Source organism: Elaeis guineensis, chromosome 5, assembly GCF_000442705.2.
Source record: "Elaeis guineensis isolate ETL-2024a chromosome 5, EG11, whole genome shotgun sequence".
NCBI lineage: Eukaryota > Viridiplantae > Streptophyta > Magnoliopsida > Arecales > Arecaceae > Elaeis > Elaeis guineensis.
The window spans coordinates 38,979,670-39,036,692 of NC_025997.2; the positions used below are offsets into that span (position 1 = coordinate 38,979,670).

General features: G+C 35.1%; 1 protein-coding gene across 2 annotated transcripts; it reads left to right on the plus strand.

Moving 5' to 3' along the window:
• Positions 1-20,473: 20,473 nt before the first annotated feature.
• On the plus strand, positions 20,474-54,413 carry LOC105045367 (crossover junction endonuclease MUS81). 2 transcript variants are annotated; one of them, XM_010923624.4, is made up of 15 exons: positions 20,474-20,948; positions 21,042-21,133; positions 21,282-21,360; positions 21,447-21,533; positions 21,629-21,754; positions 25,024-25,261; positions 29,029-29,125; positions 29,318-29,421; positions 29,583-29,725; positions 46,079-46,136; positions 46,957-47,115; positions 51,667-51,746; positions 53,024-53,261; positions 53,501-53,587; positions 53,829-54,413. In XM_010923624.4, the coding sequence occupies exons 1-15, from the start codon at positions 20,758-20,760 to the stop codon at positions 53,928-53,930; spliced, it is 1,881 nt and encodes a 626-aa protein (XP_010921926.1). In that variant the 5' UTR covers positions 20,474-20,757; the 3' UTR covers positions 53,931-54,413. The 2 variants fall into 2 exon arrangements, with proteins under 2 accessions (XP_010921926.1, XP_073114010.1); XM_073257909.1 differs by having other exon boundaries at positions 53,801-53,939.
• The last annotated feature ends 2,610 nt before the right edge of the window (positions 54,414-57,023 follow it).

A 57,023-nucleotide genomic window follows, 5' to 3' on the forward strand; every position in this document is an offset into this window, starting at 1 on the left:
GCCCTTTTCATGATGCCACTTTTCTCAATGCAAATTTTGATTTTCCATGAGAAATTCTTCACGTCAGATGGAGGTTGTCGCCCACTCCCTTATCCCCTCTTGGATATGGATCAAGTCGTTTTTGAATTTGAATTCAAATTCAATTTGAATTCAAATTTGAATTTGATAAGACCTGATCCTTATCTTGATGAGAATTTGTTCTCATCCAAACCCCTTGGGATACCAACCATAAAGAGGCCTTTCTTTTTGGCATGACATATGAATGTTTTTCACCATGAGACATTTGAAAACACCGAGGAAAAAATCAGGTTTGGCATGAGCAAGGGTGGGTGTCTCCTTATTGGTGTGTAGAAGGCCCTAAGGTTCTAGGACCTAGGCGTTGGGTTTAGGAAAGTGAGAGAGAGCTCTCCTCTTCCATCTCCACCTCTTTTTCTTCCAATCCTTCTTCTCCTCTAAAAGTGTCTGGGAGATCTGAAGAAGGAGATTAATCAGTCATCAGGAGCGGATCTCTATAAGGGAGCTAGCATCTTGAGGAGATCGACGAACCTCCAATTAGATCGAGAGCTTTATGTGGATATCTGTGGAGACCGAACGAACGTGCAGCACAAGAAATCTATAAATCCATGATCATCAGCTACAGTGTATATCGATCCACACAAAGGTATTGAGATCTAATCTTATATACATGATAGATATGATCTATGTGATAGATTTCAGATTATGCATGCTATGTTAATATCATAGATTCATGCATGGATAGTTTACAGATTAGATCTAGTGCATACTAGGTTAAAAAGTTTCATCTAAATGTTCTTCCATTGCTATTATTCAAAAAGATTTTGAATTACATGCATGTAACTATCGCATTCTAAAAAGTATTGCCATTTACAATATGTAAAATATCAAAAATATCCCCTTGCACCTCATCCAGTATCCCCACCATTTTAAGAAAAATTATTGGTTGTACCAGGTTTGCCACATCATTTTTGGACTAGTTCACTAGAAAAACAACACGTATGATGGCATTGATGGGGAGGGGGAATCACTAATTGCTCGTTTACTCTAGCAATTTCCCATCATTTTCTCTACCATATCTCCTCAAGGATGCCTTTACATTGGGCTTTGGATTTGATCTAATCAAATCCGGTTCTGTTGGTTTATGCATCAGAGTCGGTTTTTCTACCTATCAAGCTTCACCAAGCTTGTTCTTAACGACATCAGTTCTTTCATCAATTTTTTTTTTCAAAAAAAATGTCTTAAGATTCACGAACATCTAATGTCCATTAAGAAGATAGAAGAAATATTCTTATTTTTTTAGGATACCCTAAAATAATATCTATCAGACTAAAATTCAAGCTAGTCGGTTGTGAGCATTTCACATAAGTCCGACACCCCAAATCCTAAGGTAAGAGAGCATCGAATTACTCAAGTCCATATCTTATATGAAAATTTGGTGATCAATTTGCTCAGAACGTTCTTGAGCACATATCAAATAGTCTATATTGCATAACCTCAGGCAGACTAGCAAACCCATAGTGGACCGAACTATATCTAATAAAGTTCGATTTCTTCTTTCAGACATCTTTTTAAATTATGGTATTTTAGGAGATGTCCATTGAGAGAGAATCTAATTCTCTCCTAGATATGTCTAAAACTTACTGTAAAGATATTCACTTCATCGATCTAATCGATGAGTTCTAATACTCTTTGCAGTTTATTTTTCTACCTCATTACGAAATCATTTGAATATTTCAATCGATTCAAACTTGTGCTTCATAAGCAAGATGTACCCATACCAAGATAGGTCATCTAAAATTTTAATGAAGTAGTAAAGCCCTCTTCTGGTACTTATGTTCATGTGTGCAAATACATCAATATGTACCAAACTCAGAACATCACTGGCTCATTCATCCTTTTCAATAAAAGATGACTAAGTCAAGTATGCCAAAGGTAAGCTTCAGTGATATTATCTAATTTAAGGTGCTAGTTAGACGTGTACATTATACTAACAGACTGTGGTACTGGATATATATCATTTTAATTATCCACTCATTATTGTAGTATCATTCACAATGATATCGTAATAATCATTCTTATTGACACCATCAATAAGATTAGACAGTAGTGACAATCACTTAAAATGATATCATTAGGATTAAAAATAAGCTCAACGATTCTTAATATTAGGACTGAAATAAACTTCCATCTCTTACATTCAGAAATCTCTCGTTATTTTCAAACCTCCTACTATCCTGAAGTCTTTGCAACTAATTGTAAACATAACTTATACTGTCGATATCTAATATCTAGGTAGTAATATTATAATAGAAAAATTTCAAGAAGTTATCATATAACTATCTTGATCAGTAACCATTTACTGATTTCTCTTTTAGGCTTGTTTGGATTAGTCTTAGACTTCTTAATCAATTTAGCACAAAAATTATATTCAACTTCTGATACTGGCTATCGAAGTTAGGTCCGATAATATTGTCACTGTCTAACAGTGAACAAAACGATAATTTTTTAGCCATTTCTAAAAAGAGAACAATTGACCTATTTGTATATGAATTATTTTAAGCCTAAAGATTTGAACTTTAGTCTAAAAATTCTCTTATTATTTTATACGAATTAGTAGCCTCTACCTCCAATTCAAAAAATTATTTTAATTTTTTAGCAGGTACTAGAATCCATAAAGACTGCATACGAGTCCGAGGAAGGCTCGGCCAACCCATATGTATCTATGGATAGGTTCTCAATTAATTATTTCTTCAAATAATTTTTAATAATTAATTTTATCTCAGATTTTATTTTAATAGGCGATGGGCCTCCACTGAAAGTCTCGGTTAGATCTTACTATTAACATGAACTTACTCAGTGATTCTAACTAATGAATGATCAGACTCGAGTATAGATCGATCAATCCAATCATTCATCAGATAGTATAACAGAGTCATCATATGATAAATAATAATTCTATCATTCAGAGAAATACCAGACAGATGGCGTCTGCAATATCAATCTAAAGTAATGAACCTATTATCATTCACTTTAATGGAAGATTATGATCTAGTTATCTCCATAACTAGCTCATTTTATGGATCTAATAATTTATAAGATTTGATTAAATTTTTTAAAATATATCAGTTGATCTGCAAGTTATAAATTTTTTCACTGATTTTATCAAGTCATGAAAAGGATTAGAAACTAGTTGGTCTAACTGACAAGTCATAAATCCTCCCACTGACTTCATCAAGTCATGAGAGGGACTAAAGATAAGTCGGTCCAGGACATCTAAACCAGTTATACTAATTAATCTTAACGACATGAGTAAACTAAAAATTATTTAGTGATCTAATTAGCCTAATGATTCGGGCTCAACTACTGAGCCATAATCAAGGTCTATATGGTTTAATCAAAGACATGGACTCGACCTTCTACAACTATTATATTTGATCTAGAGTATCCTTGACCTAATCTAAATCAACTATTAATTAGATCAGATCAACTATCCTTTTAGTCCAGTAAGTTTTTGATTTTTAACCTTAGATCTAATCCAATTAAAAGAACTTGATTTGAGCTAACCCATGTTCCATATTTTATGCAATATCATTGGATCTTTAATCATAATTCTAGATCTAAAATATATTTCTTAATTCTTAATTAAGTATAGCATTAACATGAGTTAAGGTTATTAATTGAAATCATTTTAATTTTGTAAAATAATTTTACATCATTTTTATGCAAATTTTTTTATTCTGAAAATTAGGTCAGCTTATCCCGAAACTGAGTCGGCTCATTTCAGTGGATCGACTAAGTCTAATATTTGTTTGACTAATTGATCTTGAACAGTAACCATTACTATTTGACTTAAAATAATTAAGTTGGATCAGTCAGTACTGAGCCAACAAAATCAAGAGATCGGATCGACTCAGTTCAAAACTAAGTCAGCCCAATTGGCGTGCCAACAAGTATCACATAGTTTCAAATTTAAAAATTCTCACATAATTTGAAATAAAATTAATCATAAATAAACTTTAGATCATATCTAAATATTTTATAATTTTAAATTTTATTTTTTATAATTAAAATAATTTTAATCATATAAATTAGATATTTTACTTTTCATACAATTCATACTTTGTATCACATATAATAAATTCTGAAGTTTCAATATCTAAGATTTTACAGAAGAGTAAGTTCTTCTTTTCGAGTTCTTCTTCATAGGATTAAATCACATGGTACCCCTACACACCATAAGAGCACCCTATCGAATAAGAAGAGAGGACTTTTAAATTCTAAATGATACAGCAAAATATACATAGATTAAATAATTTTATCTACAATGAATATATAGATCAAATCTAAAACTATCATACAGGATCTATAACATGAACTAATATATATGTATGTAAATCTAAAATCTAAAATTCAACAAACATAGATCTTATCTATATTATATTTAGATCATATCTAAATATGAATTAAGTTCAAAACTTGATATCTGAGTATAGGTAGTAGATTACCGCATCTGAAATTCATGATAGTTGGTTCTTTATGATACTCAGCAATCGCACATGCATCCGACCTCTATGGATATCCATATGAAACTCTTGTGCTGATCAATCTCTCCGAAAGTGCTAGCTCATGAAGATACCTTTTATTGACTGATCTAAGAGAAATATGAAGAAGATGAAGAACAAAGAGACTCTCTTCTTTTCTTCTTAAATCTACGCATCAGATCTCTACGATAGAGATCAAGAGAAGAATCATTTCTTCTCAATTCTTTTACACACAAGAGAGAATCTTTCTCTCTTCCTTTCTCACCTTGAAAAAAAAAATTTCTTCTCTGATTTTTTATGATAAAAATTAGATCTAATATGATTTTTTATGCAAAAAATAATATGAAATTCTAAGTTCTAGAAAAATCCAAAAAAGAGGCCCAAGAGAAGAACTGTTCTTCTCTTTTCTTCTTCTTTTTCTTCATGATCCAGAGCCTTAGGAAGCCCCCAACACTCAACTAAATTTTTTTGATATTTTTTTTTAATTTTTATATTAAAAATTAGATCTAATCTAATTTTTATATTAAAAAAAATAAAAAAAATTAGAGAGTAGAACTCCTTCTTCTCCAAGGCTACGCAAAACTAGAAAAAAGATCCTTTCTTCTTTCTTCTCTTCCTCTTGTTAGGAAAATTTTTTTTTTCTTATTTTTTTATTGTAAAACCAGCAATATAAATCCTCTTTGATGCTTAAGAACTAGCAAGCAAAGTCATAAAAAATTTTTTCCAAAGGAGCTTGAACTAGAGGCTTCATGTAGGAGGATATGGGGTGTCCAACCCTTGGACGACCCTCTCCTAAAAACTTGACGACAAGAAAGAGGGAGGGGGCACTATTTTTCATGGAAGAAACAAGAGGAGGCTCGGCTCTTAAGAGTAGGGCATGGGTTTTCTTATGGTGAAAGGAGAGGATGCATGGAGAATAAATAGCATATGGGTGGTTATGAGTTGGCTAAGTCCTATTCCAAATAGGACTCATGATCTTGGTCAAACTTTAACTAATTCTTAGATCCAATCCTAATCAACTTAGGAGTTAGTTATAATAAACTAACTAATTAGGTCCTAACCCAATTAGAAAATCAATTAGGCTCTAATCTAATTAGAAAACTAGTTAGATAAAAACTCCATCAATCTAGAGATTGATTTCTTGGATATAAGGTCATGTCATAATCAATAAGACTAGATCCAATCAAGTCTATTATTCAATAGGATTTGATCCAATCAAACTCAAATCAAATTAAATTAAATCTTTTTCAATTAAATCTGATTTACATCCTTAAGATCAATTAGAACAAATCTTGTTATCTATTAGGGCTTGATCCAATCAATTGAAACTAAACCTAATTGAATCCAATTCAATTAGATTTCATCCAATCCCCATTGCTCAATCAAATTTAGTCAATTAATAATTAAATTAATAATTAATTATTCTTCTAATTTATCAGCCATTAGTAAATAATTTATTACAATCTTTGCATAGAATTAATCATCAATTACATTGATAATTAAATCTTTCAATAATTTATAATCATCGATCAGCTATCTGATCAGACAGATACTTCTATGTGTATGACCTCATAGGTTCGAACTTAAGTCGATAGCACAAGAATCATTCTTGTACTAATCGATGTAACTATCTAGCAATGGATTTGATGTCCGGATAGGCTGAATGTATGCTCAACAATACTCTAAAATCTATGTGGATATAGTTACCGTATAATTCATCCCTTTTCCTCTTGATGCTCAAGGATGACTTAGGGTTAAACTGTCAACCCTAGATGAGTGATCTATATTATGTCTCAACCTCAAAATTCTGTGATTTTTCATTAGGACTACTCTGATCAGAGTTTTACTGAATTAAAACACAGTGATACATCATCTCTAATTTTTTTTGAAGCAGTCAATCCCATCTTGACTCACACTCTGACTTCATAAGTACTTGACTGTACCTAAAAATCTTCTATCACCAAATTAGAAATTCAGATAGTCCGACATCAAAGTACAGTGAGTTGCTTGTAAGTTATCAAGGCAGTTTCAAGTCTGAGGGATACTTATATCCGTATCCCATCAGAGCAATCTTTAACAGTAGAGTGCTTTGGAGTTGGTCACTTTCAGTGAAATGTACTCTTACATTTCATCTGTATGCCATACCCGTGTTATCATATATTTTAGTTAAGAGGACAACCAATTAATATGACACATAATGACCTACACTTGATACAATTATCATCGTTGTAATAATTATGTCATTTGATCGCTAGCAGGTTTTAAGAACTATATGACAAATCTTTTTTTATCATTTTGAAAATAGCTCTAAAGACTTTATCATAACATATGAGTTCTATTTAGGAAGATGTATACCTTATGATGAATCTATCAGATAATTTTTATTAATTTATAATTTATATACATGTATAGAGCACAATCGTCTATAACCTAGATGACTGACTTTAGGACATATTTTTTAATACCATGACATTTGATAATATTAAACCATTTTCTTATTGGGTTCAGATGTAGATCCTAAAGACAGCATCCAGTGAGTCTGGTCTTGGTCAAGCATACTACCATATTTGTATTAGATTTGTACCCTAGAAGTCAATTATTGGTTGACACAGTATGTACTTACCGGGTCTAAACTTGTACTTGTAATCTTTTTGTTATCAATAAAGAATTTTTTCATTCCAATCATGCATATGTATTCATGATTTGTTCTAAAAATTGATAAAGATGATTTTTGTATATTCTTAAAGAGTTAAGAATTTGAGACATATATTAATTAGTGGTTAATTTCTAAATACTCTCGATTAACAGATCATCACGGAGGACAGTGATCAATCTATTTGAGATCAGTACATGATTTACCTTCCTTATGAAAAGATGAGTCTCGGATCTGTGGTGTAGAGATATTGGGATAAAAAAGCTGGTTATTAGAGAATAACTTGCACTGAACGTGACCAATACGAGAACCACATGTATGTCTACTAACTCGTCAGTGATCTTCTCGATACTATAGTGGTGTGAGTGGTTCTTTGACCTACGGTGTCATTGGCTATTCGCAGCGAGGCTACCGGATTTGACTGCATATTTTCTGGATCCCTAGCCATTTAGGTCTTTACTGTGTATGTTGGCTTCAATAGGTTCATGTTCGCTATTTGGAGTGGGATACACATAGATGGGATCTATCGACTTTGATAGAAAAGAAGAAGTTCTATGCGATTTGTGAGACTGAGTTCAGAAAATTTTTGGCCAAAGCAAGTGTAAATACGAAATTTTTTTTTTACAGAATTCACAAATGAACTCGAGTTAATCCAGTCTAATATATGACTGACGATGGAATTTGATGGATTCTTCATTATCTCTGTCAAGTAAAGACTCAAGATAGAAAGACTGAATCATACGATAATTGCATCTAGATATTCGTACTTTCATTCTACTGGATTGTCACTACATACTTCTAGATATCACTGATGGATTGTGAGACTTATCGAGCATCATTTTGGTGATCGATGGCCCTCGAAGGGTAGAATTAGAAATATTCTAATCCATCGAAAAGAGTTTCGATGATATTGTAATAGAGATCACAATATATCTCACTACTAGATATAATGAAATATATGGGATCACACATTAAGGGATTTAATCTCCAATTTGCTAATTGAGCTTATGAAGTTTTAGTTGGGTTAGGGTTTATTGAAATCCTATTAGGTTTATGAGAACCATGCTAGCACACGGTTAAACCTAATTTTTCTCGAAACTTCGATTTGATCAAGTCCATAGCCTTGAACCTAATATAAATTTATTTAGATTTAATTGGACTCTTAATTATGAGTCCAAGAGGATTTAATTAAGTCAATTAGTTGGCATAATTATTCTAATATTATCTTTTCTTTATCTCCTGATTATCTCTAAGTGTGCATGTATAATAGATGAAAGATTGAGTGGCACATCATTTTCTTTTTAAAAAATTTTAGGCACCAAATTCTTGAGGGGCCCACCCCCTCTTATGTGTCATGGTGTGGAGGAGAGAGAGTGGGGTCCATGCCCCATCTCTTTTTGGCTAGAGATCCCTTTGTGGGGCGTCAAGAGTTGGCACCCCAACTACCTGATATATATTCTCATGATGCCTCTTATACATACTTAAAAGGACTGATTAATTATTATTTATATCTGATTTTATTTAGTATAAATCAAATTGAAAAAATAGAGGATTCTTATGAGATAAGAATCTACCTTTTTAAGATAATTGGGTTTCTAATATGTGTCAGGGCAGTGTCTATATATAAAGCGGTCTCTAGGATTTCTAAAAATAAATTTTTGATCAACAAAACTCTTCCTCTCTCCATCTCCATGCCTTCTCTCATCATTTTCTTCCTTTCCACATCCAAAAGTTGGGTGCTCTCTCTTCCACATGCTAAGAAGAAGTATTGATGATTTAGAGATCAAGAATTGAGGAGAAGAAGAAGAAGACTACAGATCAAGGAGTCGATCTCGCAGTTGAGATCAAAGGAGTTCATCAAAGTCTTCGAGGCCAAGGTTCTTCTTGAGAAGAAAAATTTTCTACGAGAAGAAAGAAGTTCGAGATAGATCTCGATGGATATCTGTAGAGACCGGATACGTATGTGGCTCAACCTTCTATGAATTTGAGATCATCAGAATTGGTGAATATCTATCCGTGCCAAGATAATGGATCTGATCTCATAATTTTTTTTTAAAATTTCATATTGATGATATGTATTTTTTTTGGGGTTTGGGTAGGTTTAGATTTGATCTCGAGCATGTGGGGTTAAAAGATTTAATCCATTTTATTTTTCGCTGCTTGTTTTCAAAGTTTTAAAATCTACAAGTGCTGTCTACCTATTTTTCTAACAGTTTGATGGAATTTGTAGACTACTTCTCTAGCCACCTTCCTCCCTCCTCCGACATTACCACCTCCTAGCTCGGCTTGCCCTTTCCATACCCAATCATTCCAATTCCCAACACCAAAAAATACACTACAACAATTAACAAGTAGAGAAGTAGAGAAGAACTTAAAGAAGAAAAGAGAACCATTAGAAGCTTTCTTTTGTCACACCTATTCCTTCTTCCTTTACTGTCCATCATCTTATTTTTTATGTTCATAAAAATGAAGAATAATAGAAGAATAATTTGCCTAATAATTTAGTCCATAGAGACACAGCTAAGTGAAAGCAAGAATTGGTGCTAGTGATGACAGATTTGATCATGAATGCCTCCATAGTTCCAATCTCAGACCTCATCTCTCAAATCATGGAGGCTGTCTTTGAGACCATCCATGTCGATCGATACATCCTCCTCGAGCACCAGAGCTTCGCCGAGCTTGCCTCCTCCCTAGAAGAACTTGTAGAGGAGGGCAGAGGGGGGTTGGGGATGGAATCAGGCCCAATTGAGAATGTCGGGGTTGAGAAGGGAGAGGGCACGGATGAGAGTGGTGGCCAAGGCCTAAGGGGGAGATCATATACGTGCTTGATACCGATGGAGAGGGAAGGATGTGTAGGGAGAGGAAGGATGAGGGAATGGGTGGAGGGGATGACGGAAAGGAAGGAGTCAAGGAGGAGGAGTTGGCAGGGGTGATGAAGATGGTGAGGGAGAAGGTGGTGCTGGTGGTAGCGAAGTGGTCACAGAGGTAATGGGTAAGGTCAAATAGGGAGATGAAATGGCCCTAAGTCGAGAGCAAACAAGGAAGAAGTATTTAAAGACCTCAGCAACCACGATCCTATTATGAAGGATTTTTTGTCATTTAATTTTTTTTTTAATATAATATTTGGATCTAACGATTTGACTAACATTCCGTTAAGTTATATGTTAAAGTATTAGATAAAATTAAACCTCAAGAAGACAAACGTATGTTTTTCAAACTATTGAATGTAAGTGTAATTTAGCTCTAATTTCAAAAAAAAAATTATAATTTACTCTATTATTTATTTTTGAGAACTAGATGGGGTTATTTATTTTTTATTTTTACACCAGCTCCCTTCCTATCGAGGCTAAAGCCTAATCCCCTGTGTAGACCAAGCCATTGCTCGCTAAATCAATAATTTATATGTGCAAAGTCTGAAGCTAGTAAGGACCGACATCCTTAAAAATTGAATCCTTGCCCCTTGGATAAGTGGCAAATGCTATATCATTTGAAGGAAGTTTTGTTGGTTATATAAGTATATTATATTGTAGTTTAATTTCTATCCATATTGAAGCTAGTTTGATTAAAAGGGTTTTTTTCTCCAATCTTGGCTTGAAACTAATTATACACAAGAACTAACTTGCATCCATTGACAACCCAAAATATGTTTGCCCTAGTTTAGCAAATCCAAGAACATATTTTAAACAAAAGCATAATGTCACCTATGTGATATTGATCAAGAGCATATAGAACACAAAAGTTTTTATTGGTGGTGAAGAGGAAAATTCTAGTAGACAAATATGTTTTTGCTAACATAAAATATACTTGATCTTATTTTAAGGCTTAATGCTTTACCAGTATGAGACCTGCACTCTATAGCAAGGTTGTCTAAAATGTAAAGAAAATAATCTAAATATATATTGAAAAAATTGTTGTCAACTATAGAATATATAGTATATAATTTTGTTCTAGAATGTTAACTACATGTATGTTAATTCCTTTTGGGTGTTGTTTATTCACTTAAGCTAAAAATGAAAAATAGATATTGCATTAGCATGTTATAAAATTATTGATATGTTATAGTAACATTTTGCTCAAGTTAAATTATCTTATATGAAGTTGTTTTACTAGTAGTATCCATGGTGATTCTCTGGACAGGGAATGTAAAGTTATATTTTCGTTTACAAAAACTAATAAGTAGATAATAAAATATTTATAAGAAAAGTTTGGTCCAAATTCAGCTAAGCAATATTTTTGCAAGAGTGGCATACTAAATGTTGTCCTTATAAATAATTTTGATGATCACAAAATATTAGAGCATATTTCGATACTAATATTTTTTAAAATTTATCAAAAAATATTTTTATACAAAAAAAAGATCATTAAAAGACTCCAAATATAATTGAAGATCATTTGAATCAAGAGAAACTGAGTTTGAAGAGCTAACATAAGAAATAGCTCAAAGCATTCGAACTGACCCATCTAAAGAATCGAGCCGATCCATCTAAAGAGTCAAGCTGACTCTGGTACGGTACGTCTTCACTATTTTAGCTTGGCACGTAATCAAACTGACTCAAGATGGATTGAAGCTGGCTCTCTTAGGGTGACAGAGAAGGTATTTCTCGGTTCTAACGATCGAGTCAGCTCGAAATTAGAATAGAGTCAGCTCTTTTAGATCAATAGAAGAAAGAATTTTGAAGACTGCTAGTCAAGCTAGCTCGAGGACAGATCTGAGTCGGCTCTCTCAGAAAAATAGAATGAGAATTTTTCGAAAATACAGTTTGAGCTAGCTCAAAGGTAGAATCGAGTCAGCTCTGTTAGTCGGATAGAAAGATAAAATTTTGAAAAATACTTTTCGAGCCAACTCAAGGTCAATCCGAATCGACTCGATGTTATCTGATAGGGGCAACAGCTACTTTTGCAGATACTATTTTTCAATCAGTAAAAGCTTCCAATAGCTATTTTTTCATCTCCAACAGTCATAAATGGTTAGAATTAAGTCCAAAACACTTAGAGCTTGGAGGAAATGGATGAGAAATAAAAAAAGGAACGAAAAAGAAAAACTATTCATGAGTAAGAGAGTACTTTTGAGCATTCAATAGACTTTAAGAAAGTCCACCAATTTTCAATCAACATTCTCTTAACTTTTTTAAGTGCATTTAAAGAGCAGAAAGAGCTTTCACTACTAACATTCAAAGTTTCCTCAAAAGAGAGCTTCAATGACAATAATTCAACCATCATCAGGATTTTTATTGTTGTTTTGTTTTCTATTTAGAAAGTGTTGTAGCAGCTTTAGTAGGGGCTGAAAAAGAAAAACTATTCATGAGTAAGAGAGAACTTTTGAGCATTCAACAGACTTCAAGAGAGTCCACCAACTTTCAATCAACATTCTCTTAACTTTTCTAAGTGCATTCAAAGAGCAGAAAGAGCTTTCACTGCTAGCATTCATATTTCCTCAAAAGAGAGCTTCAATGATAATAATTCAACCATCATCAAGATTTTTATTGTTGTTTTGTTTTTCTATTTAGAAAGTATTATAGTAGCTTTAGTAGGAGCTGAAATTTGAAGGGCTGATTTTGTATCAAACCAAGATTAGTTTGGAAGAGCCTTGGGATAAAGCTTGTAAGATTTTGATTGGTTGACCTGAGATAAAACTAATTAGATTTGTTTATGAGTCTGATGAAAATAAATACGCTGTAATCAGATTGATTATAATAAAAATTTTTAAAGGATAGCTTAGGGAGTTGATGTAGGTGTTTAAGGTATACAGAACCACTATAAATTTGCTGTGTTTGTGTGTGTGTGATCCCTTACTTCTTCTGCTGTTATTTTCAGCTCATTTGTTCGCTGCATTTTCAGCTTACTTATATTTTTGCACTGTGCATATTAGTTTAAATTTGAAAAAATTTTAATAATCTAATTCACCCCCCCTCTTGGATTGTCTAGTTGGACAACAATTGGTATTAGAGCCTTGATTCTCTACTAATTATCATCTCACGATCAAGAGAAAAAGATCATGATAATACAATTGGGAGGCTCACTTGTCAAAGGGCAGTCTACCAATAGGCCACCTCTTTTTAATGGATCGAATTATATCTATTGGAAAGCTAACATGTGCATATTCATATAAGCTCTTGATTATAATATATGAAGTATCATAATCAATGGACCATACACACCTACAATCATTGTGGATGGCATTGCAAAATCCAAGCTTGAGAAGGACTGGGATGAAACAGACAAGAAACTTGTCTAATTGAATGCCAAGATAATGAATGTACTCAATTGTGCCCTTGATGCTAATGAGTTTAATCAAATTTTTACTTATAATTCAGTAAAGAAAATTTGAAACAGACTTGAGATAATGCATGAAGGGACAAGTCAAGTAAAAGAATCAAAAATCCACATACTTGTGCATCGGTATGAATTGTTTAAAATGAATCTCAATGAATCAACTACTAGCATATTTACATGCTTTACTGATATTATTAATGGACTTAAAAGTCTAGATAAAGTTTATGATAACAGTAAATTGATGAGGAAGATTCTCAAATCTTTGCCTAAGACGTGGAAAGTAAAAGTCACAGCCATTCAAGAGATAAAAAATTTGAACAAATTTCGATTAGATGAGCTGATCGGATCCTTAATGACACACGAGTTGGCAATAGGGCAGCACAATGAAGATGTGAGTCGAAAAAAAGAAGACCATTATCCTACAGTCCACAGCAATTAAAGAAAATGAAAGTCAGTCCTCCGAAGATGATGATGATGACAGTGAGGACATGGCCCTTGTAATCAGAAAGTTCAAAAAATTTATGAGAAGAAGAAGGTAAGAATTCAAGAGAAGAAACCTGGCCAAGGGAGAGCCCAACAGGGAGAAAGAGAAAGAAAAGAAACCATCCTTATACTATGAATGCAAGAAACTGGGATACTTTAAGGCTGACTATCCAACCTTGAAAAAATCATTTAAAAGAACTAAGAAGAAGGCCATGGTAGCAATGTAGAGCGATAGCGAACAATTTGGCTCTGATGAGGAGACTCAAAATGAAGCAAACTTCTGTCTTATGATTTTGGATGACGAGGTAACATCTGAACCTTTTTTAGAATTTACTTTTGATGAACTTCAAGATGCTTTTCATGACTTAATGAAAGAATTTAGAAAAGTAAGTCTGAAAAATAAAAATCTAAAAAAAAATAAAATTTTAATAAAAAAAACTCTTCAAAATAATAATAAATTAAAAAAAAGAATGAAATCCTAAAGAAGAAAGTTGATAAACTAAAACTTTTGGTAGAAAAATTCATATGTAGTTCAGATAAACTACAAATGATATTAAATAGTGTCAAAAAGGAATCTGTGATAAGATTGGTTTAGGGTATAAACCAAATAATAAATAAAAATTTCTTAAATTTTTTTTTTCTACATCATCATCCACTTATAACACTTCTCACGTAATATGTTTTAGCTGTGAAAGAATAGGACACAAGGTATTTATATGTAATTCAAGAAAAATCAATGGCAAAACAGTTAAGAAAATATGGGTTTCTAAAGGAATCATAGTTACTAATGCTAAAGAACTCAAAAAAACTTGGGTATCTAAAAAAGCTACTTGATTTTTATGCATAAATATCTTGCAACCAATGGATCAAAATGAAAGTGGTACTTGGATAGCGACCGTTCAAGACATATAACGGGTGACAAGGAGCAAGTCTTCACCCTTGAGAAAAAGAAAAGAAGAGTAGTCACCTTTGGCGACAATGGCAAAAGCAAGATCATTAGCATTAGTAAAATTCAGATTACTCCTTCTATCTTCATTGATAATGTATTGTTAGTTGATAATTTAAAATATAATCTGTTTAGTATTAATTAATTATATGACAAAGGCTTTGAAATAATATCTAAATTTTCTTCATATATAATTACTAGTCTTTTTGATAATAGTATCAAATTCATTGGATATAAGTGTGGCAACATCTACTTGGTTGATCTCGATGAGATAGCCATGAAAAGTGATCAATGTCTTGTTGTTGAGGATGCTAAGATCAAAAAAACTAGTTGACTATGGCATCGCAAATTAGGACATACAAGCATGCGTACTCTATCAAAATTGGTTGCTAGAGATTTAGTTAAAGGCTTACCCAAATTAAATTTTGAATATGATCATATTTGTGATGCATGTTAATTAGATAAACAAACTAGAGAAAATTTCAATCCAAAAGTATAGTTTCAACTTTTAGGTCACTTAAACTAATTCACATGGACTTATTTGGACCTACTAGGACTACAAGCTTGGAAAGAAATATGGACTTATGATAATTGATGATTTTTTATGTTTTACTTAGATTTTATTTTTGGCACACAAAGTTGAAGCTTTTTTTGCTTTTTTAAAATTTTATAAAAAAAATTTTAATGAAAAAAATTAACTACAGTTTGTATTCACAGTGACCACGGTACTAAATTTGAAAACAAATTTTTTTGAAGATTTTTGTAATAAAAATAGTCACTATTATAAAAAAAAGCCGATGGCAGAGGTTTAAAACTCCTGCCATAGCTTAAAAAACCACTGTCATAGTCTACGACAGCAGTTGTCTAACCATTGCCATTATTGCGGTTATGCTAACCGCTACCATAGATAACCTATGGCAATAGTTCTTTAAACTACGGTAGCAATTCACAAACCACTTCCATAGCTTTTGATCAATCAACATATAGCTACGGTAGCGGTTATGTCAACCACTACCATAGATAACCTATGGCGGCAGTTTTTTTTAAGCTACAGCAGTAGTTGCCAAACCGCTGCAGTAGCCTTATCTACGATAGCAGTTATGTCAACTGTTGCCATAGGAATCTATGGCAGCAGTTGGTAAACTACTGTCGTAGTCTTTGACCAATCAAAATGGCTGATCGGGGGTCCGATGATTGCCGGCAATTGTCGGTCGACTGCCTACTGATGATCGACGGCCAACGGGAGGGGGTGGCGATGGCAGACAGGGCCCATGGCAGCGATTGGTGGTGATTGACAGGGCGACGATGGTGGTGGCAGCGGTGGTGGTGAGGCGATAGCGATGGATGGGCCCATGGCAAAATGCTCAACTCTATGTTATTAGTGGTTAACAACTTAAGCCTTTATATATCGTTCATTCATTATTTTCATAGTCGATGTGGGACTATCAAAATCAATCATTATTGGATCTACAGCAGTGGTTGCCATTGACCGTTATTGTAGGTCCAACTTACGATAGTGGTTGATGGGCAACCACCGTGGTAGGTCAACCTACGGCAGCGGTTGCCCTTGACCATTGCGGTAGGTCAACCTATAACAGCGGTTACCCTTGACCGCTGTAGTAGGTCTAACCTATGATAGCAGTTGCCTTTGATCATTGCCATAGGTCTAATCTACGGTAGCGGTTGGTTATAATCGCTGCTGTAAGTCCAACCTACAGCAGCAGTTCGCAATAACCGTTGTCGTTGGTAGAATATAATTTTTTTTTCTGAATATGATATAATTTTAGAATTTAAAGTTCATCTTCTCCATTCATTATCTAAATAATCATCGTTAGAACATCGTCACAAAAGATCGCCTCGATCTGATAGCTCTAGGCATGTCGATCAATAAAATTTGATTTCAACGATCATGAACGATTGCATGATAATTTTATAGATAGAGACCACCGATGGATTCAAAAACTTGCAATGATGATCTTGATGATATTTGTAGCATACTATTAAAATTTTACTTTAATCAGATATCATTATCATGATCAATTTAATATGAGATGATTTGGATCGTTAAATAAAAAAAGAGTGATTAAAAGATCAAATGACATTCGATTAGATAAATAATCTTTGCTACTGCTTTGATCATTTGTATGGTGGTGATCGTAAAAATGATTAATGTATGTATATAAATGATCCAAAATTATGTCTCTTGATTCTCATTCTTAAAGTCCTTAAGTAATTATGCTTGTACTTTTATAAGATCTGCTCAACATGGATGGTTCATATATGTGCAATTAAGATTTTACAATCATCACCATACAAATGATTAAAGTAGTAGCTAAGATTATTTATCTAAAATATTATCTTAATCGGATGCTGTTTGGCCTTTTGATCACTCATTTTTTAATTAATGACTGAAATAATCCCATGATAAATGACCGTGCTAATGATATTCGATTAAAATAAAATTTGGATAGTGTATTAAAAATATTATCGAGATCATCATTGAAAGTTTTTGCACCCATCGACGGTCTCTATCTATCAGATCATCATGCAGTCATTCATTGTCATTGAAATCGAATTTTAATGATCAACATAGCTAGGGCTACCGGATCTAGGTGGTCTTTTGTGACGATACTCTAGTGATAATTATTTAGATTATGAATGGTGAAGATAGACTTTAAATTTTAAAATTATATCATATTCAGAAAAAAATTTATATTTTACCAACAGTAGTGGTTATTGCGAACCACTATCATAGATGTAATCTATAGCAATGGTTATTAACAACCACTGCTGTAGCTTGGGCAACCACTACCATAGATTAGGCAACTGCTATCGTAGGTCCAACCTAAGGCAGTGGTTGGTTATAACCGCTACCGTAGGTCTAACCTACTGCAGCAGTTCACAATAACCACTGTCATTGGTTCTATAGCAGCGATTTTCAAAACCACTGTTGTAGTAACAGCTGTCATAGACCCTTATTGTGGTAGTGGATATTGAACACAACTTTTTTACACTAAGAACCCCACAATAAAATGATGTAGTTGAAAGAAAAAATAGAATTCTAGTATATATGATCTATACTATGTTGTGTGAAGGGAATCTACCTAAATATATTTAGGTTAAAGCCATAAACACAGCATGTTACATCCTTAATAAAGTTTCAATTCGTCCTATTTAAAAAAAAATCCCCTATGAGCTTTGAAAAGGAAAAAGATCTAACGTTAACTACTTCCATATTTTTGGTTGCAAATGTTTTATTCATAACAATAGAAAAAATAATCTAGATAAATTTGATGCTAAGATTGATGAAGATATCTTTCTTGGATACTTCACATCTAGCAAAGCATATAGAGTTTTTAACAAACGCATCTTGGTTGTTGAAGAATCTATTCATGTTATCTTTGATGAAGCTAACAACTTATCTTTGAGAAAGGAAGATATGTTTGAAGATGATACAAAAATTCTAGAGAATGGAATGAAGAAGCTCAATTTGAAGAAAAGACCCACTCAAAATGAAGATGAAGGAACAAAAGATGTTGAGCAAGAGAAGAATGCTAAACAAGAAGTACTTCAAAGGTATAGTGATCTACCCAAAGAGTGGAAGTATGCATACAACCATCCAAGAGATCTAATCATAGGTGATCTTTCACAAGGGGTAAGAACTAGATCCTTTTTCAGAATTACTTTTGATTATCTTGCATTTGTCTTTCATCTCTCAAATTGAACCCAAATGCATAGAAGAGACTAAAAATGACTCAAATTGAATGCTTGCTATGCTAGAGAAACTAAATCAATTTGAGAGAAACAATATCTAGACACTAGTTAGTAGACTTATTGACCATCCCATTATTGGAACCAAATGATTTTCAGAAATAAATTGGATGAAAATAATAATGTAGTTAGAAACAAAGCTAAGTTAGTGGCTAAGAATATAATCAAGAAAAAGAGATTGACTTTGACGAAGCATATGCTCCTGTAGTAAGCTTAGAAGCTATTAAGCTGTTGTTTGCTTTTGCTTGCTATATAAACTTTAAATTATTTCAAATGGATGTGAAAAGTACCTTCTTGAATGGTTATATCGCTGAAGAAATATTTGTAGAACAACCTCCTAGATTTGAAGATCACTCATTTTCAAATCATATTTTCAAATTAAATAAAGCCTTATACGGCCTAAAACAAGTACCTAGGTATGGTATGAAAGACTTAGCAAATTTTTGTTAGAAAATAAATTTAATAGAGGTAGAGTAGATACAACACTATTTTTGAAAAGAAAAGATAATGACTTTATTATAGTTCAAGTTTATGTGGATGACATTATTTTCAGATGTACTAATGAAAATCTTTATCAAGAATTTATCGAGTTAATGCTGGATGAATTTGAAATGAGCATGATGGGAGAGCTAATCTTCTTTGTTGGGCTTCAAATCAAATAAATCAAGAGATTTTTATTAACTAAATGAAGTATGTTAGAGAAATACTTAAAAAGTTTGGCACGAAGAATGCAAAGAAAATTGGCACACCAATGAGCCCCACGTGCGACTTGACAAAAATAAAAATGATAAGCGTGCGAATAAAAAGCTCTACAGAGATATGATTGGTTCTCTACTTTATTTGACTGCAAATAGAACTGATATATATATATATATATATATATATAATCTTTCTTCTAGAAAAAATATTGTACATTATACTAGTAAATAATGACGCTCTCACTTTTTGTCCGGACTTCTCTTGATTCTATCCATTAAAGGAAGAAAGCAGTAACTAAAGTAGATTGTATTTAAAGGGGGTGTGTATTTTTGCTTTCATCCAAGGTAATAAAGTTTCTTTTTCTTTTTTTTGCTCTTTATTTTTTATACTTTGTATTTAGTAATGACATCTTTTTCTATGTAATGATTTCACTTGATAAAAAATCTCTTATACATAAAGAACATAATATGAGGAGCCACCTCTCTAAGATTGCCTTCAACTTTTAATGTGCTGGATAATTATAAAAGAAAATTATGCATCGATAATAATTGATGAAGATTATTGTGTGCATGTCAAATGATTAAAAAATTTTTTTGCATCAAAAAATCTTACAATATGTATAAAAAAATCGATGAATATGTATCACAAGTCATATAGTATGTATTGATGGATATAATATTTTGAAAACTATGTATTAATTTATTTGAAAGTTTGTATTAGATTATTAAATAATCAATTTACTAAACGTGTATCATTTGACCGTATATTATACATTGATGAACTTCATATTCTAAAAATCATGTACTTATTTATTTGGAGATGTGTTAACTTGATGATTAATTTATTTATTATGTACCATAATTCTGTAGTATGTATTGATAAAAAATATATATTAAAAATAAAAAAAATATCATATTTTTAATTATAAAAAATTTTATTAATAATTTTATTAATTTTTTAATTTATTTTTTAAAATTGATGATAAGAAAAATATGGCAAACTATATGGCAAAATGCCTCGTAATTTTTTTTCTTCCGTATGATTTTTATATCAGGCCCGCCGTGCCCGCCCAAATTTTGCACACGGACCGGGATTAGGCTCATAGGCACCGTGGAGGATCCGAACTGGTTCCCCCTTCGGCGCTCCTCTCTGAGTTCGAATTTCCGAAGCATCGGAAGCCAAGGAACAAAGAAATGGTGGGCTAACTGAATCGAGCCTTGGAAGTCCTCTCCATTCTCCCCCAAATCGAAACACAAATATTGTTTTCTTCCCCGAGAATCCCTCTTCGAATCGAACGCCTCAAACCCTAGAATCCATTCTTCCTCTAATTTCCCCCTCCTCCCTTCTCTTCTTCCCCTCTTCGGCTCGCTACGATGGAGAACAAGCGGCCAGTCCGCTGCAGCGAGAACGAGGAGATCGTGCTGTACCTATGGAGAAAGCGGCAGGAGATGGCCGAGCGGAATGGGATATCGGAAAACCTCGACTCTACGCTCTCCAACGCGTATCGCAACATCTGCGGTGCCAAAACCCCGATCAAATCCCTAAAGGACCTATCTCACATCAAGTAAGATCGCGAATTTTTTGAATGCAAACGCTGTTCTAGTTTTCTTTTCTTCCCCCCTTGTGAAAGATTCTCTGATTCTCGGTTCGTGGATAGGGGTGTCGGGAAGTGGATTCTGAGGCTTATGCAAGGGTTTTTCCCCAAGGATGACTCTGACGCATCCCCGACTAACAATGTTGAACAAAAGGGTGGCTGTTTTTTTTCCTCTCTCGTTTCTCTTTCAGTTATTTATGAATCTTTTCGGAGTTTGTATGGAGATTTGTTTTTTTTTAATATAATAAACTTAGTTTCCTATCAAGTTCTCTTCTTTCTAATAAAAGAATGATCTTTTGACAGGAAAGAAAGCAAAAGGGCCCAAACGTTATGTACCTCAGAAGAATTCGGTAGCGTATGCCTTATTGGTTACTCTTTACAGGTAAATATGAAGCTTGTTTTTTCTATAACGTTTTAATCTTTTGATTTCATGTATTTATTTCCTGAAACTATGCTTTTATTTTCCAGGGCAATGGCGAGTGGGAGTAGTTATATGAAAAAGCAGGAACTCATTGATACGGCTGAAGCAAGTGGGTTGTCTCGAACTGCAATCGCGTGAGTGGCTTTTTCCACTATTGACTGCTTATAATTCTTTTGGGCGCTTTTGAAGTGCAGCTTGGATAGTTTGCTTGCTGATTTTGTTTCAACAGGCCAGATAAGGGAAAAGGGAAACCTGGGCAATTTGGGAGTTCACCGGGGGACTGGTATACTGGATGGAGTTGCATGAAGACCTTGATATCAAAAGGATTGGTTGTGAAATCTAGCTGCCCGGCAAAGTAATATTTTGTTTTCTGTTCTTATTTATTACTGACAAGGACTAAAGAAAATCCATGAGGCTCATGGTACATTGTGTAGAGATGCTAATCTAAGGTGCAATCCTTGCACCTTAGTTTATGCCTTACATGGGAGGCATACTTATCTTTGATTTTACAAACTATTGAAAGGGATAAGTGATTTTTATTCTTTACTTTTTATTTTTCTAGAATTAGGATGTGAGGAAGCCGGGCTGAAATCATTTTGAGGGGCAGGACTTGAACCTGGGTCATTGGTACCCAATCCCCAGTGTCTTTTACCAACTGAACCAGCTGGCACCATCTGCAATAAGGGTTTTATTATTTGGACACACACTTGTTAAGTGGACTCCATGTTAAATGTAGGTATAGTTTTATATATCACTTGTACTCATGGTGGTGTTGAACCAAAGCACATGGCTTCGTGCTTTTATGTGCATATACAAGTCTAAAAATTTTCTGTCACTTACCGTTGGTGATAAAAAAAGGATCAGGACAACACCCATTTTCATTCTTTGCTTGAGGGTTATGGTATGCCTTATTTGAGAGTTTGAATGCCTTGCCTCCTTCCTTTGGCTTTTTAACTGTTAGATGTGATGCTCTTAGTTGTGAGTACTCAGCTACTAGGTTTAGACTGTAAATTATGTAAATAAATTTAAATTTTGATAAAACTGGACAACAATTAATGATATCAATATTACTGTGAAAAAAGTAAACAAATAATTGATAAAAAAGCTGATTCAGCACTCTGTTTCTGATTTCAAATTTGCATCATCCATGCTTTGCTAGTCACTTCTCCATGAGCTAAGGGCCACAATGCTCTTTATTGAAAACTCAAAACTGTACATGGTACTAATTGATTATACTTATCAATCTTGTTGTTTCTAATAAAATCCTCTCCATATCTGCTGTATCAAGAATCATCTAGTTCTTTTTTTGAATTAAAATTTGCTGTTTAAATTGAAGAATTATTTTATACATAAAAGAAAGCATTTTGCATTGTTTTGAATTATTTTTCTTAATGCAATTAGGAACATCATGTTTCTGCTAAAGTTTTGTCGGTTTGTTAGAGAAAGCAAGTAAATTTCACATTTTGCTAATCATATACTTAATACATAACTAAGGCTGCTTTCTAGGACTGGATTTCCTGAGAATTTTCAGGTGGCAAGCGGTATGACCATGGAATATGATCAATATCTTGACAAATTGTGGATGAATAATTGAAAATTTCTATTTTATGTAATTGCATACATATTTGTTGCTGACTTTTATGATTTATTTGAGCCAGTTATCATTCTACTTTTCTCCTGAAGCTCCGGTTAGTTGAACTAGTTGAATTTACTCTTGTTCAAATTTAGGTTTCACCATTTTATGTAGGTGAGGAAGGAGAGGGTTTTTCCTCATTCAAACTCTTTAACTGTCCTCTTATTCCCCCACTTGGCGTATGAATGTCTGCCTACCAACTGCCACAGTGTCCTCTCTATACTCTCTCTCTTAGTTCATTCTTCATTTTATTTAGGGTCCAAAAGGGATGAACAAGCTTGGACTTGGACCCATGCTTGAAATCTACATTCATATGATCCTCAATTTGCTTGATGTTTTTCTTGGCAAGGTCGGAATCTACTTGTATGGAATCTCATGGACCAAAAATTGCGCAAAAGGCACCTTATCTGAATGGATTAATGTGGATAATAATTGGGGCAGATTCTCTAATAGACTAATTACAGTTAATAATTAGCTTATGTTCCAGTTGGGACATGTCACTACACGTCCATTCCATATATGGTTTTCACAAAAATTTTGGGTGGTCCTCTATTTCGCAGGTTATAAAATACTAACTTCAGGTCATGGCTTGGTTTGCATGGCATGTTTAAGTAATTTTCAGTTGGGATGGAACAATTGCTGAAGTCTTGTGTAGTGCCAATAAAACGTTATTAGGTATTCCTATCTCGGGCTAGTTGTAAAATATCTGTTTCAAAGGCAGATTTTGGCCTTGCCTTGAGCCAGAACATGCAGTGCTATCGTTTTTAGTTTTTGGATAACTTTGGAAATGGGGTTAAACTAGAACTTAGCATGCTATATTAAATAGTTTGAAGAAAACAATGCATGGGGGATACTAAAATACCATTTTACAAGTTTCTTGGCATTTTTTTCTTTAAATGTTTCCAGCATCTTATGTGATGACTATGTTAGCGTACTTTATCTTATCAACGGCTGCAGTCACATTCATTATTTAGTACTGATAAATATGTTGAAATATATCGTGCCTTCACTTAAAGTACAGGATATACTTGTAACAGTGCACATCTATGCCTTCAATAAAAATGTCTCAAGTGGTCCCAGCAACTTGTGGTGGGCTGCAAGGTAGTGCTTGAGCACTCTTATCTATCTGGCACAGCCAATTTCAAATCAATCGTTGCTATTGTCATTTCAGGGATCACAAGGAATCAGGGAATCTCTTGATGAATATAACAGACAATCCTAGAAAATACCATTTTCTCTAGTGTATTTTCTGTTGTTGATGGATGTAGAGATCTTGCATGCAAGGAGTGTGAAGCTTTTGTGTTGATCACAGGTCATGACCTGGGTTTCAATACCATTATTTAGTGCTGGAGTTAATAAATATTTTGATTAGGATCATTGCCACTGTATAAAGTTGCAGGACTGAGACTCAGTTGTGCATGTTGCCACTGCAGGGATGCATTCATATTTGGATTCTTTGCGTAAAATCATGTGTAATTCTGAATGCCTATAAGCAACATAAGTGTATAGTTACTGTAGAATGTATTATTTCATGGATTCAAAGTTCTTTAAGCTGTGCAAGAAAAAATATTCATGATCGTGATAACAGATGCTGCTCTGGATACTATATATTTGTTTGCCATGGTAGTAGTAGCAGTGCTAGTTACTCCCTCCATTTTATGACAAATTCAGACTGTCTAGAAATATACATACTTGAAAATAGATATTGCTGCATAGTCTATTATATGTGGCAAACATGATGTTTCATGCTGCAACAAATCACCATTGATATTTTTCTAATAGCATTATGTATCAATGGTTGTTTCTGACTTTTGGTATCATAGAAAATAATTCTGCAATAGAAAATTTCATAAGTTATCTATAATCTTCGATAATTACTTATTTATGTTCTAATTGAACAGAGTTTTACTACTCTTATTGGTTGCTTGACTTCTGATAACAACTTATTGCATATTTTTATGGTTAAGAATGCATTACCTACTTTTGTCTAGGTACATGCTAACTCAAGAAGGGCAAGAAACTGCACATGAGTGTCTGTTGCGATCTGGATTAGCTGGTCCTTCCGAACCCTTGACTGTGACTTCTGGGTCTCACATTTCTCTTGGTGGAGAAAGTTTGTCACATCAAGAGTTTGTTGGAGCTGCTTCTGCTCATGAATTAATGTCACATTCAGCAGATTTGAGCTGTCAATTGGAACTAAACAATATTCCAAGTAAGGTTGCAGACAGGGTAAGACTTGCCTTATCTAAATGCTTAAATTACTTTCCATATATTTGTCAGACACTGCTCTGCTATAAATAGATAGGTTTGCATCCTAGTCTCCTGTTTTGATGTGTAACTTAAAACATAATTGGCTTCTCTAAATGACTTAGTTGCTTTATTTTCTATAAAGTTATTATCATCCCAGTTATATTGTGCCCATTTTTGGTTCTTCTTCTCAGAAATCTACATAAGGGATAATATATGATTATTTTCTCAAGATATTTTGGCACAACATTTAGTATGAACAATCAAAAAACTTCACTTGATGAGGAATACTTTATGCAATATGTAATTTTTGTGTTGTCTTTTCCCACTCAGCTTGATAAAATATATTATTGGACTTTACTATATTGTTTTTCTACTGAGTTTGTTCTACTTCATGGTATGGGACTCGGCAAGTATCAAGTTTTGTATGATTAACTGGATTTTACAGCCGATTTTAACTGTTGTCTGATGAACAGTTCATATCTCGAAGAGTATGGGAAATAATTTCTACTGCACATGAATTAAAGTGTTGATCAGCATGGCACAATACATACATGCCAATGCCTTGCTGCATGCGGCACTGTCATGGTGCCAGCTGTGTCTTGGTGCTTGGCACACACAAGCAGAGCAGGTGCTAGTGGGTGCCTGCTTATGCCAAGAATGGACACTGCATGACACCACATGGTACATAGGGTGTTAGAGCCAAGCAGGCACAGCATTGGCAGACAGTATTTTAATCTTTGTTATGATAATTACTTTTTCATGCTCTTAAAACAGTAGGTGTTCTTTGTTTCCTTTTTTCTAAAGAAATTTGGTTTATGGCTGGAGGGAGCTTTATTGTATGCTATGTTTTGTAGATACTGATGATTAGCTTTTCCTTTCACAGCTCTTTTATGAGCACATATGATGTACAGTATCTTGCTTCTTTGTTTTCGTCAGTCCTAAGTGTTATTAGTTGTAGCCTTATCCTGATTTATCTTAAGCTGGGCAGTGGTCCCCCGCAACACAAGTTGTAGGAATTTCCTATAGCTTGGATTAATGAAAGATTTTGATAGGGAAACAAAATGTGGGTCAAATTCTCTTTCCAAACCAACCAACCTTTGTGACTTGGATGAGGACCAGAGTTGCACAGCTATTGGAAATCTGCCATATTCCTCAATCGCATGAATTTCCTATACTGAAGTTGTGGAGGACTCAACCCCCTGAACATAGGTGAGCAAATTCCTCCATCTGCTGTTGATGGAATACAGAGATGGAACTTAACCCCTTGTAGCAATTATTCGATATTTATTTAAGATCATGAATTTTGTTGCTTGGCTATACTTTCTCTATGATATGCTGTATATGGCGAGGCCTACATAGTTTGAAGCCTTATATCATCCATTGTGAGAAGTTAAAGAAAGAGAGAAGCAGATGGAAATCTGGATGCCACTGGAAACATGATATGAAGTTTTGGTGGTGCTATAGCACATTTTAAATGGAACTTGGGATCCAATACATGGTGATGGCAGGAGGACGCTAGTAAGCAAGCACATGGGTACCCTTAAACGTGTTCTTCCAGGCATGGTTTGCTATCTCGGTATTGGGCTTCATACTAGTGCCAACCTGTTACCATGTCAGTGTGGGGCTGGTTCAGTGTACCGAGTTCGGTAAGCCCCCCATACTATACGGTGTGGCATTCTCAGTACCGCCCGGATTGGTATGGTACAACAAACCTTTCTTCTAGGTGTATCAGTCAACCATACGTGGAATGTCTCATTGATACTATAGTCACTTGAAGATTGATGCTGAAATCGTCACATTTTGTATTTCTGTTTTATGTTTTCCAACAAGCAAGTTCCTCATTTAACTTGTCCAGAGGAACCGCAAAAAGAGGCTCATGATGATGGATATATGACTTGCTGCCAGAATTGTATTGCTTGGGCCTTGGGGTACTGTTGTGGGTCAAGTTGAGAGATGGATGGAAAACATCAGACTGATGGTTCTTACATTGGGAGAGCCATTGGGCCAGATCCATAGTATTGATTCATATTAGTGGGACAAAGCTTCTTGGTTTGATGTGGGTAGTGGTATCGGAATCTTCTTGTAACACAATTATGATTTATGTGATTCCCAAATTTCCAACAAGGATTTGAAATGATTGTAGTATGTGCATCTGACAATTATCTGATATTCTTAATTTTTGACAATTTAGGAAAACTTGTCAAGAAAAAAAAAACTGCATTTTATGTACTAAGAAACATAAAATTCTTCCATGATGATCTGAATATATTTCTATATCTACTGCTAGTTTCTTTTGTCTGCAATGTGGAAGGAAGGATATGAAACTCTTTTGTCTTCAAAAAAATGGATACTTAACAGTGAATTCCTTGAAGTGCACACTTGAAGGTTGGGAATTCTTTCTTGGGACTGGCACATCTTTTAAGGAGAAGGATCTATATAAAAATCCTTTGCTATATAGAAACAAGATTCTTTTGGTTACTTTTGAGGCTATCAATTAGTGAAGGCATCATATATCCTATCGCCCACCTTAATCCATAATATCGTCCGTGACCACACTGCCATGACCATGTTCTTTGATATAAGATTCCTTTTCTGTTTAAAGCATCTGGAAAACAGGGGCTATTGCTTGGTGCAATGGTAAAGGCTTGGATTGACTAGTGCAACGTCATGGGTTCGAGTTTTGGGGCAGTCACTCTGTGAAAAAAAATGTCAAAGATTAGGTCTCTTCCGAGTCTGCCCCTTCTAGGATCCCAAGTTGGTGGGAACATGCTTGGGTCATGACCTTTTTGTAAACAACTGAAAACATAAGTGACCTTACATGCACAAACTCCTAACTTGAATGGAATTGGAAAACGTGGCACATGCACTTCTTGCGGACATAGAGAACTTGTTTTCTGCTTCTTTCTTGACCTTTAAAGCTTTAAATAAAAGCAGCTGTGCTAATATTTGTTCAGTGATTTTGTTTTTTCTTTTTTTATTTAATGGTTTTTCTTTAAAACATTTACAAGAGTCGGATTGCATAAATGGGTTGAATATCCAATTGAATAACATTGAAACTAATAGTTGGGTCAAATATTGATATGGTTATGCTAATGAATGAGGGTGTTTGGTGGTGCTTTTTTTTTTGGTGGATTAGAAGAGGGGGTTCAAGCTGGCAACCTTTTGTTACAGATCAGCTTTTGTAGATTTTAAAGACTGAGTTTCTGTTGTAATGTATTACTGGTGTCCTTTTCTTTTTTACTGATCTTCAAAACCTGATTTTTCTCCCGTCAATAACAGCACCGTTGAAACTGCAGCTTTGTGGGATTTGTGTTAATTCTTCTGCTTCAGTTCAATTATTTCATCAGTTGAAAAATGTGCAGATGTCTCTTTCTGAAGGGAGTGGCATCCCCTTGTATTCTCTAGTGATGAATGAGGTTTTAGATGGTTGCATCTCCATACATTTTAAAGGTTCTGTAAATAAGCATGTTGGGCCCTGTCTAGTTTTATCCTTTTCCCTTGGATTGCTGCATTGGTTAAGATTTGAAAACTTTGATTTGTTATTTACCCAAAAAAAACCCTAGATTTGGTTTCTTGGTGGTTTTTTTGCATAGTATTGAGTATAATTTGGTGTTATCGCTTGTAAGGTGCTATGGTTCTTTATGAAAGTTACATTTAGCAGGCATTACAAGCCTTGGTTAGTTCTGTTCTGTAAAACAGTGGGTCCTGCTAAACATATTCTCATCACTTTGGCTTACATTTTACAGAACTTCCAAAGTGTTCAAGTCGATTCTTCGGATTCGGAGTCTGCAGAACTTGCTAAGGAGGCTTGTTTTTCAACACTGACTGCCTGCACCTCTGCAGGTGTGTATATTCATTCTCCTGACAATTTATCAGAAACAATCCTGAATATTTCTGTAAGAGATGCTATCTCTTTTAATGAGATCTTGCTTTTTATGACCTTTTTTTTTTTTTTAAACATTCATTTGTGCACCTCCATTTTCTGCACCTCCATTTGTGCACCTCCATTTTTAAACATTCATGTGTGCGATGCAGAGAACAGGACAAAATCTGGTTCTGGTGGCACATCCATTTGTGCACCTCCATTTTCTGCAGAATTAGCTCCAGACTCGTTCAATCTGTGGGCTTGCAGTTCATTGGTATGCTACCTTGGTGCATAACACAAGCACTGGTTGCTTTTCCTGTCATCTTGGATTAAAGTAGACAGGAGCTACCATTTTACAAAGAATGCTAGTTATCAACATTTCTAAAGAAGAGCTTGATATTGAAAATTAATGAAGACAACGTATTGACTGCTCAGGATATACCAGCATATGAAACATCTGGTGGCGATAATGTGGAAAGGGAGATCGATGCTCTTGCAATGCCACCATACAAATCTGGGGAGAGATTTGAGGACACCTATGATGTTATCTTGATACTGGATGATCGTGAAAATTTTGGGTTAGTATACCAAAGTCATGAAGTAACAGTTTATTTTTCATCCTGTTTATTTCATGATAGAATATTGCTTTATGTTTTTGTCCATGCAGTATCTTGTGATGTTTGGTAGATAGATTGTCACACCCCATTCTATTAGCATGAGCGGGCACATGATAGACGGTTGCACATCCTATAGGATTTGGCCCACAGGATATGCATGGCCTACCTAAGATATTCAATTTTCCAGATGGATCCTGTATACTATTAGGCAGTGGTAAAACTAAAGCACTTGGAAAATTTTAAAATATTAAAAGTGCCATAACCAAAATGAATCCAACAGCCATTGTCTCTATACTTGGTCAAATGTTAATACATAACATTTTTTTTTCAAATAGGAAAATATCCTAGGTTTTAACTCTCTTGCTCTTAGCTACATAATCTCGTATGTGCTATTCTTCAGTAACTGAAAAGAACATGAGAAATAAATAGTGAGCTAGGCCGGTAAGTATCTCTCCACCTCTAGTCCAATCAAGAGTGTAACATTCAATACAAAATAAATATAGATAATGTTTCCAAATAAATAAATGCAACATTTAGGAAAGAGTTTCACAGATTAACATATAAATAATCAGAATAAATTTACCTTCCAAAAATATCAGTGTACAAATAAAATAAAATGTTTGTGCAGCTAGTGAAGGAAATTCCTTTTGAAAAATCCACCATTTGCCCTATGAAAAGGCCGATATGAGATTGGCTCCTAACATATAATTTACCTAAGATTGGCATGTTGGCGATTAGCCCCGACTAGCTTGGCTTGAAACGAACTAGCTCTAAATCATATCAACTTGCTAGTGATCAACCTCGACTAGCTAGTCCCGAAAGAATCTAGCTTTTGAAAAACAATGTGCTAATGATTGACATATGCTAGTGATCAGCCCCAATTGACTCGGCTTGAAAGGAACTAGTTCTAAATCACATGAACATGCTGGCAATCAGCCTCAACTAGCTAGGCTCAAATCATAGTTAGATCAGAGAGTGATCAAAATCATAATGTATCAATTTCACACCATTTTTTAGCAACATACATGAGGTATTCCAAGCATTCATGAATTTTCAATTTTTTGTTGCAAAAAGTTTCACAACGTGCTATATCAATAAATCAATAATTTGTAAATTATATTTCCATGATGCAAACACGACCAGTATACAAGAAGTGGTCTTCTATGCTGGATCCATGTTTGAAATTTATTCTTCATTCATGGAGATTTAAAACTTTTTTTAACTACATGGAAAACTATGTATTAAATATAGGTAAAAAAAGATGTACATAGCAATCTAGGTATTGATGCAAAATAAATTTTAAAAACGAAAATATGAATGCACCTATAAACTCTAGATTGCAGAGATCCTTCCAGATCGAGTTCATGAAGCACAAAAATTCTTTCGACAAGGCTATGCACGACCTACATAGAACATACCAATAATTAGGTTTCTTGAAAGCTTCTAAAGTACAACACAATTTCACTTTAATTCTGACATATGATGGGATCCTCCTGGGTTGTGGGACCCACCCAAAGCTCCACAATCTAGGGTCCTCCTAGATCAGGGTTTGTGACCCTAGTTTGCCAACAGAGAGCCAAGATTTGAGTACAAACTATCGAATCCATTGTAGCTGCTTTGGTATCATCTATTCCCTTAATTGGAGGAAGGGGTTCGTGATTACCTTGGGTGTGGGGTCTGTCCCTTGAGCTAGATGCTACTCTGAATTAGGATATCCTAGCCTCCTATTGGTTTAAGAGAGATTGGGTTATAGAGAGAGAGAGAAAAGTAGGGGAGAAAGAGATTAGATAGAGAAAGAGAGATATAGAGATTGTGGGAGTGGAAGAGAGAGCAATAATGAGTATTAGATTGAGAGAGGACTTAGAGAGAGCGGGAGAAAGAGAGGTTGAGCAAGAGATAGAGAGAGGGAGAGAGATCGAGAGCCTTGGCTTATCGGTCGAGTCGGGCTTAGGTGGGTTATAAGTTGGGCTGGTGAGGCAGTGGCAATGTCCTCCATAGAATAGAGGCAGTGCAGTGCAACCATGAACAAGGGAGATAGGCTATGACCTATCATTGAGTCAGTCGCGATCTAAGCAGTTGGACAGGATTGAGGCATTGGAGGGGAAGTAGGACCCTCGAGTGTTAACAAATAGTGATGCTGGCCGTATCATCCATCTTTACTTTCGGGACAATTTGCAACTCTGTGATCCTATTGGCTACATTCAAAACATGCCCTACGTAACCAGCGGCAGCCCTTCTTAATGTGAAAAGTGAAAACCCTTGCACCTTCCTCACCATAGTCCTTTCTCTTGTTGAGATCCATCATTCCTTCTAAAGGGTCTGTGGCTCTTAGGATGGTCACATGAAGGTTCACCACCCTGTTGTCCCCCAAATTTGAGCCTCTTCTTTAGGTTGCAATTCCTTGCTTGCTCAACATTTTTCACTGCCTACTTCATCAGCTTCTCCTTGTTGACAACTTCCCTGTAAGTAGTCAGATGTATTAGCCGTAAATCAATCTTGACTCCAGGCTCAATCCTCTCTCAAATCTTCTAGCCTTTGTGGCTTCAGTGGTCACCAGGTTTACGGCGAAGAGGGACAATTCTTTGAATTTGGCTTCATATTGGATCATTGTCATGTTGCCCTGGGTCATCCTGATAAACTTCACCTTTTTGTATCAAAGGCACTCAAGATGGTACATATCTAAGAATTTTAGATGAAATATGCTTCAATTGACAAGCTTTGAGTTGTTCTCATGTCGCTCTTGACGGCCTCCCACCACTCGTAGGCTTCTCCTTGAAGTAAGTAGACTTCTCTTAGTCCCTATAGTTCATGGTTGCGGAAGTCTTCTTTAACTCCTTTGGCCAATTTAGGGCCTTAGTAGGTTCCAAAGACCCCTCGAAGATGGGGGCTGCCATCTTCTTAAACTTGGTGGTTCCTTTCTTTGTCCTTGATGGTGGCCAAGCTCAATCTTTGGTTGCCCTAAATGCTGCATCTGCTGCAAAAAACTGGTTAGGGCCTAAACAAAATTGGCTACATGGCCTTGGTTCCATGGAACTCCACTAGCTCTTTGATTGTTGCCATTGGTGTTGATGGTGTCACCTTGCGAGCGAGCAAACTAACCTCTCATATGCTTGTCTTTTTTGTCGACGAGCTATCAATCGTTCGAGAGGTAGAAGGGGTACGCAGGGTGCTTGCTACCTTGGAGGTGTTTGTAGTGTTGTGGGTGTTGGCCGCTTGGGATCCCTTAGCAAGGTCGGCCAATTTTCAGGTCTTGGATTTGGCCATCCCAACCTATATCCACAAGAACATAGCGGATTCAACCATCTTTAATGCAAGGAGTTTTTAGTCCTTAGAATGAGTGTAGGCGCAACATCTAGTGGAGGGATGTATTATTTATTACATGAAAAAATATAGGTGTGTAAACTATGTTATTTTAGCAATTAAATAATATGATTTGGTAACGTTATTGAAGGTAGATTGAGATGGCATGATGAAGTGGACATGAGCATGCTAGGAGGTTTACTTGATTACTAATGGTTCCATCGATTAGTAGCCTTCAGATTAGTAGGTCTGTGTCCTGTGCCCACCGGCCAGTGGCACGCACCAGTGAGAGAATCCCAACAACCCCGCCGATAATGCCCAAAGGATGGGGGCACCTAGGAAACCTGAAATCCACCATGGAGAACAAGTTAGTTCCCTTTAGCTCATGTAAGGACTAGTTAGGATGATGCAATAGCAAGTTGTTGGTAGTGTTGATTTGGGAGGATCTTGCATTGTGGAGTTTTGGATGGGTCTCATAATCCAAGGAGATCCCATCATGTGCCAAAATTAAAGTGAAATTGTGTACTTGAGAAGCTTTCAAGAAACTTAATTATTGGTACCAGTACTCGACCCTTACGTTGTGGGGATTTAATTGATAACAATGATAACATTTTACATTAAAGATTGTGTCATGATGTGATCAAAAGGGTCTTTGAGAGTTTTTTTGTCCAAAGATGGCCTCCCAAACCAGTGAATGTTGCTGCATTTGGTAAATACCCGGCATCCAGCATCTTCATGCAGTACTTAACAGAATCCTCCAATTTTTCTTTTTTGCACAAGTTCTGAATCAGAACTACATCACTAAGAGCATTTCGCATATCCCATTTTTCTGCATCTTTTCTGAAAATTCTTTTTGCATTGTCAAACTTTGCTATCTTGCAGAAGCCTTTCACAACTATTGTGTAAATCACAGCCTTAGAGATTGTTCCTTTCTCACGTATTAACCCGAATAGCTTTATTGCTTCTTGAACCAATCCATCTTTGCACAGCCCATCAAGCATGGCAACTGCATTGGGGACGAGCCTTGTCTTCTTCATCTTCTTGAAAATGTCATCGACATCTTTTGGTGGAGACTCAGGCACCATGGAGTTAGGTCCAGATAATTGTTCCATTTACTTTTGAGGAGTTTCCTCCACTTTTCCACTATGGTCGGTATCACCAAAATTCAATGTTTTGAAGAGGATAGACGGAGAACACAAGCTTCGGAGGCGGCATTGATGGTGGGGTAGGAGGAGGGCAAAGGGTTCTGACTTTTGACGACCGTGACTGTCTGCTTTTTATTTTTTTCTTTTTAGAATAAAATTGAGTTATAATAATTTAAAATATTTTTTATCATACTATTTATGCTTTTATTTCTTATTTAAAAAATATAAAAAATTAAAAAATAAAACTTGACACATGGCATTGTGAGAGATTATCCTATAATCTTACGTGTCAATATGGAATACCACCCCTAATACCCATATATCGCTTTATTATTATTATATAGATGTAGATAGATAGATAATAATTTAAAATATTCTTTATTTTTTATCATACTATTTATACTTTTATTTTTTATTTAAAAAATATATAAAAAAAACTTGATATGTGGCATTGCAGGAGATTATCCTATAATCTTATGTGTCAACATGGAATGCCATCTCTAATATCCGTGTATTGCTTTAGTATTATTATATTACAATTTATGTTTTTATTTTTTATTTAAAATATAAAAAATAAAAAAAATAAAACTTGACACGTGACATTGTGGGAGATTATCCTATAATCTTACGTGTCAATATGGAATGCCATCCCTAATACCTGTGTATCGCTTTACTATTATTATATTACTATTTATGTTTTTATTTTTTATTTAAAAAATATAAAAAATTATAAAATAAAATTTAACATATGACATTGTGGGAGATTATCCTATAATCTTATGTATCAACACGAAATGCCACCCTTAATATCCTTGTATCGCTTTATTATTATTAAAATTGAGTTATAATAATTTAAAATATTCTTTATTTTTATCGTACTATTTGTAATTTTATTTTTTGTTTAAAAATATAAAAAATTAAAAAAAAATAAAATTGGACACGTGGCATTGCGGGAGATTATTTTATAATCTTATGTGTCAACACGGAATGCCATCCCTAATATCCATGTATCACTGTATTATTATTTTATAGATATAGATAGATAATAATTTAAAATATTTTTTATTTTTTATTTTATACTATCTGTGCTTTTATTTTTATTTAAAAATAAAAAAATAAAAAAAATAAAAATTGATATTTGGCGTTGCGAAAGATTATCTTATAATCTTATGTATCAACACGAAATGTCATCCTTAATACTTGTGTATTGCTTTGCTATTTATTTCTATTTGTGCTTTTATTTTTTATTTAAAAATATAAAAAATAAAAAAGATAAAATGTGACACGTGGCATTGCGGGAGATTATCCTATAATCTTACATATCAATACGCAATGCCATCTCTAATATCTGTGTATTGCTCTACTATTATTATATTACTATTTATGCTTTTATTTTTTATTTAAAAAATATAAAAAAATTTAAAAATAAAATTTGATACATGACGTTGCGAGAGATTATCCTATAATCTTACGTGTCAATATGGAATGCCATCTCTGATATCTGTGTATTGTTTTATTATTATTACTAGTATATAACCTGTGCAATGCGCAGGATGCAATTTAAACCCAAGCCTCCCATCCGATTGAAAGGGCTGAGAATGGAGAAAAACAAAGAAAAAATTGAGGGCAAATACACGATAAATATCCAACACAAAATCCAAGCCATCCTCCAAGTTTGTCTTCTCTGGTCGGCAAAGAAGGGGAGACTCACCCCATGCTTTGTTGAGCATTATTCCAAAAGAGACAGAGAGAGGAGGGAGAGGAACACTATTGTTCCCAAAATCTTGGTTGATGTCCCGCTAAATTAAACTCTAGGTGTAAACACCAATTCACTTTCATTTGTTTCACATTTGACATAGAGCTTACTATTAGAGAAAATATTGATAAGGTTATTTTAATCAAGATTTTTTGAACCAGTATTGGATGTCGTTTCGATCGTCGGTCGGTACGGTACGGTATCGATATGGTACGGTATCAGTTCTGTACCGTACCGACATATGGTACGACAGGTGACCGCCACGCCAATTTTTTTTTATTTTTTTAAGGAGTATCTAATGATTTTTTTTGTTTTTTGAGAAATTTTGATTAATAAAACTATTCTTTGATCTCAAATTGTGTTTTTAGGAAGAATGAGTATCCAAAAAAATATCACCTTTTTATGAAGTAACCAATAATTCAAAGGAGAGGCTAGATGTTTGGATTGACAGTCCTGATAAGTTGGTAGCCCTTTTTCTCTTTCAATTTCATTAAGTATATCTATGATCTTGCAATTCTTTGATCACTTTTGAACTAGCGATATCCGAACTATAATTAGTGATATCCGAACTACCAAGTCTGAGGCACTTTTTGAATTATTTAATTATTTTTTATTATTTTTTAAAAAATAATTATATTAAAAAAATAAAAAATTATGAGAAAAATTGATCCTAGACCCATGTAGGATCCTACCATTTATGCTACATATAAATTTCTTAGTCCGTGGAGAGCGGTAAAATGCTTTTTTTTTTTGAAATTTAGGTCTAGAATATTATGCGCAAGATGCATCAAAACGTTGATCAATCGACATCAAATTTATGTCGAAAGTAGCTTGTAAGACCCTCATTCATAATCTAATTTTATAATTTTTTTGAATTTTATTTTTTTAAATAATTTTTTATTTTTAAAAATATATTTTTAATTTTAAAAATTATATACTTAATGAAAATTAATGATTTTAGTGTCATTATGTAGATCTTTCATAGATCTACAACATATATTAAAATCAAACAAAAAAAAAATTTTAACATAGTTTTTCCTTAATTTTTTATTTTTTATGAATTTAAAAAAAAAGAGGAGGGAAGGTGAAGAACGGGAGCTAGGATCGAATACATACCTTTAATCAAGCTTGATCGCGCATTTTTCGGTCGTTCTTGAAATGGAAAAGGGACAAAAGAGGCAAGAAAAGAGACGAAAGATGCCTCTGCTGTGTTGAAATAACAGAGAGAAAGCCTTTCAACTTCCTCTCAGGCCTTTTCCTCTCTTAAAATAGCCGAACCGGTTGGTTCGATCTGAAACAGGGCCAAACCGCCCAGTTCGGTCCCCATACCTCCCGATTTGGGTCTGAACTGTGCGGTTCACTATTTTTTTTCTGTGCTGGTTTTCACAGTCGAACCGGGCTGTTTGGATGTCAGTTCGGTTCAGAATGCCCCAAACCATATGGTTCGGGATGGTTTTGAAAATCATTATTTTAATAGTTATCAAATAAGAAATTTCACAGGCATCGTTTTCTAAGCTATGAATAATAGAATTAGTTTAACATCTAACCACAGATTTACAATGATATCAATGAAAAAGGAACATTCTACCAAAAAAAAAGACAACTTTTTTTAACAATATGGTTAAGCCAAGCAAAAAGGATTGATCTTTACCAAACCAACCAAAGAAAAACCCCAACCAACAGAAGAATAGCTAGAAAACCATTATAAAAAAAATTAAAAAAAAGGTAAGGGATGAGAAACTGGCATCTGGGTTTTGTTATAGAAGACTCTGTTGCCGGAATGCAAGAGTGATGCAGTGCATCGAGTCACTATTATTTTATTTTATTTTGAGTATGTTCTATCTGGGTTTAATTTATTGGGATCGGATGGTTAGGTTATCCTAAATCAAATCAAACCAACAACCATATCCCAACAAACTACTTCAAATATATTCTTATTCTACAACCACTCAAAACAAACCTACAACCATATCCAAACAAACCAATTCAAATATATTCTTATCCTACAACCACTCAAAACAAACCTACAACCATATCCCAACAAATCAATTCAAATATATCCTTATCCTACAACCACTTAAAACAAACTAACAGCCATATCCAACCTGGTGGTGTCATATATAAATCTGACATGAAAAGAAGAAAAAAAGGAAGAAGAAAACTTTGGAAGGTTTAACCTATGCTTTTATCTTGAATTTCTCCTTTTGGGATCATCGTCGCCTCTTCTTCACTGACGGATCCATCTTTGGCTTCTTTCCTCATGTGACTCTTGGCTCCCTCTTCCCCATATTGAAGCCTGTCTTCGCGGTGCTGCTCTCTTTGGTGGTTGTGGATACCCTGCATCTCGTGAACCGGTTGGAACTTGAACCTCTTCAATATATTTCCGCACTTAAGGTAACAGATCCATTTATAACCTTATCTCATGCTGCCTCGTACCCCATCATTAAAATCTAGCCATCCGAACTCAGTTTTAAGCCTAGAATGAACCTATTCCTTAGTATTTTATGTTGGAACTAGTATATATAATTGGTCTTGTAAAGTTTATCTCAGTCATGGAACTTTCATCACTGTTATTTAATAAATTTTGAACATATTGCTGATTTCTATTTAGTTCCAGCATTGGCCTTTAAGAGTTCATTTGAATAGATTGCGTAGTATTTAGATTTACAACATATTGCATTCGCTCTTAATTTTTTTTTTCTTCTTCTCTCCTAAGTTGCATTGTTACAATAGCACGCTTCAATACCATGTTACAGTGTCTCTTTAAATGCATCAAAGAAGATCTCGACCTCCTCTTCTTTCATGATGGTGTACTCTTCGAGCTTCTCTCCATCATCACTTATATCGAACTCTGATGGAGATTGCTCGTGGTGGTGTGATCCACGTCGAGAGGCCGAGGAAGAGAAGGAAAGGTTCCAATTTGATGGAATTCGATGTTGTCTCAGAACCGTTCCGATGAGGAATCGCATTCCATCAGATTAAACAAATCCAAATTCGAAATGAATCACACCCACCGTCGCATCACCGGCATCTCCTCCCCTTCCCCCTTTTCTTCGCCTCTCGGTAGTGGAGATGAGGACTTGCCGGGGCCACTTTGCTGACGCCATTCTTCCTCAACCCCAAATCCATGCTCCCCAAGCTGTCGGGGCTCTTCGCCATCATTCGATCGAACATTGCTAGCATCCTCCACTGTCGATCCGATGCACCCAAACTCTGAATCCGTGTCATTCTCCATCGGGTGGTGGCGAGGAGGAGAGTGGCGTGACTACTGCTGGGGCTTCAACTTTGCGCCTCGAGGCGATGCTGGTTCTGGCTTCGGAGCTGGATCCATCCGAAAATGGCATCGACGGGTTCGGATGGAGCGCCAACTCCATCAACGACTGCATTAGTGGTTGGGGCAGCACTGGTGAAAATGGAGGGGAAGGCCGATGTGAAAATGGGAAGGGGATGGCGGAGATGGCTTCCTTCTCTTCTTGCAAGAGGGATGAAGAAAGAAGGGTGCCATGGATAGAGTGGACACATGGTAGATGATGAAAAAAATATAAAAAATAAAAAAAAATAGACATATGGCATTGCAGGAGATTATCCTATAATCTTACATGTCAACACGGAATATCACCCCTAATACCCATGTATCGCTTAACTATTATTATATAGATATGGATTATTATATTACTATTTGTGCTTTTATTTTTTATTTAAAAAATAAAAAATAAAACTTGACATGTAGGGTAGTGGGAGATTATTCTATAATCTTACATGTCAACACGGAATACCATCCCTAATACCCACGTATCACTTTACTATCATTATATAGATTATTATATTCTATTTGTGCTATTATTTCTTATTTAAAAAATATAAAAAATTTAAAAATAAAATTTGACACATGGCATTGTGGGAGATTATTCTATAATCTTACGTGTCAACACGGAATGCCACCTCTAATACGCATGTATCGTTTTACTATGATTATATAGATGTTTTTGGTAGCTGGTGCATAACCTTGTCAGAAGAATTTCTATATTTCGTGAACTCAATCTATAGGGATCTCTACACTCTAGAGCTTTGTAGGTGTATTCAAATATTCATTTATAAACTTTGTTTTGCATCTGATACTTGAATTGGTATGTATATATTTTTCACCTATATTTAATACATAGTTTTCCATAAAGTTAAAAAAGTTTTGAATTACCGTGCATGAAAAATATGGATCAAGCATAGAAGACCACTTTGTGTACACTAATCGGATTTTCATGATGGAAATGTGGTTTAAGGAATATTAATTTATTAACACAACATATTGTGAGACTTTTATGGCAAAATATTGAAAATTCATGAATGCTTGGAACACCTCATGTATGTTGCTAAAGAACCTAGTGTGAAATTTATGTATTATAATCTTTTGTCGCTCATTGGTCTGCCTATGATTTGGGCCTAGCCGATCGGAGCTGATTGCTGGTATGCTCATGCGATTTAGAACTAGTTCCTCGTGGACCTAACTAGTTGGGGTTGATCACTAGCATATTATATTTTTAGAAGCTAATTCTTTTGAGATGAGCTAGTTAGGGTTGATCATTGACATATTGATCTTGGGCATATTATATTTTGGGGGCTAATTTTATTCGGGCCTTGTCATGGGGTGAATCGTGGCCATAGTGGCCAAAGACTAAGAAAGGGCAAAGTGATACATTTTTCCAAAGAAATTTCCTTCACTAGCTGCATAAAAGTTTTATTTTATTTCTGTATTGCTATTTTTGGAAGGTAAATGTATTTTGATTATTTATATGTTGCAAGTGGAACTTTTTCTTAAATGTTGCATCTTTAGCTTTGGAAATGCTATTTGTATTTATGTTGCATTGCAAGTTATATGCTTGATTCAACTAGAAGTGTAGAGATATTGTGTTGTTAGCTCACTATTTATTTCTTTTGTTCTTTTCATATGCTAAAGAATAGCGATGGCAAGATTATGTGGCTTAGAGCAGGAGAGTTAGGGCCTCGAAATTTTCCTTTTTGAAAAAAAAATATGTATTGACATTTGATCAAGTCTACAGATAAATGATCGTTGGATTTGTTTTGGCTATTAAAGTTTTAATTTAAAATTTTCTATGTGATTTGATTTTACCATTGTCTAATATTATGCAGGATCAATCTGGAAAATTTAACATCTCTAGTAGGCCTTGCATATTTTGTGGGATTTGTAACAACTCAGGACCTCACCTGAAAAGGTTAGCCATAATGTATCTTTTGGGTTCTTTAGCTTTATATTAGTGTCCAAGATCTACCCAATGGATAGTCGATATGGGACTAATGTGCCCATACAGACATACTTGCTCTGTTTAAGCTTTTGCATCCTCTCCAAGCTAAGGGTCTAAATTCATTTAAATCCAATCTTACCACAAATCCAATCACAAACACCATGATAATCCTATGGTCAATCCAAATGGGTCTATGCTGCAGCATCCTCTAGTCCACGTGAGCCATTGCTTGGGTTTGCTTTGATACCATTAATAATAATTTAGGATCTTATTCAAAAAGGTTAGCTGAAAAGTGTTATTTGGATTCCTTGGCCCTATGTAAGTATTCTAGATCTACCAGGTGTATAGCTGATGTGAGACTAAAGACACGCCTGCATAGGTCTACACATAGACATACACATGCATTAATAATTGGAATCTATTTTTTGTTGAAAATTTTGGTCGAAGAACAATTGTCATAAGATTGCTTCATGGTATGACATTCAAATAATTATCACCCTTGATATTGGAGCATGGCAACTTGCAAGGGTGGCAAAATCAACCCAACTTGAAAGCCCATCCTAACTCACCCTATTTATGTTAGGTTTGCATTAAGGGCTTTTTGTTTTGGGTATCACATAATTTAAATTTTTGAAAAAATTACACGGACATCTCCTCAAGTTTACCTCAATTTCACTTACACTCCTTCAAGTTTAAAACGTCTCAATTAGATCCTTCAAATTATCGAAGTGTATCAATGTGCTCCTTCCGTCTATTTTAATGATAACGCCGTTATATTGCCCTTCGAAAAGACGAAAATGCCCATCCCTCTCTTCAAAATCTGTTACGATGCCGATCCTCCCTATTCAACATCCGTCGTTTTGCATCTCTTGTTTCCGGTGATTGTTCTCCGACGAGATTCCGGCAACGACCTCCGTCCCCCTTAGAGAAGCTTGTTCCCCCAATCTTAGAGAAGCTTGTTTCCCCAATCTGATTCAGAATCTATCAGTCTCCTAAAATCCCATGTAATCCTCCCTGCCGCCAAAAAATGGTCCATCGCACCCATCATGCTCCACTCTGGCCTCTTCATGAGCCAATCCACCAGATTAAGAGAGGTAGCATCTTGGACCGAGATGTTATGGTGGAAGCGGGCAGGTCGTTCCGGCAGATTGATGGGGTTATCACTAAGCATTGCGAAATGGAAGTAGAAGATCAAGACCCAAGACATGGCAGCTAATGTAGCTAAGAAACAGAGACGGGATGGCCGGTGCTTATCGTTGGTCCTTTCCATCTCCTCGTGATGACTGGATGCAGGCGGACACCATCTTATGGGATTCTAACCTTCAGGCAAAAAAAAGAAAGATTTTGATTCACGATATTCACAGAAAACAAAGAGAAAACTTGGAGATGGGAATTGCATGAACAGGATTTACCAAAAACTATGACTTTTTTAAAGAAAATGTTGATCAAAACAGAGGAAGTTTGGACTTTTACTGAAAATGACAAAAAATGAATTTTTGATGTCTGGATTTCTTTTCCTCCCACCTATATTTTAGACAAGAGATAGATGCAGAAGAGTTCTTGATGTCCTTTTTGATGAGATTAAGAAATTATTCTGCTTCTATGGCTTAATATATGAGAATGAAATATGTTTAATTTTTGAGTGAAAAATGAAATCATGGGAGGTTTCAAATTCCTACCTCCAGTTCGTAAAAGGTGCAGATGTGAGGATGCAGTTAGAGTTTACTGAGGAAATGCCTAAACCAGCTAATCAGCTTTCACTTGATTTTTCTTCTCTTCTTAGTGCCATTTTCTTTTAGTGGATCATGGAACTGCTATTTCCAGTCATGTTGATTTATCTGGTTTATGAGAAGCAGCATAAACTAAGAATAACGATGAAAATGCATGGGCTTGGAGATGATCCTTATTGGATCATTTCTTATGTTTACTTCCTTTTCCTATCCTCAACTTTTGTGTTATCTTTTGTGACACTTGGCTCTGTAATAGGTAAGATGATATTTAGTGAACTGCCTGGAGTGAAGGCCATTTTCAATCAACTAGTTGATTGGCAAGGTTCATTCTATGCAGGCTTAAAATTCTTTACGCTGAATGACTACAGTATACAGTTTGTATTTTATTTTACTTCTATAAACTTGCAGATTGTGCTTGCTTTTCTAACAGCAGCATTCTTTTCGAGCGTCAAGACTGCAGAAGGTTTGAAATTCCTTGATAATTTTATCGATCATAAATAATTAATTGCTACCTGAGACATGACCGGTGATGTTTTTTTGCTTTTGGTCTATCTTCTTGATGATAGTAATTGGTTACCTATATATATATTTGTATCGGGGATCATGGCAGGATATCTTCTCCGTTATTTTATTGAAGATACATCCTTCCCAAGTGAAAAGAATTCCTTTTTACTTGATTGTTTCAGCCCTACAATCCCATTATTTTTTCTTTCTTTGTGTTTCCCTTGTGCCATTTGATGAGCATTTTCTTTCATCTTTATGTTTGCTGTTTTAGGAAAATGGCTTTTGGTTATGGAGAATGAAATAAGTTAATGGCGATGAACTTTTTCTTCGTTCCGTGTACCGAACTCTTTCGAGGATTTCATCGGATTCGAACAAAAGATCGATAGAACCATTTTCGATTTCTTTTTGGTCCCGAGCGACGCATTTCTGGTAATAGCGGGGGAGATTGGGGTTAGAGTCCTGCATGAAGACTCCACAGCTGGGGCAGATGAATCGGTCCTCATCCTCATCCCTTCCCTCGCTAAAAAAGGGAGCTTTTTGAATCAAAGGCTTGGCTGGTGCCGGCGTCCCGAGGGAACAAGGGCAAAAGAGAGAGGTTCTCCGGGTGGGGAATTGGAGAGCAGAGGAGAAGGGAGGAGAGGAAGAGGAAGGAGGAAAAGAAGAGGGGAGGCAAGAGAAGGGAGAGGGATGTAGCTGACTACCTAGGCTTCTTCTTCCGTGAGATATTTTCCTTTTTATTTGAAAGCCAAATTGAAATCAAGGGCAATTTTGTCATTTTGAAAAAGTTGGACATCATGTAGGGGTCATGTGACAGCATTCCGTTAACGGAGATGGATGGAAGGGGCACATTTGATACACTTCGATAATTTGGAGGGTCTAATTGAGATGTTTTAAACTTAAGGGGGTGTAAGTGAAATTGAGATAAACTTAAAGGGGTTGTCCGTGTAATTTTTCCTAAATTTTTTAATCAGAATATTAAACAGGTCGGATATGGGTCAAAGCTTTGATAACTTGAGTTATGAGGGTAAAGTCCTATGTATGCGTGAAAGTTTAGGTCTGGTTGAGTCATGGTCAGGAAGGATTAGATCTGGTAGAGTCATGCCCTTGGATAACAATATTTCAAGTCATTGGTCTTTTTTTAATGCTAATTATTCAAGTCATATTAAAAAGAGTCACTAAGAGTTCCAAGGATGGGTTGAACATGTTAGATTGGGTCTGTTAGCGATAGAGCCTTGCTAAACAGATTAGTTATGAGTCAAAAGGGTCAAGTTGGGCCATTGATGTTGACTGCCAGCGTGTATGGTTTGAGGGTTCTTGATCTGATATCATGTCAAGTTAGGTACGCATCATGGTTTTGTATGTTGTCCGAATGTGACCCTACTCAGACCTATCCCAGCCAATCCTTTACCACCCCTAGTAAATCTCTACATGCTGTATCTCAATCAGATTTATTCATCTTGAATTTATTTATGTTATTGTGCTTGATGTGGTTATCACTTTTAAAATGTTGTAGGAAAAGCACTGGGAGGAATGTATTTTCACACTTATATCTTATCGTACATAAATGGAACCTTGTCTCACTGGATTCACCTGTGCCAAGTTCTTCTATATTGTACAGCTCTATTAAGTCTTCCGCCTGTGGTCATATTTTTACAATGACAAGATCTACCAATATAGTTGGGAGTCGGTGTGGCAAGATAAGAGGAAGAAAGCAACCAAATGAAATGCAAGACTCACAAAGAGAATGAGAGGAGAAATTGAATTTACAACTTAACATGGCTTTGCAATGGCTGAGCATCATTTGTTTTTGTAGTTGTAGAACCCCTGGAACCTGGCTTGCAAGAGGTTTATTAGTATCTTGATGGAGAGGAGTTTTATAATCCTAGAAACAAAAAATAATAAAGAATTCTCTTCTGATTTGTTTTTGAAATTGGTTAGAATGTGATAGCATCTTTTAATGGTTTATTGAATAAGAAACATGTTTATGTGGAAAAAGGGTTGCATCATCTACCAGTTGAAGAACTCATTGAATCTTGATATATCACTATTATAAAACTGACCTAAGCACCCTTAAGTTTTGTTAACACTTTTAATGTGGGAGTAAATCTTAGCAATTCTGCTTGTGCCTGTATCTGTGATTGTGCTAACATTGAAATCAGTACTCAAAATAGACTCCATAGGTTGTTTTTGACCAAGATCATGTTCATGTCCTTGTAACTTTCTGACATTTCACTTTGTTAAGTTGGTTACTTTTAGGTTTGAAGCTCATTGTTGTTTGGTGGATTTGTTTTTCTGAGGCTAAATTCCTTCAGCTTAAAATTATCCTAGTATTGGAGTTATCTTAAGTTAGAGTTCACTCTGTTGTCCATCTTCAATTTTTGTATTGGACTTTGATATTTTCTTGTTAGTTTAACTTGTTCTTGCCTCCTCTTGTTAGAACCATGCTGATGTAAACATATGAAATGGTTGTGTTTATAGCTTGAGATGAACCATGACTTATATGAACTAATAGCCTGAGGACCTATGTATATTTTTTTATAAATATTTTGTTTCCATAGGACCTTTAATTAGTGTGCAATTGCCAATTAAGCCAAGGTTCACCCTTTCTTTTTATGTTGTAGGTCTCGCTCAAGAAAAGTTGTTGATAATATACGCTCTCAATTCAGTATCTTAGTAGAGGTCAGTATTTACAAGTTCTATGGGTGATCTATTCTATGAATTCATTCACTAAAGTCTGAAATTTGATACTGGTCTTGCTGTTACAAATGTTTTCTTGTGCCAGATATTTGATTGTGTGTTTAAATTTATATCTTTTTTGAATCCTCCTGATATCTACTTCTAATGCTGACAACCGATAACAATGTAAATTTTGACAAATGACTAAGACATAGAAAGTGAGGTTAGTAAACTGAGCGAAGCCTTTCACCTTAGGGATCAAGTAGTTCTTGTTTGTTTAGATTTTGTGTTCAGGATGTGGAGTTGGATGAAGACCTGCGTTGACTATGAGTATAGATCAGGAACGATGCCTAAGTTGATCTGATTCAATGATTATACTCAAAAACCAACATATTGTTTAGTCTGATTGGATCAGCGTTGGAGTATTTGATGTGCCTATAACTATTTCTAGTTGTATTTGTTGGGTATGATCTGGTTGGCCGCAATTTTACAAGCACCAGACCTCCTGACGGTTCCAGATTCTTAGCTATAGTCCAAATTGTTCTAGATTTAGAATGAATATAAGTAGCAGCCTGCAAGGTATAACTCGCCAATTTATCTGCCTTTTGACTGCCAAACCTTGTTTTTTTTTGAATGCCAATGCACTCTTTTCTCTTTGCTTATAAATTTAGCAATGATTTACATGTTAAGTTATTTGAGTTTGACACTTGCCTATTGGATATTTGATCTATGCATGGATTCTGAAACTGTAATCTACTTTTCATACTTTAAAACACTTCCAGTCATTAACTTGTAGAGCATTGATGCATGACATTTTACCCAGGTTAGACGCTTGCCTGTTGGAGATGGAATTTGGATTGTTCGACATAGACAGTCTAATAATGAGTATGTTCTTGACTTTGTTGTTGAAAGGAAAAAAGTTGATGATTTATGCAGTTCAATCAAGGACAACCGGTATAGAGATCAGAAACTGAGGCTACAGGTACTGGTTCTCATCTTTATATGGTATTCTCTAGTGACACAAGTTGGCATTTGATTTTTTATTTTGTTATTTTTTGCTCAAATTGATTATATGTATATCATTCCGGGTTTATTTGGATTCCAGTTATAGTTTTCTAGAATTAATTTGGATAAGGTTATGGTGGATGAAGTGGAAATTTGCCTTTAGAATTTTATATAACTGTCAAATACCTCAAGTCAACCCTATTACATGGTGGCATGTTTGGGTGAAGGTGGTATATTAAATAATTACATAGTAAACATTTTCTTTATTTAATTTTAAGGAAAGTTGAAAAATTATGCATACTCTTAATAGCTTTGGTGGTACACCATTGTGAAGGAAATTTTATAGATGTTGTCATGCCCCAAATCCAGAACCTAACATGGCCATGCTACCATAGAGCAGTGCCCACAATAACATGAAACCCAAAAGACGATCTGTACAAAATTTCATAATCATAAAATACACAACAGGAGAGGTCCAAAAATTTCTCCATTTATTCAATAATGAAGGTGCTGGTACAGATCTTCTAAATCCAATATTCACATAAACTAAATAAACTCATAATTCTCTATGAATATTAACCTTGATTTCTGCTAAGATGCTTTTGAGCTTATTATTTCGACCTCCACACCCGAACTATCCCTTCCTACTCCCAGCAAGCTGAAAAAGAAGAAAAAAAGGGGGAGAGTGAGCTTCACAGCTCAATAAGTAATCATGCACTACCTTACTAGATCAAGCATAACTTTAAAACATGATTTAATGCATTATTTAAAAAATAGCTTTTAGAATAAAATAAAGCATTTCGTAGATATAATAATATAACAAACCATGTTGTAATAATCCAATCGTGTATGCATCAATCATGCAGGTTCATAAAGTTGAATTTAAATGCAATTCAAAATATTCGTAGTCTTTAGGCATTAGCCATTTAACCACATTATCTTTTAAAATAATGCTCCTAGATATTTCGTGCTACGGTCACTATAATCCGTGATAGTGCCGTTTTCATAATCGACAAGATATCATGATTTGTTTTTGTTACCAACTTTAATCTATTGGCAGAGGGCTGTTTTCATTGGATGCTAACTCCAGGGTGTTGATTGGGGCGGTCATAGCCATCTAAGAGCTCTTAAAATATTTTATATTTTTCATAAATTATATCTATATGAATAGGTTGAAAGAATCAATGGCATCATAAATATTTAAAATGCACAATCAGCCAAATGTGTCATTTTCAAAGTAACGTAGGTTTTTTTCATGCTCATAATTCATACATAAGTCTTTTACAGTAAATTATTTAGTAACAATACTGTTTGGCCTAAAACATGAATTATTCACAATCACATGCTTTGTCCTAAATTTTTAAGAAAATGCTGGGCCAATCATGTCAAATGTAATTCATAATTTCATACTTACAATTGATCAGTACTTCGAAATTAATAAGGTTTGTGCCAGAGTCACTTGCCTGTGTTTGCCCAAAAGTTATTTGGTTCAGCTGGGCAATTAGTTGCACCTATTAAAAATCATTCAAGAATAAAATTAATTCATACTCAACCATTTAAGATCTAAGAAATAAGAAATCCTAGGAGACAGAAATGGACTTAATCGGAATTTATACTCGAAAAAAGGGTAGACAAAGGAAAGATTGTCCAGGCGGTGGTGCTCGATATTCCTAAACTGGTAGATCCCAGTAGGAACATGGCTCATACCATCCTTGGTGAGATCTATTGTGGCACAACAAGGAAGATCATATGGAGATCAATGAAATGACAGGCACAATCAAGGGCGGTTTCAAATAGAGGAGGAACAACATGATCAAGGTTGCTAATCACCCAATCGAGATCAGGAGAAGCTTTAAGATTATGTGGTGAAGGTGAAGTCGAGAGGTCACATGCGGTGGCAACCTAGTACTTGGGTTGTTGGCTGCCATAGCGCCACTAGAGCTCGAGTGGCCCAAGGAAAGAGGTTTTGGGTTCATGATGGATCAAAGAGCGGAGAAGGTGGAATAGGTGGCTTGATGGGTTTGGGCTGCCAATCTAGAAATAAGATCCAACCAATGCTGGCAGCTCAACATCCATGGAGAGATAGAGAGAGAAAGAACCAAGCAAAGGATGGGATCTATTTTTTTTCTTCTTTTTTTTTTTGAAAAATAAACCAGCAATTATTGAGTTTTGATACAACATCCGGTTGAGGCATTGATCAAACATTTGGTAAGCAATAAAATGATCCCCATGGAAAGAGCCTATTGAACACCAATTGCCTAAAACCTGAACCCAAAAAGCCATAGAAATGAGAGGCTACAAGTTTTCTCATCTAAGCAATTAGATCATCCGGAAGAGTATAGTTCTTTGAGCAGCCTTGTCAAAAAAGGAATCTTAGCTTATGTTTGGTGAGGTATGAATAAAATACATTGGAGAAGGGATGGAATCCGGCGACTCACCTTTGAAATAGGAGAGTTGGAAGGTCTTTGGTTAGTGATCCGATCATGGGTGCCAGCGAAGCTTGGTCATGGGTGCTGGCATAGTGAAGGCAAGGGGGGGGAGAGAGAGAGACTGAGAAGAAGAAGAGATGGGTGATGATCGAGGTTGCAGGAGGGGAAGAAATAGGAAGAAGGTTGGCTATGTTCGGCAATCATGCAGAGTCACCATGGTTCTCGTCATCACCCAACCAAGGTTTCCGCTGATAGGCTTTTTCCCTATTTTCTTGTCTTTCCTATGATGGCTCCCATGCTCGCCCCACCAAGATCTAGCTGGGTCTCATTTGCTCCAAGGGCAGGGTTGCCACAGATGTAAGATAGGATTGACAATATATGTAGTGCATGTATGCAGTCTCTAATTTTGGTCGGTGTTAAGGACAAACATTGATGTAGTACATGTACTTGGAGATGGTTCACTTTGAGAGCTTTGCTTTTTGATAAGATCTGAGAGCTGTGTGAGACTCGTTTTTGATGTCAACCCTGGATAGATGGGCCAAAACTTGTTACTTATGCTTATGTTTAGTCATTTAGTAATAGAACATTAGAAGTTTAGAACTATTTACTTATTTCTTAATCAACAATTAATTTTTTGTATAATATATGATCTCTGTTTAACAACTAATTCACAAGTGATTTACAAATTTTTCTGTTTGTCTTTGGAGCAATGATGCATTTAAAGAGACACTGTAATACGGCACTGAAGTGTGCTACTGTAGCAATGCAGCATAGGAGAGAAGAAGAAAAAAGAATGAAAAAAGAATGAATGCAATATGTTGTAAATCTAAATACTATGCCATCTATTCAAATAAACTCTTAAAGATCATTGTTGGAACTAAATAGAAATCAGCAACATGTTCAAAATTTATTAAATAACAGTGATGAAAGTTCCATGACTGAGGCAAACTTTTCAAGACCAGTTACATATATTAGTTTCAACATAAAACACTAAGGAATAGGTTCATTCCAGGCTTAAAACTGAGTTTAGATGGCTAGATTTTAATGATGGGATAAGAGGCAGCATGAGGTAAGATTATGGGTGGATTTGTTACTTTGAGTGCGGAAATATGTTGAAGAGGTTCAAGTCTCAACCGATTCATGGGATGCAGGGTATCTACAACCACCAAGCAGAGCAGCACCGCGATGATAGGCTTTAAGGTTGGGAAGAGGGAGCCAAGAGTCATAGGAGGAAAGAAGCAGAAGATGGATTCGTCCGCGAGGAAGAGGCGACGACGATCCTAAAATGAGGGATTCAAGATGGAAGCATAGGTTAAACCTTCCAAAGTTGTCTTCTCCCCTTTTTTCTTCTTCCCATGTCATATTTATACATGCCACCAGGCCCCTTTTTTCTTCTTCCCATGTCATATTTATACATGCCACCAGGTTGGATATGGTTGTTGGTTTGTTTTGAGTGGTTGTAGGATAAGGATATATTTGAATTGGTTTTTTGGGATATGGTTGTAGGTTTGTTTTGAGTGGTTGCAGGATAAAGATATATTTGAATTGGTTTGTTGGGATATGGTTGTAGGTTTGTTTTGATTTAAGATAATCTAGCCATCCGATCCTAATAAATTAAACCAGGATAGAACACACTCAAAATAAAATAAAATAAAATAAAATAAAAGTAGTGACTCAATGCACTGCATCCAGCAATTACGAATTTTTTGCCTTATTCATCTTGTTTTGCTGCCTATGATGGTGCCGGAAATATGCAGGCAATAAAAGTTGCCACTTTTCCATGACTTTTTATCTCTTTCGGAAGCAAAGCGATAAAGATAAATATTAACTCTATGTCTTAGATGTCTTTCAGGATTACATGGATATGTTGCCTTTATACCAGTATGTATACTTCTGTCTGTGACTGCATCATTTTGTGACCACCAACATGTTAATTGAAATGATGAGGATAATCTGTATGAGATAAATCACTTAAGTATTGTGTGCTGAGGAACAATTATGTCCTTCAATTTCATTTCTATGCCTTGTAGGCTTGTTATCGGTGGATTATACTAATGATGGAGTTTTTTGAATGCATTTTTATGTTTGTAATTTCATAGAGGTGTGGACTGCGAAAGCTAATATATCTGGTGGAAGGCGATCCAAATTCTCTGGAAGCTTCCGAAAGCATCAAAACAGCGTGCGTACTATTTTATATTTGTTCTGTTGTTATATGTTGTTATGTCTTAGTTCCTATTGTTTGCAGACAACTTTCCAACAAAGCAAATGCTCCTTTTCTTTTCTCTATGTTCTGATCGTGACTTATTTGATTTGAGCTCACATCATCAAGTTGCACATGCTTTTGTTAACCAGGATGTAAGCTTGTACATTTTTTAGTAGGAGATGAATTATCAAGGAAGAAACAAGGAATATCAATCTCATCTATGGGTCTCCTTTTAATCAGTGTTTGTCTTATTATCTCTGCTAGCTGACTTCTTTTTGTAGTTTGATTTTGGTCAGACTTTTGACAATATTTTATAACTTTTACAATGCTCTCAGCATTTGAAGCTGTTTATTATTTATATTTTGGGGAGCAATATTTCTAATTTCTATTGTCAATTTATTGCTGCCTTTATCCTTTAGTGGGATAATTTTTTGCATTATTAGATTCCAGCGTCAAGAATTCACTTTATACAATTTCAAATGATGAACTAGAAAAAAAAAGTAATATATTTCAAAAAAATGTGTGATACACTTTAAACGGATTCAGATGGTACTCACTGATGTAACATAGATGTCAGATTGCTTGGTACTCTAAATCTAGCTCGAGTGGATCATTCCAGTCTTCTACATATTGAATGTTTTGACCTTTTTTCGTTTAGACATGCTTCACAAAATGCCATCTATGATGACCTAGAAATTCTGAAAACATCAAAAAGTAGTTGTCAGAGTACCAGGGAGGCTAATCTTTTTTCAGTTTAGTCATGTAGGCATAGTTATTGAGACCAGGATGCATAACACATGGTCCAATAAACATCATCATGCATCAAACTAAGTATCTTAGGCCACAAAATAAATGTTCCTTACAGTTGCTAAGGCTCGTTGTTCATAAACCTTTATGGACCTGAGTCAAGATCATCCATGCCATAAGATTTGTTTGTATTGTCATAAATAGTTTCTTCTGGTTAGAATTGCAACAAATGCAACGGGTATTGCATCCTTTTAGATTTAGATTGTGTTCTTTATGAATGATGCAATCTGTTTACCTGTTTGGAATGGAATTTGAATAGTATGGAACATAAGATGGTATCAATTTTCTTGCCCACCATTTTGACAACTTATGGAACCATTTATCATGAATATATAGTCTACCTCTCTTTAAGAGTCACATTCAGTGTATTGTAAATGAACCATGAGTATAGTCGTCTGATAGAATGAATTTGTAATCTTTTTTCTTAATTAAATCCATATTTTCAGTTGTTTCACCACGGAGATTTTGGAAGGGTTTGATGTGCAGAGGACCAGTGGCTTTGTTGACACTGTCAAGAAATATGGTTATCTTACAAAATCAATAAGTCAGTATTGCAGTATGCACTTTTCCAGTGAGAATACCAAGAACTCTAGAGTCTGCCCGTCCTACAACGAGTTTGTCAAGAGGTGTCAAGATCTTGAGAAAATGACCGTGAGTGATGTATTTGCCCTCCAACTCATGCAGGTGATTATGCTGTAACTAATATATGAAACAACCTACCTCATAATATGCAGCCTAAGTCCCACTATTGTTGCTCTGTCCGTGTACCACATCCTCTCTCTTTATAGCAAGTGGGGAGGGTTGTCGTCCACTTCCGCCCATATGTGATCGGACTTGATCTTTTCTTCTTTTTCTTGTATTGTTTGCATATTCTTCTTCAGTGCTATTTAATGCTGTTTATATCTTGTCATGCCAAATTTCAGGTTCCGCAAGTAACAGAAGAGGTTGCCCTGGCTGTTGTAGATCTCTATCCAACTGCTTTATCACTAGCTCGAGCATATTCTTTGCTTGTGGGTACCCTCTCCTATCGCTACTTTCTATCTCTTTGTGGATTTTAAACCTCTTAAGATGGCTAAGATGCTGTGTCAATGTCTTTGTCTGTAAGCTCAATGTTTTTACCATGTATGCTTTATATTACTTTTCCATCTTCTGTAGTTATAATTTTATTTGGAAGCTACCAACATTGTTTATAGTTATCGGTAGTGTTTTATTTTTCTTGTCAGTAATAACATGCTGATGGTAATGTTGAAGGAGGGGGACATACGTGCTCAGGAGGAGATGTTGAAGAACAAAAGCAACATGATCAGTGCAAGTGCTAGCAGGAACATCTTCAAGCTGGTCTGGGGTTCTTGATAAGTTTTCACCTTCCAATGGGCCGAAAGTTTGCTGCTCAAATCAGGACAACTACTAGCAGCAGGCAATGTCTCAATGATTTTAAAACCTTCTACATTCTTAAGCATATAGCCAGGAGTGTTGATTGATGTACGTCGAACTTTTTGTAAAAAGGAAATGTTGCAAGTAATCAGCAGGGATGCGACAATCATGCTTCTTTATTCTTAACTATTTAGAATTTGTCGAGTAGGATTTGCAGCAAGAGGAGGAGCAAGGACCTGGGTTTAAAATCTTGACCGCTGGCTGCACTTTCTCACGGGCAAAACATGATTCATTTTGAAACAACAAAGATTACCGGTCATATTGAAGGAGGGGGTTCGTTGTAGTTCTCTTCTTAGTGCACTAACACAAGCCATAATAGTTGGGCTTGTTTCTTCTGGCCAAACCTGCTTTTTCCTGGAATAACAATTTCTAGGGGCCTGCAATAATATTGATTTAACATAAGTTTCTTTCTCTTTCCCCGTTTAACTTAGATAATTACTTGGTCCTGGAAGCATTGCATCCACAAATAAGAAATTTGAGGGAAACAAAAATTTATGAATAACTTTTCCAAAAGGAATGATATCCCTATTCCACTTTTTCTTCATTTTAGTTCATTTCATAACATGTAAAGCATGAACAAGAAATGATATCCGATCTTATAACAACATTTTATTTCAAGTATGATACTGGAAGGCTCATGGAGATGCCTTTCCGGGGCTGATTTAATTTAGTATGATTTTATAATTTGAGTTCAAGACAGCTAATAAGCATTCTCTATTATTCTCGTGACGCATGTAAGACGAAAGAACCACAGCTGATTAGATGCATCAAAAGCAAGGATAACAAGCTTTTGTGCTTGGTCTTTCGATTGTCAGTTGATCCTTGCACGATCGCACAGTTAAGCCCTTTCCTGCAGATAGGTCCTTGCTTGCGCGTGATTAGGCTTGTTGCTCTGCATGGCTATACGGAGCTTCAAATGCCGATCCACATTTGAATGAGGTATAATTGAATTCAAATATAATCCGATTTCTTTGGGATTCGATCAGATCAGGTACCACATTAATTTTATAAATTTATTGGATTTTTAGGTTAAATCATGTCAAAGTAATCCAAATATAAACCATGATAAATATATAATATAGAATAAACGTTTTATACTGTAGGATAATAACAAGTAAACTGTAAATATGTTAGAAAACATATTCTAAATAAGATTTGGTTGATAACCATATACAATTATGAACAAGAGAATAAGCTATTTATATTATAAAAATAAAACTAAATTCGTATGTTCAAGGAGGGTTTTGATATACTTATCATGCAAGATTTGAATTGATTCTAGTTCACTGAGGCTCGGATAGGAATCTTTTTAATCCAGATCCAATTCATATTCAAAACAGATTATGTTTTCAAATCCAAATCTAATCCATATAACTTCAATTTAGGGTTGGTTGGATGAATTTTCGGTGAGTTCCAGATTGAAAGTGGGCTAATCTAATCCACTTGCAGCTCTGTAGCTATATTTGCTTCATGCACACTTCGGTGTGTACACCAGTAAACTAAACTACAAAAGTGAGGTAATGCCCCTATAACATCTAAAATATATCTTTTCTCCAAGAATACTTCTAAAAATACTTCTATATTTCTAATGATCATTAAAATACATTCTTCCTCCTAGAATACTTCTTAAAATACTCCTATATTCGTAGAATTCATCAAATTAATCAAATACTTTGAAACTTTTAATCCTAGAATAGTCCTCTTTTCACAATGCTCGGATGCTCAAAATACATCTAATTGACCAACTAAATATTCCCTCAAGCCTTTTTAATAACTATTATGGGTACCACAAATATCAAATGTTTGTTTTCTTCTTGGAGTTTAATAGGTCAGACTATTTGATCACCTCTAGCAACCTTATTGTCAAGACTCCAAGAATTTCAAAATCCATCAAGCTATTCCATTTAGCAATTTGTCTGACCCCACACACCACCCCCCCTCCCCTTCTCCCAGGCATTTGTATATAGTTATTGATTTGGAATTTTGGGTGTCATATCCACTCGAATGACTATTTTAAGACTATTCTTGATTGGGAATCCTGCCTACAATAAACAAGGTTTTTTTCTGGCATTACCTTGACATATCTACTATGAGACGAATGGGGCCACTGACTGGATAGCCTTCTTCATCACCAAGCATTCAGGTGACGCTTTGTAGACTGATCTAATGTCAATTTCAATTCAGGTGAAGCAACTCTTCACCACTTTATTACATAGCCAAGCTTTGTAAATAAGAGTGATGCCCTCATTTGCAACCAAACTATTTAAAGTTGTATTCTCTACTTCTTATTTTGAAGAATAACTCCTTTTATCCACTCTGCTCATCTCCTATATTATTTCTCCTTGGAACCTTAAGGTAGTAGTTCTGTCTTCTTTTCACCCACTGAAGTTCTAAATAAATCCATGCAACACACTGAAGAAGTTGACACTCAGGAGCTCAGATGGTCATGCCAAGAATGTTGCTCACATCCTCCTGTCATGGGCCAAGTACTCGCCAAAAGTGGAGTACCATCATGTAAACACAAATTCAAAGAAGCAAGGGATTGAAGAACCTCTTCTTGTCTCATATAATATAAGAAGGATATATAGAACACAACCCTACTTGGGGCATGTAATCTGTGTAAAATCCTTAAAATAGGATAATGAATCCATGAGTAACATACTAAAATTATTCAGCCACAAAATATCAAAATCTAGCAAAAACTAATACCGACTATAATAGACAATCAAACATTGAGTTGCTCATATTTACGGCCATTAATCTTTTGGCTTTTTGACATTTGACATGGTCTACTTGATTATAGTACCTGCTAGCCGCAGCTTGCATTCCATTATACTCATTGCTTGTTTAAGAGGTAAGAAGTGACTGCAATATAGTTGTGGTGTCACATATCATTGGCATAAGCACATAGCATACTATTCAACCTTGTTATTATGGAGATGATATACATTAGAAAGCTAAAATAATCATTAAATTGGAAACCCTAACTCATGGAATGGAATATCCATTTAT

Excerpts from the sequence above, each read along its gene's own strand:
- LOC105045367 (XM_010923624.4), top strand. The coding sequence starts at position 20,758 with ATGGAGAACAAGCGGCCAGTCCGCTGCAGCGAGAACGAGGAGATCGTG. Across the intron at positions 21,134-21,281 it reads TAACAATGTTGAACAAAAGG|GAAAGAAAGCAAAAGGGCCC; the intron begins GTGGCTGTTTTT and ends ATCTTTTGACAG. Across the intron at positions 21,361-21,446 it reads TTATTGGTTACTCTTTACAG|GGCAATGGCGAGTGGGAGTA; the intron begins GTAAATATGAAG and ends TTTATTTTCCAG.